Here is a 70,531-nt window from a genome sequence, read left to right on the forward strand (position 1 = left end):
CAGGCAAGGAACAGCCACAGGGCTTCTGAGCAACATTTAGCTTGGTAGAATCCTACAGCCCCCTGAGTAAGGAGGGAGAGAGGCCTTCTGGGGGGCTGAAATCTGGGGGCTCAGAAACTCCTTGTGGGGAAGAGGTCAGTTGTGGCTCTTGATGGAGTCAGGTGTCCTTAAATACTAGATATTCTGCAGGGAAAGGTAGAGGGGTGGTTAAGATCAGCCAAGATAGATGACGCCAAAGGGCTGTCAGTTCTTTCTTCCTGCAGGCATAGAGATTCCTTTGGACCTTCCCAGCCCTCTCTGATGCTAACAGGATTTCTTTCTTTCTTCCAGCAGAGGAGGATCAGAGGGATGGAGAAGGTGAAGGACTTCATCAGCAACTGACAGATAGAGTTAAAAATGAAGACTTGAAAGAAAACATCAGGAATCAAGACAGACTAAACACAAAGAAAGATGGCTGCACGGTTGAGAAGAGAGATGGAAGAAAGCAGATTGTCCATTTTCCAAAGCACAAGCTAAGGAAGGCAAGTAAATCCATTATGTGGGGAAAGTACTTCAGAAATAGATCGCAGCTCCTTGTGCACCAAACAGCCCACAGAAGGGAGAAAGCTTTTGAATGCTCAAAGTGTGGAATGAAATTCGGTCAGAGTGGCAATCTTCAACAGCATCAGAGAATCCACACAAGGGAGAAACCTTTTCAATGCTTAGAGTGTGGAAGGAAATTCACTGCAAATGGTGACCTTAAACGGCATAAAAGAACGCACACGGGGGAAAAACCTTTTGAATGCTCAGAGTGTGGAAAGAAATTCCGTCGGAGTGGCCATCTTCAAGTGCATCGAACAACCCACACAGGGGAGAAACCTTTTGAATGCTCAGAGTGTGGAAAGAGATTCAGTCACAGTAGCAGTCTTCAACAGCACCAAAGAACCCACACAGGGGAAAAACCTTTTGAATGCTCAGAGTGTGGAAAGAGATTCAATACGAATGGAAGTCTTCGGCAGCATCAAAGAACCCACACAGGGGAGAAACCTTTTGAATGCTCAGAGTGTGGAAGGAAATTCATTGCAAATGATGATCTTAAACGACATAAAAGAACACATACAGGGGAGAAACCTTTTCAGTGCTCAGATTGTGGAAGGAAATTTAATGCAAATGGTGATCTTAAACGGCATAAAAGAACACACACAGGGGAGAAGCCTTTTGAATGCTCAGAGTGTGGAAAGAAATTTAGTCGGAGTGGCCATCTTCAACTGCATGAAAGAACCCACACGGGAGAGAAACCTTTTGAATGCTCAGAGTGTGGAAAGAGATTCAGTACGAGTTCCAACCTTCAACAGCACCAAAGAACTCACACAGGGGAAAAGCCTTTTGAATGCTCAGAGTGTGAAAAGAGATTCAGTATGAATGGAAGTCTTCAGGAGCATCAAAGAATCCACACAGGGGAGAAACCTTTTGGATGCTCAGCGTGTGGAAAGAGATTCAGTACGAGTAGAAGTCTTCAGCAGCATCAAAGAACTCACACAGGGGAGAAACCTTTTGAATGCTCTGAGTGTGGGCAGAGGTTCAGTTGCAGTAGCCATCTTCTGCTGCATCAAAAAACTCACACAGAGGAAAAACCGTTTGAATGCTCAGAGTGTGGTAAGAGATTCAAGTTCAGTGGCAATCTTCAAAGGCATCAAAGAACCCACACAGGAGAGAAACCTTTTGAATGCTCAGAGTGTGGAAAGAGATTTTGTCAGAGTAGCAATCTTCAAGGGCATCAAAGAACTCACACAGGGGAGAAACCTTTTGAATGCTCAAAGTGTGGAAGGAAATTCAGTACAAATGGTAGTCTTCAACGGCACCAAAGAACCCACGTGTGGGAGAAATCTTTTGAATGCTCAGAGTGTGGAAGAAAATTCAGTCGGCGTGGCCATCTTCAACTGCATGAAAGAACCCACACAGGGGAGAAACCTTTTGAATGCTCAGAGTGTGGAAAGAGATTCAGTCTGAGTTCCAATCTTGTAATGCACCAAAGAACCCACACCAGGCAGAAACCTTTTGAATGCTCAGAGTGCGGAAAGAAATTCAGTCAGAGTGGCCTTTTTCTACAGCATCAAAGAACCCACACAGGAGAAAAACCTTTTGAATGTTCAGAGTGTGGAAAGAGATTCAGTCAGAGTTACAATCTTCAACGGCATCAAAGATCCCACACAGGAGAAAACCTTTTGAATGCCCATAGTATTGAAAGACATTCAGTTTGAGTTCCTGTCTTCAACAGGACCTAAGACCACAGAAGGAGGAAATATTTTGAGTGCCCAGTGTTGTGGAAAGAGGCTAACAGTAGCAGTCTTCAGCAGTCTTCAGCAGCATCAAAGAATCCACACAGAGGAAAAATCTTTTGTATGCTCAGAGTGTAGAGTTTGACTCAGCAAGGAAATCTTCATCAGTATCTAAGAATCCATTGAAGGAGAAACCATGTAACTTCTTAGCCCGTGAATAGAACTTTTCTGTTATTTCACACCTAAAAGACAACCACAGACCACAGAAAGAACTGAAATTAGATAACATCTTGTAGAAAGCTTGAGTCTACCCTAACCAGGAAGCACCATGAGAGACAATGAGGGGAACGAGACTGGCAGGGGCACACAAACGAGAAGCCGAGGGATGAACCAAGGAGCCTAAAGATCTTCCTCAGCTCCCCTGGCATCTGGTGGTATGGAGAGAGGTGTGCTCCTTCAGCCTGTGGGACGACTGGCCGACCCAAACCTTGAGAACATGGCAGCCATGATGTGGATGGTCAATTTCTTGATGGACGAGATACAAGCCATTTCCCATCAGCTACAGTCACTACCAGCTCTCTCACATAAGAACATAAGAGAAGCCCTGTTGGATCAGGCCAGTGGCCCCTCCAGTCCAACACTCTGTGTCACATAAGAACATAAGAGAAGCCATGTTGGATCAGACCAATGGCCCCTCCTGTCCAACACTCTGTGTCACAAAAGAACATAAGAGAAGCCACGTTGGATCAGACCAATGGCCCCTCCACTCCAGTCCAACACTCTGTGTCACATAAGAACATAAGAGAAGCCCTGTTGGATCAGGCCAATGGCCCATCCAGTCCAACACTCTGTGTCACATAAGAACATAAGAGAAGCCCTGTTGGATCAGGCCAAAGGCCCATCCAGTCCAACACTCTGTGTCACATAAGAACATAAGAGAAGCCATGTTGGATCAGGCCAATGGCCCATCCAGTCCAACACTCTGTGTCACATAAGAACATAAGAGAAGCCATGTTGGATCAGGCCAATGGCCCATCCAGTCCAACACTCTGTGTCACATAAGAACATAAGAGAAGCCCTGTTGGATCAGGCCAGTGGCCCCTCCAGTACAACACTCTGTGTCACATAAGAACATAAGAGAAGCCCTGTTGGATCAGGCCAGTGGCCCCTCCAGTCCAACACTCTGTGTCACATAAGAGAAGCCCTGTTGGATCAGGCCAATGGCCCATCCAGTCCAACACTCTGTGTCACATAAGAACATAAGAGAAGCCATGTTGGATCAGACCAATGGCCCCTCCAGTCCAACACTCTGTGTCACAAAATAACATAAGAGAAGCCCTGTTGGATCAGGCCAGTGGCCCCTCCAGTCCAACACTCTGTGTCACAAAAGAACATAAGAGAAGCCCTGTTGGATCAGGCCAATGGCCCCTCCAGTCCAACACTCTGTGTCACAAAAGAACATAAGAGAAGCCCTGTTGGATCAGGCCAGTGGCCCCTCCAGTCCAACACTCTGTGTCACAAAAGAACATAAGAGAAGCCCTGTTGGATCAGGCCAATGGCCCATCCAGTCCAACACTCTGTGTCACATAAGAACATAAGAGAAGCCCACATGTGAGAGCGGGAGTACTTGGCCAAGTTTAGGGAGAGGTGTTTGTGAATTTCCTGCATTGTGCAGGGGTTGTACTAGATGACCCTGGAGGTCCCTTCCAACTCTATGATTCTATGTTTCTAAGTTCTAGGCACTGGCGACTAAAGTACAGGGCTGGGATGAGGAGATGAAAATAGATCAATTTCACCAGGGGCTGAACACCAGGCTACTGGGTCGGGGCCTAATGTAAGACAACCCTAACACCCTATTGGGGTGGATCCAATCAGGTTGCGAGGCAGAGAACCAGCAGCAGCCGGTCCCAGGCAGGTGAAAGTCTTCGTCCTGGGAGAGAGGAGGCGCAAAGAAAACTCCCACCCGCATCATGGAGTGAGAGCGGCGAGTCAAGCAAAGATTGTGTTTAGAGTGAACCACATTACCGAAGGCTCCAGCAGACCTCGCGCCCCCACCCTCAAGAAGAAGACTGAAACCAAAAAAGGCAAAGATGGAACAGTGGTGCTCATAGATATCGTGTTGTGAGGACAGCGACCCACCAACTCCCCTTCGTCCAGTGAGGACAGTAGAACTTAACAGCTGGCGGGAAACTCCAGTGACCAGCTGTGATAGGTGCATCTCAACAGGTCTGGGAAGCCAGTTTGGTGTAGCAGTTAAGTGTGCGGACTCTTATCTGGGAGAACCGGGTTTGATTCCCCACTCCTCCACTTACACCTGCTGGAATGGCCTTGGGTCAGCCAGAGCTCTCTTATCTGGGAGAACCGGGTTTGATTCCCCACCCCTCCACTTGCAGCTGCTGGAATGGCCTTGGGTCAGCCATAGCTTTCTTATCTGGGAGAACCGCATTGGATTCCCCACTCCTCCACTTGCAGCTGCTGGAATGGCCTTGGGTCAGCCATAGCTCTCTTATCTGGGAGAACTGGGTTTGATTCACCACCCCTCCACTTGCAGCTGCAGGCATGGCCTTGGGTCAGCCAGAGCTCTCTTATCTGGGAGAACCGGGTTTGATTCCCCACCCCTCCACTTGCAGCTGCTGGAATGGCCTTGGGTCAGCCAGAGCTCTCTTATTTGGGAGAACCGGGTTTGATTCCCCACCCCTCCACTTGCACGTGCTGGAATGGCCTTGGGTCAGCCAGAGCTCTCTTATCTGGAAGAACCGGGTTTGATTCCCCACTGCTCCACTTGCAGCTGCTGGAATGGCCTTGGGTCAGCCAGAGCTCTCTTATCTGGAAGAACCGGGTTTGATTCCCCACTGCTCCACTTGCAGCTGCTGGAATGGCCTTGGGTCAGCCAGAGCACTCTTATCTGGGAGAACCGGGTTTGATTCCCCACCCCTCCACTTGCAGCTGCTGGAATGGCCTTGGGTCAGCCATAGCTTTCTTATCTGGGAGAACCGGGTTTGATTCCCCACTCCTCCACTTGCAGCTGCTGGAATGGCCTTGGGTCAGCCAGAGCTCTCTTATCTGGGAGAACCGGGTTTGATTCCCCACCCCTCCACTTGCAGCTGCTGGAATGGCCTTGGGTTAGCCAGAGCTCTCTTATCTGGGAGAACCAGGTTTGATTCCCCACCCCTCCACTTGCAGCTGCTGGAATGGCCTTGGGTCAGCCAGAGCTCTCTTATCTGGAAGAACCGGGTTTGATTCCCCACCCCTCCACTTGCAGCTGCAGGCATGGCCTTGGGTCAGCCGAGCTCTCTTATCTGGGAGAACCGGGTTTGATTCCCCACCCCTCCACTTGCAGCTGCAGGCATGGCCTTGGGTCAGCCAGAGCTCTCTTATCTGGGAGAACCGGGTTTGATTCCCCACCCCTCCACTTGGAGCTGCTGGAATGGCCTTGGGTCAGCCAGAGCTCTCTTATCTGGGAGAACCAGGTTTGATTCCCCCCTCCTCCACTTACACCTGCTGGAATGGCCTTGGGTCAGCCAGAGCTCTCTTATCTGGGAGAACCGGGTTTGATTCCCCACTCCTCCACTTGCAACTGCTGGAATGGCCTTGGGTCAGCCAGGGCTCTCTTATCTGGGAGAACCGGGTTTGATTCCCCACTCCTCCACTTGCACCTGCTGGAATGGCCTTGGGCCAGCCAGAGCTCTCTTATCTGGGAGAACCGGGTTTGATTCCCCACTCCTCCACTTGCAGCTGCTGGAATGGCCTTGGGTCATCCAGAACTCTCTTATTTGGGAGAACCGGGTTTGATTCCCCACTCCTCCACTTGCAGCTGCTGGTATGGCCTTGGGTCAGCCAGAGCTCTCTCATCTGGGAAAACTGGGTTGGATTCCCCACTCCTCCACTTGCAGGTGCTAGAATGGCCTTGGGTCAGCCAGAGCTCTCTTATCTGGGAGAACCGGGTTTGATTCCCCACTCCTTCACCTGCACCTGCTGGAATGGCCTTGGGTTAGCCATAGGTCTCACAGAGTTGTCCTTGAAAGGGCAGCTGCTGTGAGAGCTCTCTCAGCCCCACCTACCTCACAGGGTGTCTGTTGTGGGGGGAGGAAGGGAAAGGAGATTGTTAGCCGCTCTGAGACACTGATTCAGAGAGAAGGGTGGGGTATAAATCTGCAATTCTTCTCTCAGCCCCACCCACCTCACAGGTTGGTTTTTGGGAAGGAAGATAAGGGAGATTGTGAGCCACTCTGAGTCTCTGATTCAGAGAGAAGGGCGGATATAAATCTGCCATCTTCTTCTTGTTTTCTGTGCCACTATGGGTGAGAACCTCGAGGTTTAGACTTTAGTCAACCCCAGATTGAAAAGATTCATACACATTCAGGCTCTCCTAGAGACTTAACAAGGAAAAGGAAAGGTCCCCTGTGCAAGCACCAGTCGTTTCCGACTCTGGGGTGACGTTGCTTTCACAATGTTTTCATGGCAGACTTTTTACGGAGTGGTTTGCCATTGCCTTCCCCAGTCCTCTCCACTTCCCCCCCAGCAAGCTGGGGACTCATTTTACCGACCTCGGAAGGATGGAAGGCTGAGACAACCTTGGGCCCGCTACCTGAACCCAGCTTCCGCCGGAATTCAACTCAGCTCATGAGCAGGGAGTTCAGACCACAGTGCTGCAGCTTTACCATTCTGCGCCCCGGGGACACCCCCCAAATAGTAGAGGCTGCAGACTTAGAACCTTGACTGTTGCCAAAGCGACTCCAGTTTGAACAAATGGCTGGTGAGCCCATGAAAGGGGACCTTTGCATCGCTGAGACTGAAGCTATTCCAAGGGGCTCCAGGGGTGTTGATGAACCTGGTCAATGAGGTGTTGAGAAAATGTTTGTATAAAGTTGTCCTCATTTATTCCAACAACCTCTCCTCGCATGTGAAATTGGTGCGGGAAGTCTTGCAGGCGCTGTTCAAACACAAACTGTTTGCTAAGCGTTCTAAGTGTGAGTTTCACCAAATAGAACTAAACGTCATGGGTTACAGAGTGTTGGGGAATGGTTTGAGGACGGACCCGGAAAAAGTAAAACCTGTGGTTGATTGGCAGCCTCCACAAACGAGGCACCAATTACAGTCATTCTTTTTTTTACTGTTTTTACATGTTTTTACTGTTGTGGGCCACCCTGAGCCTGGTTCGGCGGGGAGGACAGGATAGAAATCCAAATAAATAAATGAATTCTTGGGATTTGCAGTTTTCTATAGAACCTTCATAAGGAAATTTGCCCAGGTGGCCCTCGCTCTAATTACAGACTTGCTGGAAACCAAAGAGCAGGGGCTGGAGTCCAGGAAGCTAGGTGCTGAACTACAGGCATCTGAACAATTAAACAACTGTTTATTAACGAGCCCATCTTACAGCACCCTGATCTGCAACTGGTTGACAGATCGCACCCAAAGAGTGCTTGTGAACGGTTCCTCATCCTCTTGGAGAGGAATGCCTCAAGGATCTGTCCTGGGACATGTTTTGTTCAACAGCTTTATCAATGATTTGGATGAAGGAATAGAGGGAATGCTTATTAAATTTGCAGATGCTACTAAATTGGGAGGGGTTGCAAACACAGAAGAAAACAGAAACAGGATACAGGATGACCCTGACAGGTTGGAAAACTGGGCTAAAACCAATAAAATGAATTTTAACAGGGATAAATGTAAAGTTCTGCATTTTGGTAGGAAAAATCCCATGAATGGTTATAGGATAGGGAGACTTGTCTTACCAGTAGTCTGTGCGAAAAGGATCTTGGGGTCTTAGTGGACCCTATGATGAACATGAGTCAACACTGTGATGTGGCTAAAAAGGCAAATGCAATTTTGGGCTGTATCAACAGAAGTACAGTGTCCAGATCACGTGAAGTGATGGTATCGCTTTACTCTGCTCTGGTAAGGCCTCACATAGAGTCTTATGTTCAGTTTTGGGCCCCACATTTTAAGAAGGATCTGGATAAGCTGGAACGGGTCCAGAGGAGAGCGATGAAGATGGTGAGGGGTCTGGAGACCAAGTCCTCTGAGGAAAGGCTGAAGGAGCTGGGGATGTTTAGCCTGGAGAGGAGGCTGAGAGGTGATAGGATCACCATCTTCAAGTACTTGAAGGGCTGTCATCTAGAGGATGGTGTGGAATTGTTTTCTGTGGTGTCAGAAGGTAGGACCAGAACCAATGGGTTGACATTAAATCAAAAGGGTTTCCGACTCAACATTAGGAAGAGCTTCCTGACCGTGAGAGCGGTTCCTCAGTGGAACAGGCTTCCTCCTCGGGAGGTGGTGGGCTCTCCTTCCTTGGAGGTTTTTAAGCAGAGGCTAGATGGCCACCTGACAGCAATGAGGATCCTGTAAATTTAGGGAGAGGTATTTGCGAGTTTCCTGCATGGTGCAGGAGGCTGGACTAGATGACCCTGGAGATCCCTTCCAACTCTAGGGTTCCTGACTGTGAGAGCAGTTCCTCAGTGGAACAGGCTTCCTCAGGAGGTGGTGGGCTCTCCTTCCTGGGAGGTTTTGAAACAGAGGCTAGAGGGCCATCTGACAGCAATGAGGATACTGTGAATTTAGGGGGAGGTGTTTGTGAGTTTCCTGCATTGTGCAGGGGGTTGGACTAGATGACCCTGGAGGTCCCTTCCAACTCTAGGATTCCTGACCATTAGAGCGGTTCCTCAGTGGAAGAGGCTTCCTCCTCGGGAGGTGGTGGGCTCTCCTTCCTGGGAGGTTTCGAAACAGAGGCTAGGTGGCCATCTGACAGCAATGTGGATCCTGTGAATTTAGGGGGAGGTGTTTGTGAGTTTCCGGCACTAAGATCAAGTTCCCAAAATCTTCTTGTGGACAAAGGATGCTCAGCTACCTGCCACTAGAGCGAGAGCCTTTTTGGTAGCAGCCCCTGCTCTGTGGAATGCTCTCCCCAAAAATATCAGGGCCCTGCAGGACTTGCCACAATTCCTCCAGGTCTGTAACACAGAATTGTTTTATTCGCTTTCAACAACTAACAGGGAAGCGACCACTACACCACAGCACGGATATCTAAACTCAGCCCAGTATAAATATTTCCAAGCAATATTTGACAACCAAATAGGCAGCCGTGTTGGTCTGAAGGCTTTTTATCTCTTGACGTATACTACACCCATCTTCCACTATATTTTGATGTATTTTTTCCTAATGGCAAACTAGAATGATGTATATATTCATGTTGCATGTTAAAAGGTAAATCAGTTGGACAGGAAAATCTTCTGGGAAAGAAATGCCTTCTTTTTGACCCAGGTTTAGTAGCAATAGAACAATGAAGAGGCATTCTCACATCCTGACATGTTCCTGTCTGATGGTTTCCCACGCTCAGGCAACCCAGAGCAAAGGTTTTCTGAAGTTGTTAATTTTGCTATTCCGCTATTGGATTTTAACTTTGTACCACTTGGCATTCCAAACCCCACCAACTATATGTGGCTCTGCTTACTGTCCCTCTTTCCTCGCCTGAAGAAGCGGCACGCGCACCAAAGCTGGCCTTCCGAATAGAACTAAGTTGGTCTTAAAGGTGCGATGGACCCCTATTTTGTTGCCAGCCCCTCCTCCTCCTTCCAGCGGGGGGGGGGGAGAACTGCATTTCCCAGAAGGCCTTGCAAGCCCCAGCCAAGCCAGCCCCGCCTTTTCCAGGGGTGGGAGGGGGCAGCACGAGCAGCCCCCCCCTCCTCCCCTCCCCCGCCTGCCGGGGCAGGATCCGGCTCGGGCACCTTTGCAGCAGCTGCAGGAGGGCAGGTGATGGGATCTGGGGCGAGGAGGGGCGTGCAAGAGGGAGGGGCGGGGGGAGGAGAGGCTCAGCTCCTTCTGCAGCCTCGGCGGGGCGGCCGGGCTGATCCGGGGCCGCTTCTCTTTCTGGGGGGGGGGCGGTTGGGGGGTGTCTCTTGCTTCTTTTGCAGCCCCCGCCCCCCCCGCCCCCAGGGCAAGTTGCAAGGCCCAGCAAGACTGCGGCTCCCGCTGCTGTGCTTTCCCCTCAGCCCCCAAGAAGGTCTCTGGGTTGCAAAAGGGTCTGAAGGGGCCTTCTGGGGGGCAGCCCCCTCCCCCCTCCCTCTTGCACGCCCAGCAGGAACCTATTTGCACATTAGGCCACACCCCTGGTGTCACTATTGGCCCCGCCCCCCGATTAGTAAATCTTCTGTAAGGTATTGATTTTTGTGTTAAAGCGCTTCTGTCCTATGCAATCCGAAATCTGTGGAAATGCTGCGGTAGCTTCCTTGCAGTTCAAGTTTGCAACCCCTCCCAATATAGTATCATCTGCAAATTTAATAAGCATTCCCTCTATTCCTTCATGCAGATCATTTATAAAGATGTTGAACAGAAGAGGTCCCAGCACAGATCCTTGAGGCATTCCTCTCCAAGAGGATGAGGAACCGTTCACAGGCACTCTTTGGTTGCGATCTGTCAGCCAGTTGCAGATCAGGATGCTGCAAGATGGGCTCATTAGTAAACAGGTTGTTTCATTGTTCAAATGCCTGTAGTTCAGCACCTAGCTTCCTAATCATGATTCAGCAGTTTTGTTCCCTTAAAGAACTATAACTCTGACACTTAAGACAAGGCAAGTGAAAAGGAAGGAAGGAAGGAAAATAGATGGGGGGGAGAGGTGTAAAGAAAGAAACTTTAATTTTAAATGCATTCTCTAAGCTGATGGCTGACTTGGCTTGGCGAAGTGACTTAAAGCAATAAATGCCTTCTCCAAGCCAGCCAATGCGGGGAGGGGCGCTTCAAGAGCCACACAAGTTGTGTGAAAGAGCACAGGTGGCTCCTGAACCTCAGTTTGGCCACTTCTGTTCTGGGCCCTCCATCTCTTCCTGCAGAGAAGCCCTGAGGATCAGGCAGCCTGAAGGAGAAGGCCTTGGGTTTGCTAGGGGGGGAAATAGAACAAAGTATAGGATGAGTTTAATCAGGCCAGTTTATGTTCACAGAGATAGAGGCAAGGTTTAGAGTAACACAGAAAGTCTCTGCAAAAAATAAAAGTTAAAGTAGAAACCTCTGGAAACACAAAGCTGAGAGCCAGTTTGGTGTAGTGGTTAAGTGTGCGGACTCTTATCTGGGAGAACCAGGTTTGATTCCCCACTCCTCCACTTGCACCTGCTGGCATGGCCTTGGGTCAGCCATAGCTCTGGCAGAGGTTGTCCTTGAAAGGGCAGCTGCTGTGAGAGTCCTCTCAGCCCCACCCACCTCACAGGGTGTCTGTTGTGGGGGAGGGAGATAAAGGAGATTGTGAGCAGCTCTGAGACTCTTGAGTGGAGGGCAGAATATAAATCCAATATCTTCTTCTTCTTCTGATATATTTCTGGGGTCAAACATGCAGGTTAATATACTAGACAGTCTTTTTTACAGTTCAGGGCTAATTCCCCCCCCCCCCCCCCCCAATTTAATTGGTCTAGATGAAAAGAAGCCCAAGTTCATGCAGATTTCTGGATCTGTATTTCTTGGAGACTTTCAGTATATAATCAACGAAGTATGACAGAATAGTAAAATTATCTGGTAGGGAGTGGTGTAGAAAGCATTTATATGGCTTCTCCTCAGTATGAATTGTTTGATGTTCCTTTAGGATGTAATTCCGAGAGAAGCACTTTCCACACTCTAAGCATTTGAATGACTTCACCCCAGTATGAATATTTTGATGTGCAGTCAAGCTGCTATTTTGGGAGTAGCACTTTCCACACTCCAAGCATTTGTATGGCTTCTCCCCAGTATGAATCTTTTGATGTGTTTTTAAGGTGCCATTCTGAGAGAAGCATTTTCCACACTCCTTGGAGGTTTTTAAGGAGAGGCTAGATGGCATCTGACAGCAATGTCCTTCTCCTCTTCTTCCTCCTCCTCCTCCTCTTCCTCAGTTCCTCTGTGGAAGACGCTTCCTCCTCGGGAGGTGGTGGGCTCTCCTTCCTTGGAGGTGTTTCAACGGAGGCTGGATGGCCATCTGACAGCAATGAGGATCCTGTGAACTGGGGGTGTGTGTGTGTGTGAATTTCTTGCATTGTGCAGGGTCTAGACTAGATGACCTCGGAGGTCCCTTCCAACTCTCTGATTCTATGACTTGGAAGCCCAGAAGCGTCCCACGTTTCCTGCTAATGGGAAAATGCTGTTCAGACACGACAAATGTGATCTTTCAGCAGGTTAGCAAGAGCAAGAAACATCTTGCCGGGCATATTCCGGGAGGGGCATCTAACTTATCCTTCCCAGATATTCACTTTCATACAGGTGAGCTTGCTGCAGCTCCAAGCCCAGGTGAGAGAGAGGAGGAGGAGGAGATGAAAGGCAGAAGGCCAGCCAGGGCCAAGGGGCTGCAGGAGCTCCCCCGGGAGAGAGGGGGCAACCATCTCCCCCCACCAGCCTCTCTTGCCAGGCCCTCCTCCTCCTTCCAGCTGGGGGGGGAGAGAACTGCATTTCCCAGAAGGCCTTGCAAGCCCCAGTCAAGTCAGCCCCACCTTTTCCAGGGGTGGGAGGGGGCAGCATGAGCAGCCCCCCTCTCCTCCCCCGCCTGCTGGGGGCAGGATCCGGCTCTGGCACCTTTGCAGCAGCAGAAGGGGGCAGGTGAGCGGAGGGGGGGAAGGGATCTGGGGTGAGGAGGGGCGTGCAAGAGGGAGGGGCGGGGGGAGGAGAGGCTCAGCTTCTTCTGCAGCCTTGGAGGGGCAGCCGGGCTGATCCGGGGCTGCTTCTCTTTCTGGCCTTCCCTGCAGAGAAGTGCTGAGGATCAGGCAGCCTGGAAAGAGCGGGCCTTGGGTTTGCAAGGGGGGGAAATAGAACACAGTATAGGAGGAGTTTAATTAGGCCAGTTTATGTTCACAGAGCTAGAGGTCACTTTTAGAGCAGCACAGAAAGTCTCTGCAAAAAAAAAGTGAAAGCAGAAACCTCTGGAAACACAATGTTGATATATTTCTGGGGTCAAACATGCAGATTAATATACTAGATCCAAGTAGTCAGCCGTGTTGGTCTGAAGTAGTAGAACAAAATAGGAGTCAAGTGCACCTTGAAGACCAACTTAATTTTGCAGAGCTGGACTTTATCCCAGCTGTTGGCTGGGAGATCTAAAGAAGAAGCTAGAAAATACTGGATGAAATTTTATGCCTGGCTAGACACTCAAGACTCTTAAGATTCTCTGGTGTGAAGTTATTTCTCCTCCCCCCCCCCTGTATTTTATATTACAAAATTGCCTTTACTGGAATTGTCAAACTAACAGATAACTTAACCCAAAGATTTATAGTATAAAATTTTAAAATGTTGATGATGTTTAGTATAGAGATAATAATATGGGACAATTTATGTAACTAAAGTATTGAAGATGTAAGCTTGTATTTTTTGAAAGTATCTTTATGCAGAATAAGGTTAAAATGTATTCTGCTCTCCATTCTCCCTATCCCCTACCCTTACTCTTTCTGAAACAAAACTTTTTAAAATGGAAGTCCAACTTAGTTTTATTCAGAACGTCAGCTTTTGTGTGCATGCACACTTCCTCCGATGTGGAATCCGGTTCAGTGAGCAAAACCACACATAGCTGGTAGTCAGTGGCTCAGAATGTGAAATGGTACAGATTTATTATTCAATGACAGAATAGTAAAATTAAGAAATTGAGCAAACCTTTGATCTGAGTCGCATGAGCATGCAAAAGCAATAAAACAGTAATATGTCAAAATGTAAGAATGTCTGTTAATAACTATATTGTATTAAGCCTGGTCAAAAGGAAGGTATTTATATCTCAAAAAATTTCCCATCCAACTATTATTATCCCATTAATATACTAGACAGTCAGGGTCAATTCCCCCCCCCCCCATTTAATTGGTCTAGAGGAAGAGAAGCCCAAGTTCATGCAGATTTCTGGATTTGTATTTCTTGGAGACTTTCAGTGTATAATCAAGGGAGTGGGCGATGGGATCCTTTTCTTCTTGAAAGGACAGGAACGGTTGTTCACGCGGGCCGTGTTCCCCTCTTCCAGAGCTCCCCGGTGTCCCTTGAGGAGGCGGCCATGTTCTTCACGGAGGAGGAATGGGCCCTGCTGGATCCAGGACAAAGAAAACTCTTCTGGGAAGTGATGGAGGAAACGTACGAGACGGCCGCCTCTCTGAGTGAGGCTCCTACCTCTTTTATCTTCTTCCTTTTTGTCCTTGTGGTGTAAGGCTTCCCCTCAGGGATGAGATGTTTGGGGAGGGACGGTGGCTCAGTGGCAGAGCATCTGCTTGGTAAGCATAAGGTCCCAGGTTCAATCCCTGGCATCTCCAACTCAAAAGGGTCCAGGCAAATAGGAGTGAAGAGTGAAAAACCACAGCTGGAGACCCTGGAGAGCCACTGCCGGTCTGAGTAGACCAGACTGACTTTGAGGGACCCAGGGGGGTCTGATTCAGTAGAAGGCAGCTTCAGAGGTTCTTTGGGTCACTGCTGGGAGGGAAGCTTTGTGTTGAGCTGAAGAGGACAGAGATCATGGAAAGGGGGTGAGAAAACAAGAAGGAAGATTCATTCATATGCACAGGAAGCTGCCCCACAAAACCACAAATGAGCAAAGAAATTTTCTTTCCACATTCTGAAGTGCCTCACTTTTTAAAATTCTGTCTGGGTGTTGCTGTTGCAGGAGACTACATTTCCCAGGAGGACTTGCGAGCGCCAGAGAGATCTACCCTGCCTTTTCTAGGTGCCCTGGGGGCAGTTTTCCCTCCAGATGGAAATAAAAACATATGGAGTATGCCCTTCCCCGGGGCCTCTCTCCTTTCGTGCTTCCCCTGGCTGGAGGGAGAACTTGGCCTTTGCTCGTCTGCAGGAAAGGTGAGTTCAGGGTTTCATCCCCAACTCTTGGGCGAGAACGGGGGAGGGGAGAGAAACATGCAGGAAGAGGAGTGGAGGAGGAAGAGGTGGCCGGAAGAAGCCCTGAGAGAGAGACAGAGGCTTCCTGGCCAAGATCCGTGGGGTGGGGTGGGAGGTGGGTTACTTGTGCTTTCACCCCCTTGAATATGTTCCCTACAGCCAGCCTGGGGTTCTTCTTATCCTTAACTCCTACATGGACCCCTGGTCTGACCCAGTAGGGCTCATTGCCTGGTTCGGTGCAGTGGTTAAGTGTGTGGACTCTAATCTGGAGAACCGGGTTAGATTCCCCCCTCCTCCTCCACATGCAGCCAGCTGGGTGACCTGGGGTCAGTCACAAGTTCTCTCGGGGCTGTTCTCTCAAGAGCAGTTCTTTCAGAGCTCTCTCAGCCCCGCCTGCCTCACAGGCACAGCTCCCTCTATGCTGCACTGGGGGGTGCTGTTGCACAGATGTTTAACAGGCTGCTCATAGGTTTCTGCTCTATGCCCACAAGGCATTTTCCTTCCTTTGGAAACAATGGAGGATGCGGTCACCTTCTTCTGCGGCTCATAGAATTGGACTCCTTGGTCTGATCTTGTTGAAACTTGGGGAAGTGTTTGAGGAGAGGCAACAGCAGCTATGCTGCAAGTTTGGTGCCTCTACATAAAAAAGCAACAGCAATCCTGAAACCCCAGATACTCCAGGTCGATTCTCCATTATAGCCTATGGGGCCCATAGACTATAAGAACATAAGAGAAGCCATGTTGGATTAGACCAATGGCCCACTCAGTCCAACACTCTGTGTCACACAGTGGCCAAAATACACACACACACACACACACACACTTTGGCTAATAGCCACTGATGGACCTCTGCTCCATATTTTTATCCAATCCCCTCTTGAAGCTGTCTATGCTTGTAGCCGCCGCCACCTCCTGTGGCAGTGAATTCCACATGTTAATCACCCTTTGGGTGAAGAAGGACTTCCTTTTATCCGTTTTAACCTGACTGCTGCAATTTCATCGAATGCCCACAAGTTCTTGTATTGTGAGAAAGGGAGAAAAGTACAATACAAGAACTCGTGAGCATTCAATGAAATTGACTATAATGGTCTTTATAGGCTACACTGGAGCAGGAGGGGAAGCGTCTTGGATCAGCCTTTGGTTGGTTAGAGAGAAGACAAAACAGAAGACGCTTTGTCTTTAAGTAGGGCAGTTTATGTTTACACAGCTGGATGTAACCATTAGATCAACACAAAATGTCTCTGCAGACCACAGTGTTAAAAGCAGAAATCTTCTCTCAAGCATTACTTGTCTTTATTTCTGGGATTAAACATGCAAGATAGTATAATGTCAGCCTTACAGTCAATTATCCCACACACACACACACACACATTTAACTGGATTTGACCAAAAGAAGCCCAGTTCTTTGCAATTGTCTGAGTTTATATTTCTTGGAGACGTTCAGAATATAATAGCTGGAAAGAGTCTGAAAAAGAAACTAGTTCTATTTTCCGTGCCTTTGGTTTGATGTATTGGATTCTATAATTGGCTAGATCCAAATAGGCAGCCGTGTCGGTCTGAAGTAGTAGAACAAAATAGGAGTCAGTTGCACCTTTAAGACCAACTTAGTTGTATTCAGAACGTCAGCTTTCGTGTGCATGCCCACTTCTTCAGACGAGGAAGAGACAATTGATTGGCTGGTGGGGTTCTTCCTTCTTTCTTGAGTGGTCAGAGACATGATCGAGAGGGCCATATTTTCCTCTTCCAGAGCTCCCCCGTGTCCTTTGCGGGGGTCGCTGTCTTCTTCACAGAAGAGGAATGGGCCCTTCTGGATCCAGGCCAAAGAAAACTCTACTGGGCTGTTATGGAGGAAATGTTGGAGACCACGGCCTCTCTGGGTAAGGATCTTTTCTGCTTTGTTATAATCGCAGAAGAGGAGGGAGGGAGGGGAAACTTCCTTTGCCAGTCTTTCATTCCAGGGCACACTTTCATGTCCTGTAGAGGAAAGAGCACGCTTGGGATCTCAGCTCCTGAAAAAGAAAGCATAGCATATTTTCACTCTGCAAAGAGAAACCTGTTAATGAAGTTGGCTCTGACTGGGAGAGATGGACCCTATCCAGCTGGGTTCCTGCTAGGACATCCCCACGGCTCCTGTTTCCTTCTAAGGTCTTTCTATTTTGAGGCCCAGCGGCTCTCTTCCTTGGACTGAGTGGGGCTGAGGGGAGGAGGGAGGAAAAGCCCCACGGATTGGACCAGGCCAGAGAAGGGGCTTCTGTTCTGCGTCTCCAAAGTCCCCGATTCAGTTGACAGCACTTGGAAAAGGAGTTGAGAGAGGAGGAGCTTCATTTGTAGGGCCCCCCTCCCCTCCCTGGGCTGTAACCTCAAATCTCCAGGAATTCCCCAGTCTGGTGGTTCTAGGGTTGCCAAGTCCAGTTCAAGAAATATCTGGGGACTTTGGGGGTGGAGCCAGGAGACTTTGGGGGGTGGAGCCAGGAGACATTAGGCGTGGAGCCAAGATCAAGGCTGTGACAAGCATAATTGAACTCCAAAGGGAGTTCTGGCCATCACATTTAAAGGGACTGCACACCTTTTAGATGCCTTCCTTCCATAGGAAATAATGAAGGATAGGGGCACCTTCTTTTGGGGCTCATAGAATTGGACCCCCTGGTCCAATCTTTTTGAAACTTGGGGGGTATTCTGGGGAGGGGCACTAGATGCTATAGTGAAAATTTGGTGCCTCTACCCTAAAAAACAGCCCCCCCAGAGCCCCAGGTACCCGTGGAATAATTCTCCATGATTTTCTATGGGAATAAATCTCCATAGGGAATAATAGAGTTTCCAGCAGACAGTTCCCTTCCCTCCCCCCGCTTTCTGACGACCCTGAAGTGGGGGGAGGGCCTCCAAACCGGGGTATCCCCTGCCCCCACCTGGGGATTGGCAACCCAGTCTGGTGTTTCCAAGACTACCTCTGCCTCTTGAGTAATCATTTCCTCAGGCCCAGAGTCATGGAGGGCGTTTGAGTGGGTTGTTGTTCATTCGCACAGTGGAGTCGGACTCTTTGTGACCCCCTGGACCACGTCATGCCAGGCCCTCCTGTCTTCCACCATGGGCGGGAAGCCCCCACCAAATTCCTTTTCAAAGTCTCTCTCTCTCTCGGCTTGACTTCGCGAACGAAGATTTAAGAAGGGTGCAGTAGTCCACGTCTGCTGCAGGCTCGCTGGTGGCTGACAAGACCGATGCGGGACAGGCAGATCCGGCCACAGTGGCTGCAGGAAAAAGTCTGATTTGGGGTTGGTGCTGTAGCAGTGCGATTCTTCCTCAATCTCCTTTTGTCCTCAAGACCAGCTAAGTCATCAAAGTCATCAACAAATAAATAACGTGCTATAAACATCGAAGAAAGACAGAGGCTGCAGTGCGGCTCGTGAGCCACCGAGAGCATTTTGCGTGCTTTGAAACCTTTGCGGAGACCGTTGGGCCCAAGCAAGCCTTTACTATTGTATGGATTTATGATGAATCCTTTATTTGATGAAGAATTCAGAAACAGGACGATAGCTGGCACACCTGTTGCATTCATAAGAACATAAGAGAAGCACTGTTGGATCAGGCCAATGGCCCATCCAGTCCAACACTCTGTGTCACAGAAGAACATAAGAGAAGCCCTGTTGGATCAGGCCAATGGCCCATCCAGTCCAACACTCTGTGTCACATAAGAACATAAGAGAAGCCCTGTTGGATCAGGCCAGTGGACCCTCCAGTCCAACACTCTGTGTAACATAAGAACATAAGAGAAGCCATGTTGGATCAGGCCAATGGCCCCTCCAGTCCAACACTCTGTGTCACATAAGAACATAAGAGAAGCCATGTTGGATCAGGCCAATGGCCCATCCAGTCCAACACTCTGTGTCACATAAGAACATAAGAGAAGCCATGTTGGATCAGGCCAGTGGCCCCTCCAGTCCAACACTCTGTGTCACATAAGAACATAAGAGAAGCCCTGTTGGATCAGGCCAGTGGCCCCTCCAGTCCAACACTCTGTGTCACATAAGAACATAAGAGAAGCCCTGTTGGATCAGGCCAGTGGCCCCTCCAGTCCAACACTCTGTGTCACATAAGAACATAAGAGAAGCCATGTTGGATCAGGCCAGTGGCCCATCCAGTCCAACACTCTGTGTCACATAAGAACATAAGAGAAGCCCTGTTGGATCAGGCCAGTGGCCCCTCCAGTCCAACACTCTGTGTCACATAAGAACATAAGAGAAGCCATGCTGGATCAGGCCAGTGGCCCCTCCAGTCCAACACTCTGTGTCACACAGTAGCCAAAAAAAGGAGGTTCACAAGTTGGGCTAGAAGTCCTCCCACTCTGCCCCCCCAAGCACCAAGAATACAGAGCATCACTGCCCCAGACAGTTCCAATGATATGCTGTGGCTAATAGCCACTGATGGACCTCTGCTCCATGTTTTTATCCAAACCCCTCTTGAAGCTGGCTATGCTTGTAGCCGCCACCACCTCCTGTGGCAGTGAATTCCTTGCACGATGTTTCCTGAAATGGAGGATTGAGAAATACATTTTCAACTGATTCACTTTGATATTGAAGACTTTCAACAGGAGCTGCACTGCAATTTGAGTCTTTCTTCACTGCTTATAGCATGTTATTTATTTGTTGATGACTCTGAAAAGGAATTGCATGTTTCAAATGCAGTAAGGATTTGGGCAGTATATTAATTATAGTAAAGGTGGCTGTGTACTTTCCCTTTAAACTGTTCATGGATTATTCATAGTAATCAAGGACACAGCATTTGCTTGGTCTGTTGAAGAGTAGCAGGCAGCCAGTCCTGGGCGAGCCCTGCAAGTCATAGAATCATAGAGCCAGAAAGACCACTGAAGGCCTTTGTTTCTTATGGGACAGGCACTGCTTCTATTATTTTTGGGGGTTGAAACCCTCTATATTCTCCCCACCTCTCCGATTCTTCTGCAAGTCTAGATCATTTTCCAGGTTTCTAGGATTATCTATTTTGTCCACATCGCCAGTCTCTCAATTTAACTGTTGGATATATTTATTCTTTTTTATTTAATCAAACTATTTCAACAAAATTCAAGATTTTTTAAGCATTCTTTTTCCTATTCTGTTTTATGTGTTGCCTAAACGTCCACTAGAAACCTTATTAACCTGAATGGGAGCTCAAGAGCAAGCTACTGTAAAAGTGGAAAGAAAGAAATCAGCTCCTCCTTCCCTTGGTCACCCCTTTCTTCTTTTCCAGGTCATCCTGATGTGTCTTTAGATATTGCTGAGGTTTTTCCAAGCCCTTGGCTCTGGTTATAGAAAGCACCATTGACTACTGACCTTACCTGCTAACTGGTATTTTGTAACTTTTTCATTCATATATGATTTTGGTCTCTCTTTTGCAGTTGCAGATGTGTTTGAGAAGGAATCAGGAGGGAGAGTTGTGGGAAAAGACAACAACATACAAGTGGAAGCACAATCCGGGGGTCAAGCGGTACCCAAGAGACATTGCAGAAAGAACAGGGAATGGAAACAGAAGCAAAGGAAAGAATTGGAGGCCTGTCAGAGCAGAAAGAAGCCTGAGGTCTCATCCCAAGATGAAACACGGAAGAGAAAGAAAAGGTCTAATGGTACCATGAACCAGAAGGGGTCCAGCTGCCAATTCAGTACTAACACATCTCACAAAGTTCCAGCATTCTTGAAAAGGCATAAATGTGTGGAATGTGGAAAGTGCTTCCACTGGAGTAGTTCACTAACTGTCCATCAAAGGTTTCACACAGGGGAGAAGCCATATAAATGCCTGGAGTGTGGAAAGTGCTTCTCTCAGAATGGCACCTTAAAAACACATCAAAAGATCCATACTGGGGAGAAGTCATATAAATGCTTGGAGTGTGGAAAGTGCTACTCCCATAATAGCAGCTTGACTGCACATCAAAATATTCATACTGGGGAGAAGTCATTCAAATGCTTAGAGTGTGGAATGTGCTTCTCTCGGAATTTCATCCTAAAGCGACATCAAACGATTCATACTGGGGAGAAGCCATATAAATGCTTTGAGTGTGGAAAGTGCTTCTCTCTCATTGGCAGCCTAACTACACATAAGAAGATTCATACTGGGAAGAAGCCATACAAATGCTTGGAGTGTGGAAAGTGCTTCTCTCGGAATTACGCCCTAAGAACACATCAAAAGATTCATACTGGGGAGAAGCCATATAAATGCCTGGAGTGTGGAAAGTGCTTCTCTCAGAATGGCACCTTAAAAACACATCAAAAGATTCATACTGGGGAGAAGTCATATAAATGCTTGGAGTGTGGAAAGTGCTACTCCCATAATAGCAGCTTGACTGCACATCAAAATATTCATACTGGGGAGAAGTCATTCAAATGCTTAGAGTGTGGAATGTGCTTCTCTCGGAATTGCATCCTAAAGCAACATCAAACGATTCATACTGGGGAGAAGCCATATAAATGTTTTGAGTGTGGAAAGTGCTTCTCTCTCATTGGCAGCCTAACTACACATAAGAAGATTCATACTGGGAAGAAGCCATACAAATGCTTGGAGTGTGGAAAGTGCTTCTCTCAAAGTGGCCACCTAAGGTCACATCAAAACATTCACACAGGGGAGAAGCCACATAAATGCTTGGAGTGTGGAAAGTGCTTCTCTCAGAATGGCACCTTAAAAACACATCAAAAGATTCATACTGGGCAGAAGTCATATAAATGCTAGTGTGGAAAGTGCTACTCCCATAATAGCAGCTTGACTGCACATCAAAATATTCATACTGGGGAGAAGTCATTCAAATGCTTAGAGTTTGGAAAGTGCTTCTCTCTCAATGGCAGCCTAACTGCACATAAGAAGATTCATACTCGGGAGAAGCTATTCAAATGCTTGGAGTGTGGAAAGTGCTTCTCTCGGAATGACACCCTAAGAACACATGAAAAGATTCATACTGGGAAGAATCCACATAAATGCTTGGAGTGTGGGAAGAGCTTCTCTAGGAATGGTACCCTAAAAGAACATCAAAAGATTCATACTGGGGAGAAGTCATATAAATGCTTGGAGTGTGGAAAGTGCTACTCCCATAATCACAGCTTGACTGCACATCAAATTATTCATACTGGGGAGAAGTCATTCAAATGCTTAGAGTGTGGAAAGTGCTTCTCTTTCAAAGGCAGCCTAACTGCACATAAGAAGATTCATACTGGGAAGAAGCCATACAAATGCTTGGAGTGTGGAAAGTGCTTCTCTCAGAATTACGCCCTAAGACAACATGAAAGGATTCATACTGGGAAGAAGCCATACAAATGCTTGGAGTGTGGAAAGTGCTTCTCTCGGAATGACCACCTAACTATACACCAAAGGTTTCATACTCGGAAAAAGCCATATAAATGCTTGGAGTGTGGAAAGTGCTTCTCCCAGAAAGGTGGCTTGACTGTACATCAAAAGATTCATACTGGGGAGAAGTCACATAAATGCTTGGAGTGTGGGAAGAGCTTCTCTCAGAATGGCCAACTAAGGTCACATCAAAGGATTCATACTGGGGAGAAGCCATTCAAATGCTTGGAGTGTGGAAAGTGCTTCTCTCGGCATTACACCCTAAGAGGACATCAGAAGATTCATACTGGGGAGAAGCCATATAAATGCTTAGAGTGTGGAAAGTGCTTCTCTCGGAATGAAACCCTAAGAGAACATAAGAAGATTCATACTGGGGAGAAGCCATTCAAATGCTTGGAGTGTGGAAACTGCTTCTCTCGGAATGACACCCTAAAAGCTCATCAGAAGGTTCATACTGGGGAGAAGCCATATAAATGCTTTGAGTGTGGACAGTGCTTCTCTCAAAGTGGCCACCTAAGGTCACATCAAAACATTCACACAGGGGAGAAGCCACATAAATGCTTGGAGTGTGGGAAGAGGTTCTCTCGGAATGGCAGACTAAGAGAACATCAAAAGATTCATCATGGGAACCTCTGTTGAGGAATGAGGGTGAGCTGATTTGAGGAACGACACGGTCAAGAGTCCAGTTTGGAGGAATCCCCCAGCTGTTGATTGGTCTCTCTGGGTCTTAAGAGATGGTGAAAAGCTGGCTCCTTTTGTCCAGCATCAGGAGCTCCCCGGGTTTTCCTACAGAGTCCTTGTTTTAGCTCAGGGCTAGAGTCCTGGAGATCTGAGATTTATGATCCAGCTCAGAGCCCTGCCAAAGTCTTTTTTTGGGGGGGGGGCGCGGGGCGGGGAATGAAGCCTGTCCCTTCCTCCCATCCTAAACTTCAGAGGAGTGCTCTACCGCTCTTGATAAGGAGTGAGTTTCATCTCCAGCGAAGCTGCCCGTCTCTCAGACATGTCGGTGGGGAAAAATAAACCTCTCTCTTACAGCACTTTCCATGTAGTTGGTTTTCTCAGACACTGGTGCAAGAAGCATTTTAACAAGGAAATGTTATTGAGGAATTCTGAAAACGAAACATTGGCTTAGCTGAAGGTTTCTTCTCTTTGGTGGAGCGAAATCATCCTGTTATTTTTCCCTCCCCAAGAGGTTGTTAAGCCTACTTGAAAGGTTGGCTCTTTTTTCTTTTCTTCCCCTTTTTCATGGTTAGATTAATAAAGTTGTATTACTTGGTTAGTTCCTTTTCTGTGTGGAGTTTTCAGTAGTTTGGGGCTTGGCTATTCTCCGCCTGGGAAGGACACTCCCCCTCCCCCACCCCGTGATCTGGAAGGAATCCCAACATTTTGCATAGCCCTACCTGGAGGGAGAGGGGGGGGGGGTGACCTAACCACTGTGGATGACTTCCCCCACCAGAGAAGATGATGATGATATTGGATTTATACTCTGCCCTGAATCTCAGAGTGGCTCACAATCTCCTTTATCTTCCTTCTCCACAACAGGCACCCTGTGAGGTGGGTGGGGCTGAGAGAGCTCTCCCTGAAGCTGCCCTTTCAAGGACAACTCCTGTGAGAGCTATGGCTAACCAAACACCATTCCAGTAGGTGCAGGTGGAGGAGTGGGGAATCAAACCCGGTTCTCCCGGATAAGAGTCCATGCATTTACCCACTACACCAAACTGAAGGAGAATGAACCAGGGAAACAGTTGTAGGAGGTTTTTTGTTTTTTTTTGACAAATCTGCGTTTGGAGAAAGCTGCATAGCTGTGGAGCTGCAGGTGAGAAGGGACAATTGTGGCATATCACCAGTTTTCTGAGAGACTTTTAATTGGATGGACATTTCTACGTTTATGACTTCATTGTTGATGTGTTCTTACCACGGGGATCTATTTGGCTATAAATTCTTCCCAAATACCTCCCCCACCCCTCGACACCCCCAGTGCCCCTCCTCTCTGCCCAGAAGACGGCAAAATCCTCCGGGATCCCCTGCCAAAGGGGAGAAAAATTGCTGACTGAACCCAAAGTGACAATCTGCATTTTGCTGGACACAGAAACAGCAATGCTGCCCTAGAATCAGAGAATACAATCATAGAATCATACAGTTGGAAGGGACCTCCAGGGTCATCTAGTCCAACCCCCTGCACAATGCAGGAAACTCACAAACACCTCCCCCTAAATTCATAGGATCCTCATTGCTGTCAGATGGCCATTTAGCCTCTTTTTAAAAACCTCCAAGGAAGGAGAGCCCACCACCTCCTGAGGAAGCCTGTTTCACTGAGGAACCACTCTAACGGTAAGGAATCCTAGAGTTGGAAGGGACCTCCAGGGTCATCTAGTCCAGCCCCCTGCACAATGCAGGAAACTCACAAACCCCTCCCCCTCAATTCACAGGGTCCACATTGCTGTCAGGTGGCCATCCAGCCTCTGTTTCAAAACCTCCCAGGAAGAAGAGCCCACCACCTCCCAAGGAGAAAGCCTGTTCCACTGAGGAACCGCTCTCAGGGTCAGGAATCTCTTTCGATTTCATTTCAGCTCCGTGGCCCTGGCAGTCCTTTGGGGCAGGAGGTAGGAGGCCAGAGGGGGGAGCAGCACAGAGACCGTGGGCGCCCTGCTCCTGGCCCTCCCTCCCTCCGTGGGGCAGTCCTTGCTGGCAGGGGGCCGCCAGCCTGGTGGGGAAGAGGCCGCAGGGTCCCTGTGCAGAAGACCAGGGCCTGGATGGCTCGCTCAGGGCTGGAGGCTCCCCGCACAGAGAAAAGCAGCCCTCCAAGGAAGCGGCTGTTCCTGCCCTCTCTGCCAGCCCTGCCCGGGGGCTTCTCCTGGGCCAGGCAGGGAGATTCTCACAGGAGGGCAACCTCTTCTCCAGCCGCAGTCCCAAGGCAGCGAAGAAGCAGCAGCCCAGTGCTGGAATCGCCCCTGACGCCTCTGCCGGCTCTTCCTTCTGGGCAGGGGGCTCAGGAGTTCGAGGCTGCTGAGCAGGACTCAGTCTCCTCCCTGCTAGGGATGCCATCAGCCTCCAGGTTCGGCCTGGAGATCTCCTGCCCGGAATGACTGCAGCGCTTAGCTCCCCTGGAGAAAATGGCAGCTGCTGTGGAGGGGGGGGGGTGTCTCTGGCCTCCCCAGACTCCCTCCGCACATCCCCAGCGGTTTTCCAGCCTGGATCTGCAAACTTAACCCCCCCATCCCCTTCTGGTGGTCCGGAGGGGGGTCCTCCTTGGGAGGTGGTGGGATCTCCTTCCTGGGAGGTTTTTCAACAGAGGCTGGCTGGGTGGCCATCTGACAGCGATGCGGATCTTGTGAATTTAGGGGGAGGGGTTTGCGAGTTTCCTGCATTGTGCGGGGGCTGGACTAGATGACCTCGGAGGTCCCTTCCAACTCTCTGATTCTATGCCTTGGAAGCCCAGAAGTGTCCCACATCTTGCCTGGCATATTCCGGGAGGGGCATCTAACTTATCCTTCCCAGATAGTCACTTCCATGCAGGTGAGCTTGCTGCAGCGCCAAGCCCAGGTGAGGGAGAGAGGAGGAGGAGATGACAGGCAGAAGGCCAGCCAGGGCAAGGGGCTGCAGGAGCTCCCCCGGGAGAGAGTTGGCAACCGTCTCCCCCCCCCCCCAGCCTCTCTTGCCAGCCCCGCCTCCTCCTTCCAGCTGGGGGGGGGAGAACTGCATTTCCCAGAAGGCCTTGCAAGCCCCAGTCAAGTCAGCCCCGCCTTTTCCAGGGGTGGGAGGGGGAGAAGGAAATGGGGGCAATTTCTCCTCCCCCTCCCCCGCCTGCTGGGGGCAGGATCCGGCTCCGGCACCTTTGCAGCAGCTGCAGGAGGGCAGGTGATGGGATCTGGGGCGAGGAGGGGCGTGCAAGAGGGAGGGCCGGGGGGAGGAGAGGCTCAGCTCCTTCTGCAGCCTTGGAGGGGCGGCCGGGCTGATCCGGGGCCGCTTCTCTTTCTGCACTTCCCTGCGGAGAAGCGCTGAGGATCAGGCAGCCTGAAGGAGCGGGCCTCGGGGTTGCAAGTGGAGGAAATAGAACACAGTATAGGAGGGGTTTAATTAGGCCAGTTTATGTTCACAGAGCTAGAGGTCACTTTTAGAGCAGCACAGAAAGTCTCTGCAATAAAAAAGTTAAAGCAGAAACCTCTGGAAACACAATGTTGACACATGCAGGTTAATATACTAGATGCAGGTAGTCAGCCGTGTTGGTCTGAAGTAGTAGAACAAAATAGAAGTCAAGTGACACCTTTAAGACCAACTTAGTTTTGCAGAGCTGGACTTTATCCCAGCTATTGGCTGGGAGATCTAAGGAAGAAGCAAGAAAATACTGGATGAAATTTTATGCCTGGCTAGACACTCAAGACTCTTAAGATTCTCTGGTGTAAACTTTTCTCCATTTCCCCCCTGTATTTTATATTACAAAATTGCCTTTACTGGAATTGTCAAACTAATAGATAACTTAACCAAAAGATTTATAGTATACAATTTTAAAATGTTGATGATGTTTAGTATAGAGATAATAATATGGGACAATTTATGTAAATAAAGTATTGAAGATGTAAGCTTGTATTTTTTGAAGGTATCTTTATGCAGAATAAGGTTAAAATGTATTGTGCTCTCTGTTCTCCCTATCCCCTACCCTTACTCTTTCTGAAACAAAACTTTATAAAATGGAAGACCAACTTAGTTTTATTCAGAACGTCAGCTTTCGTGTGGATGCACACTTTTTCCGATGAGGAACCCGGTTCAGTGAGCAAAACCACACGTAGCTGGTAGTCAGTGGCTCAGAATGCGAAATGGTACAGATTTAAGATTCAGTGACAGAATAGTAAAATTATGTGGTAGAGAGTTGTTTAGAATGCAAAATGGTAGATATTTGAGATCCAGAGACAGAATAGTGAAATTATCTGGTAGTGAGTGGTTTAGAATAAAAAATGGTACAAATTCAATGACACAATGACAGAATAGTAAAATTAACAAATTGAGCAAACCTTTAATCTGAGTCGCATGAGCATGCAAAAGCAATAAAACAGTAATATGTCAAAATGTAAGAATGCCTGTTGATGACTATATTGTATTAAGCCTGAATGAAGAGGAAGATATACATATAACATCCAAATATTATTATCTCATTAATATACTAGACAGTCTTTTTACAATCAGGGTCAATTTCCCCCCCATTTAATTGGTCTAGAGGAAGAGAAGCCCAAGTTCATGCAGATTTCTGGATTTGTATTTCCTGGAGACTTTCAGTATATAATCAAGGGAGTGGGCGATGGGATCCTTTTCTTCTTGAAAGGACAGGAACGGTTGTTCACACGGGCCGTGTTCCCCTCTTCCAGAGCTCCCCGGTGTCCCTTGAGGAGGCGGCCATGTTCTTCACGGAGGAGGAATGGGCCCTGCTGGATCCAGGCCAAAGAAAACTCTTCTGGGAAGTGATCGAGGAAACGTACGAGACGGCCGCCTCTCTGAGTGAGGCTCTTTCCCCTTTTATTATGAACGCAGCAGAGCAGGGAGGGGGCGCCATCTTCCTTTGACCCTCTTGGTGTTTCGAACCCACTTCCCCACCTTTTCCTTTTTGTCCTTGTGGTGTAAGGCTTCCCCTCAGGGATGAGATGTTTGGGGAGGGACGGTGGCTCAGTGGCAGAGCATCTGCTTGGTAAGCAGCAGATCCCAGGTTCAATCCCCGGCATTTCCAACTGAAAAGGGTCCAGGCAAATAGGAGTGAAGAGTGAAAAACCTCAGCTGGAGACCCTGGAGAGCCGCTGCCGGTCTGAGTAGACCAGACTGACTTTGAGGGACCCAGGGGGGTCTGATTCAGTAGAAGGCAGCTTCAGAGGTTCTTTGGGTCACTGCTGGGAGGGAAGCTTTGTATTGAGCTGAAGAGGACAGAGATCATGGAAAGGGGGTGGGGGGATGAGAAAACAAGAAGGAAGACTGATTCATATGCACAGGAAGCTGCCCCACAAAACCACAAATGAGCAAAGAAATTTTCTTTCCACATTCTGAAGTGCCTCACTTTTTAAAATGCTGTGTTGGTGTTGCTGTTGCAGGAGACTACATTTCCCAGGAGGACTTGCGAGCGCCAGAGAGATCAGCCCTGCCTTTTCTAGGTGCCCCGGGGGCAGTCTTCCCTCCAGATGGAAATAAAAATATATGGAGTATGCCCTTCCCCGGGGCCTCTCTCCTTTCGTGCTTCCCCTGGCTGGAGGGAGAGCTTGGCCTTTGCTCGTCTGCAGGAAAGGTGAGTTTAGGGGTTCATCCCCAACTCTTGGGCAGGAACAGGGGAGGGGGGAGAAACATGCAGGAAGAGCAGTGGAGGAGGAAGAGGTGGCCGGAAGAAGCCCTGAGAGAGAGACAGAGAGACAGAAGCAGAGAAAGCAGAGAGAGAGAGAGAGAGAGAGGCTTCCTGCCTAAGATCTGTGGGGTGGGGTAGGAGGGTGGGGGGTGGGTTACTTGTGCTTTCACCCCCTTGAATATGTTCCCTACAGCCAGCCTGGGGTTCTTCTTATCCTTAACTCCTACATGGACCTCTGGTCTGACCCAGCAGGGCTCGTTGTCTGGTTCGGTGCAGTGGTTAAGTGTGTGGACTCTAATCTGGAGAACCGGGTTAGATTCCCCCCTCCTCCTCCACATGCAGCCAGCTGGGTGGTGTCACGTTCTCAGGGTGCAGGCAGGCAGGAGTCCACAGCCAGTCCAAGGTCAGAGTCCAGGAAGTCAAGCAAGAGCCAAGTCACCAATGCAGAATCACAAACCAGAATCAGAAGTCAGTGTCCAAAAGCCAAAAGGTCAGGGTCCCAAGGAAATCAAGCAGGGCAGGCATCAGGAAGGAGTGTGGATGCAAGACCGAGAAGAAGAAGAAGATTTTGGATTTATATCCTGCCCTATACTCTGAGTCTCAGAGCGACTCAAAATCTCCTCTTCCTTCCTCCCCGACAACAAACACCCTGTAAGGTAGGTGGGGCTGAGAGTGCTTTTACAGCAGCTGCCCTTTCAAGGACAACCACAAGCATAGCCACCTTCAAGAGGGGTTTAGATAAAAATATGGAGCAGAGGTCCATCAGTGGCTATTAGCCACAGTGTGTGTGTGTATATAAATTTTTTTGCCACTCTGTAACACAGAATGTTGGACTGGATGGGCCGTTGGCCTGATCCAACATGGCTTCTCTTATGTTCTTATATTCTTAACTCCTGCGAGAGCTCTGGCTGACCCAAGGCCATTCCAGCAGCTGCAAATGGAGGAGTGGGGAATCGAACCTGGTTCTCCCAGATAAGAGAGCTCTGGCTGACCCAAGGGTATTCCAGCAGGTGCAAGTGGAGGAGTGGGGAATCCAACCGGGTTCTCCCAGATAAGAGAGCTCTGGCTGACCCAAGGCCATTCCAGCAGGTGCAAGTGGAGGAGTGGGGAATCGAACCCGGTTCTCCCACATAAGAGAGCTCTGGCTGACCCAAGGCCATTCCAGCAGCTGCAAGTGGAGGAGTGGGGAATCGAACCCGGTTCTCCCAGATAAGAGAGCTCTGGCTGACCCAAGGCCATTCCAGCAGCTGCAAGTGGAGGAGTGGGGAATCGAACCCGGTTCTCCCAGATAAGAGAGCTCTGGCTGACCCAAGGCCATTCCAGCAGTTGCAAGTGGAGGAGTGGGGAATCGAACCTGGTTCTCCCAGATAAGAGAGGTCTGGCTGACCCAAGGCCATTCCAGCAGCTGCAAGTGGAGGAGTGGGGAATCGAACCCGGTTCTCCCAGATAAGAGAGCTATGGCTGACCCAAGGCCATTCCAGCAGGTGCAAGTGGAGGAGTTGGAAATCCAACCCGGTTCTCCCAGATAAGAAAGGTCTGGCTGACCCAAGGCCATTCCAGCAGCTGCAAGTGGAGGAGTGGGGAATTGAACCCGGTTCTGCCAGATATGAGAGCTATGGCTGACCCAAGGCCATTCCAGCGGCTGCAAGTGGTGGAGTGGGGAATCCAACCCAGTTCTCCCTGATAAGAGAGGTCTGGCTGACCCAAGGCCATCTCAGCCAGTGCAAGTGGAGGAGTGGGGAATCAAACCCGGTTCTCCCAGATAAGAGAGCTATGGCTGACCCAAGGCCATTCCAGCAGGTGCAAGTGGAAGAGTGGGGAATCAAACCCGGTTCTCCCAGATAAGAGAGCTATGGCTGACCCAAGGCCATTCCAGCAGGTGCAAGTGGAGGAGTGGGGAATCGAACCCGGTTCTCCCAGATAAGAGAGGTCTGGCTGACCCAAGGCCATTCCAGCAGGTGCAAGTGGAGGAGTGGGGAATCGAACCCGGTTCTCCCAGATAAGAGAGCTCTGGCTGACCCAAGGCCATTCCAGCAGCTGCAAGTGGAGGAGTGGGGAATCGAACCCGGTTCTCCCAGATAAGAGAGCTCTGGCTGACCCAAGGCCATTCCAGCAGCTGCAAGTGGAGGAGTGGGGAATCGAACCTGGTTCTCCCAGATAAGAGAGCTCTGGCTGACCCAAGGCCATTCCAGCAGCTGCAAGTGGAGGAGTGGGGAATCGAACCTGGTTCTCCCAGATAAGAGAGCTATGGCTGACCCAAGGGCATTCCAGCAGGTACAAGTGGAGGAGTAGGGAATCCAACCGGGTTCTCCCAGATAAGAGAGCTCTTGCTGACCCAAGGCCATTCCAGCAGGTGCAAGTGGAGGAGTGAGGAATCGAACCCGGTTCTCCCAGATAAGAGAGCTCTGGCTGACCCAAGGCCATTCCAGCAGGTGCAAGTGGAGGAGTCGGGAATCGAACCCGGTTCTCCCAGATAAGAGAGCTCTGGCTGACCCAAGGCCATTCCAGCAGCTGCAAGTGGAGGAGTGGGGAATCGAACCTGGTTCTCCCAGATAAGAGAGCTATGGCTGACCCAAGGGCATTCCAGCAGGTACAAGTGGAGGAGTAGGGAATCCAACCGGGTTCTCCCAGATAAGAGAGCTCTGGCTGACCCAAGGCCATTCCAGCAAGTGCAAGTGGAGGAGTGAGGAATCGAACCCGGTTCTCCCAGATAAGAGAGCTCTGGCTGACCCAAGGCCATTCCAGCAGGTGCAAGTGGAGGAGTGGGGAATCGAACCCGGTTCTCCCAGATAAGAGAGCTCTGGCTGACCCAAGGCCATTCCAGCAGCTGCAAGTGGAGGAGTGGGGAATCGAACCTGGTTCTCCCAGATAAGAGAGGTCTGGCTGACCCAAGGCCATTCCAGCAGCTGCAAGTGGAGGAGTGGGGAATCGAACCCGGTTCTCCCAGATAAGAGAGGTCTGGCTGACCCAAGGCCATTCCAGCAGGTGCAAGTGGAGGAGTGGGAAATCCAACCCGGTTCTCCCAGATAAGAAAGGTCTGGCTGACCCAAGGCCATTCCAGCAGCTGCAAGTGGAGGAGTGGGGAATCCAACCCGGTTCTCCCAGATAAGAGAGCTCTTGCTGACCCAAGGCCATGCCAGCAGCTGCAAGTGGAGGAGTGGGGAATCCAACCCGGTTCTCCCAGATATGAGAGCTATGGCTGACCCAAGGCCATTCCAGCGGCTGCAAGTGGTGGAGTGGGGAATCAAACCCGGTTCTCCCAGATAATAGTCCGTGCACTTAACCACTACACCAAACTGGGTTCCACAAGGTTACCAGGTCCTGGGTGGGAGCTATATGGGGGCCTCAATCAGCCTGCTCCCTGGGTGGCAGTGACTCTGCTAGAACTCAGGGCTGAGAGATCTGAAGCCTTGGCGTGCCTCATGTCTTCGCTCTGAAAGTTCTTTCCGGAGGCTGCTCCTAGCTCTTGAGATGGGAGGAGGAGAGCTTGGAGGAGATTGATCATCAACAGCTAACACTGGTGCCTAGAGAGCGATTGATGGGCCAGCTGCTCTTTGTTCAGCTGAGGATCTGGCTGGCAACTCTTCCAGGCCTGTTAACCCTTCCAGCTCCTCCTCGTCAGGGCTCCTGACAGGTGACCTGGGGTCAGTCACAAGTTCTCTCAGGGCTGTTCTCTCAAGAGCAGTTCTTTCAGAGCTCTCTCAGCCCTGCCTACCTTGCAGGCACAGCTCCCTCTATGCTGCATGGGGGGGGGGGGGCTTGTGCACAAATGTTTAACAGTATTTTTTCAGGGGATGTATTTATTCAGTTTTTTTGCCTTGAATCTGTCACTCACCAGCCCCTAAGGATCACACGGCCAGGGGAGAATCAGCCTTTGGTTGGTTAGGGAGAAGACAAACGGAAAGACATAATTTCCTTTAATTAGGGCAGTTTAGGTTAAACAGCTGGATGTAACCATTGGAGCAACACAAGATGTCTCTGCAGACAGCACTGTTAAAAGCAGAACTCTTCTCTCAAGCACTTTTTCTGTTTATTTCTGGGATTAAACATGCAAGATAGTATAATGTCAGCCATACAGTCAATTATTCCCCCCCCCCCCCCCATTTAACTGGATTCGACCAAGAGAAGCCCAGTTCTTTGCAATTGTCTGAGTTTATATTTCTTGGAGATGTTCAGAATATAATAACTGGCAGAAAGAGAATATAATAACTAAAAACAATATAATAACTGAAAAAGAAACTGCTCTGTTTTCCTTGCATTTGGTTTGATGTGTTGGATTCTACAATCAATTGATTGGCCGATGGGATTGTTTCTTGAGTGGTCAGAGAGCTGATCGAGAGGGCCATATTTTCCTCTTCCAGAGCTCCCCCGTGTCCTTTGCGGGGGTCGCCGTCTTCTTCACAGAAGAGGAATGGGCCCTTCTCGATCCAGGCCAAAGAAAACTCTACTGGGCTGTTATGGAGGAAATGTTGGAGACCGCGGCCTCTCTGGGTAAGGATCTTTCTTGCTTTGTTATAATCGCGGAAGAGAAGGGAGAGAGGAAGGGGAAACTTCCTATGACAGTCTTTCATTCCAGGGCACCCTTTCATGTCCTGTAGAGGAAAGAGCACGCTTGGGATCTTTCAGCGCCTGGAAAAGAAAGCATAAAATACTTCTATGCCGTAAAGAGAAACCTGTTGATGAAGCCGGCTCTGATCAGGAGAGATGGGCAATATCCAGTTGAGTTCCTGCTAGGAGAGCCCCATGGCCAGGGATGGGATTCTAGCAGGAGCTCCTTTGCATATTAGGCCACACCCTCCTGATGTAGCCAATCCTCCAAGAGCTTACAAAAAAGAGCCAGGTTTATTCGCACCTTCAAAGGATTTCTGTTGTAGTTTTTTCAAATTCCATTCCAACTCCTTGTTTAACAAATGTCTCATTTGTGCTTGCAATATTGCAGTCTCTCTTATAATTTTCTTTTTCCCTGGTCTTTTCCTCAGTTCCCCTTCTTTTTTCTTTATTTCCAACATCTGCTTTTCTCTTTTTTTTTATCCTTATTATTTAGTGTAATCAGTATCCCTCTCATTACAGCTTTGTACGTATCCCACACCGTCTGGAAAGCTATATCACCCTTATCATTTATTTGAAAGAAAGCTTTAGTTTCATTTTCCAGAGATGTCACTGTCTCTTTATTTTGTAGTAAGTCTTCATTTTATCTCCATCTTTTTAGTTTTCTAGACAGTTTTGTAATCCACAATATTGGGTTGTGATCTGCACCTACCTTCGGCAAGATCTCTATTTTCTTTGTTATAAGGCTTAAGTCTTTAGTGTAAGAGAACCCGCTCCGACATTGAGGTGTGGAAAGAAAGATTTAGGAGACAATAAAAATTCCGGGAGACGTCTGACTATAGGAAAGGGGTGCGCACAAAGGTTGAGAGGGCATCTGTAGTCTTAGAAGACTCCTCTCAGAAGACTCCTCCTGCCTTTGTCCGTCCAGCTTTTATTGAAACCATGACCTCACATCATTCCACCAACATTAGCCAATTAATTATATGTGTCTGGTCAACGTAACCACAGATAACGCCTGCGCAGATCACACAAACAGCACGTTTCCTTATCATAACATAACAAAGCTTCAATACATTACATTCTGTGGCGCAGTTAAATTCTCTGCTGTTAAAACTGAATCCCTACATCTCCTCTGTTTTTATTTATTTTTTCAACTATTAAGGCTAAACTATTAAACCTAAATACATTGATTAATGAAGGAATACATTGAATATAAAAACAAGTTATTAGTAATATGAATATCAAAGTCACTGCCATTACAAAATTTCCCAACTACTCCCAATTTTGAAACCAGGATCATATTTAACCATGGCTTCCTCTATAACCCTTGATTCATTTATAAAAACAACAAGATTGATTTAAGAAAGATATAAAGTCTCATTCTATAAAAATAGAAAATCTAAACCAAGACAATTCTAAAAAACAGTATTCATTACAAAATTCATTTCAATTAGCAAAGCAGCAATAGCTATTTTTAAAGCATTAGTAAATAGTTCTATATCTTTAGAAATGGTTAACAATATCAAATCATTGCTAACAAAAATCATAGTAAGAATAAAAACTTGCAATATCCAATAATACTATCTGTAACTTATTCAGTGCTTGCTTATACATATATATGTGTGTGAGTGAGGATTATATGATACCATAATATCAGAATGCTTAACAGTATAAATGTCATAAGGACTAAGAGCAATTAGAGTACATTTGCTTCTCTAATAAGAAAATAAAACCTTATAAGCACTATGTTTACAAACAAAATACACCATCTTTTAAACCCATAACTATAATTTTCAGTTGTTTCCACATTTGTCTTTCATTTCAGATTACATTTCCATCTCCAACTGTTACTCTTAACATTGAGATTACAAAAACAATCCAAATTCTTTATGCCATGGTTTGACACATCGAGCAGGGATCCATAAAACACCCTGCCACGTTGGGGGAATCCATAGAAATGCTTTCTTTAATGCTACTGCAATATATTCTCTTCCTCAGGTGATCAGGAGGACAGGACCTTTCCATTCAGGATAAGGAAACTTCTGATAGGTGACAAGTGATCTAGACAGATGTTCTTCTGACCTAAAATAAAGCTCAACAGGAATATGAGACCCTGTTATGGGGAATAAACAAAAATTTAATGCATAAAGCATTTTAGCCATGACTGTGGGAACAGCTGCTGTTGGAATCCCTTTCCCCTCCGTCTGGCAATACAATAGCGATATAAAGATCAAATGAGCTCTCTCCACAATAGCTTGACCTGTTGAATTGAAAGGAATACCATGAGTTAATTTTATTCCCCACAATTGACAAAAATCTGCAAATGCTATAGAAACCTAGCCAGGTGCATTGTCCATTTTTAAACATCCTGGCCTCCATAACTGCAAAAGCTCAAATACAATGTTGAATGACATGACATGATGTTTCTTCTTTCATGGGCATAGTCCAGATAAAACCCAAAGATGTATTTATGGTGAGATGTAACTTGTTGAGAGGAGCTAATGCTGACACAGGAGTCACATCCATTTGCCAAACCTGGTTGGCCTGAGCTTCTCGAAAATTCACTGCATCAAAAGAAAGGCTAATAGAAGTCTTACAATAAGAAAAACACACAGATACAATGTCTCCTGCTTGTAACATCGAGGTGAAAAGCATTCTGTGCAAGGTCTTTGCAGACTGATGGAATGCAGCATGTGACTGAATAGGATTGTCAAACAAGGAAAAAACATTATTCTGAAGAGATGCATCTGCATGTGCATTTTCTTTTACCAACATCCCTGGTAGGCCAGAGCAGGAACGAATGTGACAAAACTGAAAGCTCTTCTCTCCTGTAATAAAAACTGCAACTGACAAAACATTTCATACAACTCTTTGTCAATAGATGGAACCAAATAAAACAAAAGTAAATGCATCATTAATCTGAACACATATTAAGTATCTACTACAAGAATAAAATCATTATTTTTAAACAACTGAAATGCTAAAATTACAGCAGCCAATTTTGACCACTGGGCTGATGACTGTAAATCAGTAAAGTTCACTTCCCACACCCTGGAGATCCATCTGTAAAAAGAGTTAACACATTTTGCAAAGGGTATGGAAAAAAACACAAGTTAGTTTGTTAGTAAGACATTTGGAAAAACAACAACAAACATTTATCTTGGGGGGGGGGGGGTGTTACAAAGGATTGTTCCCAGAAAACCCTCAAAAGCTATTTGGAACTCTGAAGTAGTCTGCAACAACCTGTGAAAAGGGAAAATAAACAGCATTAATATCTTTTCCTGTTAACTGGATTGGATTACTTCTGGATTTAAAAAACAAGTCAGAGATTGCTATAATCTTTGAGTACAAATTCTTTGAAAAAGTATGTGGTAGATGAATCCATTCCACGACAGCAATTTCTTCAAAGGTAGACTTCAATCTTTTCTGCAGGAGATGAATGTCCAGCAAATGCTAAAAATAAAGGTGATAGTTCCATGGTTGTAGACGCTAGGAAGGCCTAGCCCAATTAATGTTTCCCAATGTACTTTGTAATTGTATCAATGTCAATGTCTTTTGGGAGCTGTAATTGTGGAAAAACTGGAATTAATGAAGTTGTGGAAAATTTGTGCCTTAAATACATATAAGGACTTTGACGTTGAATTTTTTCTGGTGCAATCATAAGGCCATATTCTTGAAACACTTGTTACTAAAAAAAAATCCATATGATGACTTAATGTCCACTTTCAGCCAGCAGAATGTCATCCATATTTCCAGTGTATAGGCAGGACATGTAATGACACTGCTGGATTTAATGATCCTTGGGCAGCTTGAATTGTAGCCGCCAGGAGGCAAGACCCCACATTTTGGCACACTTTGAGCATAGATTGAATATCAGTGGTTGGATTGCTGTAGATAGGTGTCAAAGCTGCCTTGCAATCCTCATTAGCATTTTCAAAAGCCAATTGCTTTCCAGCCCCAGCACTGTCAATCTGCCTCTGCACTGCCCTCATAAGTCCATTAACAGATTCAGCATAGGGTTCTATGGCACCTTGGCATGTGTTAGCAAAAGTAGCCAAGGAATTCTCATTAGCCTCTGGGATTTCTTTATAGGCCTTTGTGACAAGTGAGGACAATTGAGAGAGTGCTCCATCCGTCAGCACTGCCTGCTGTACGGCTGCAATACCAGGTACTGATTCCTCCAGCTCATTCAGAGTCTGGAATGTGTCAAATCTGCCACAAACAGCTAGCTGTCCTCCCACACTTGAGCCTTCTGGAAAAACAACTTCAGTTTGGCCTTGATGTTCTGTATCTGGGCCTCCTTGGATATTTTCATCCCCCTCCTCCAGCACAGCAGCTTGGAGATCTGTAGTTAATTGTGCTGGCCTCTGCATTTTTGGAACAAGAACAATGCTGTTGAGTAGCTGCTTATTCGACTCTGAGCCATCTGGTGATTTAGGGGGTAGATGAATTTCATCACAGCCAGAAGATGTAACACAAAACCCTGAAGGCGATGGTAGCAGAATCTGAGATAAGACGCCAGAAAGCATTGCTTCAGCCTCTGTCTGCTGATTAAATAGAATGTTGGTGGGCTTAAGTCCTTCTAAACAAGCTTTTACTTTGCCCCAGGTGCATAGAACTTTGGCTGTGATTTTTGGATGATCCTGAAAAGCATTCCCTATTTTTTGCCAGTCTTGTATATTTAAACTTCTACTCTCAGGAACACACAGACAAATATCTGTAATAGCTTTCACCAAATCAAAAACATCAGACTTTTTAACAACAAGTCCTTCTTTGGAAAGAAGACAGTGTAAATATTTTCTGAGGCTGGCTGGGCCAGCTGATAAGGAACAACCCATTTTTTCAGGGTCTGTGTGCTCTTTACTTGACAAATCACTCTCACTGTCGGGATCCTTGTCCGGATGAATGAAATGTCTTTGAAGCCCTTCCTCGGGCGGAGTGGAGTGATTTTCAAGCAATAAATCAGCCTGAGCAGCACTTAACGTAGACCCCATCTTCACTACAGTGTGTGTGTGGTCTAACTTGACAAGCCAACTCACCCCGGAACCTTGACCAGGTAAAATTCGACGTCGTTGCCCTCGCCGGGCGCAGGGTGTGAGTGATGATCAATAAATCAGGTTATCTTGTCATGCTATCTCTTCTGAGCCTCCCTGAGGGGCACCAAAATGTAAGAGAACCCGCTCCGACATTGAGGTGTGGAAAGAAAGATTTAGGAGACAATAAAAATTCCGGGAGACGTCTGACTATAGGAAAGGGGTGCGCACAAAGGTTGAGAGGGCATCTGTAGTCTTAGAAGACTCCTCTCAGAAGACTCCTCCTGCCTTTGTCCGTCCAGCTTTTATTGAAACCATGACCTCACATCATTCCACCAACATTAGCCAATTAATTATATGTGTCTGGTCAACGTAACCACAGATAACGCCTGCGCAGATCACACAAACAGCACGTTTCCTTATCATAACATAACAAAGCTTCAATACATTACATTCTGTGGCGCAGTTAAATTCTCTGCTGTTAAAACTGAATCCCTACACTTTAGTGCCCCATATCATATCAATTCTGGAAAAAGTGTTATGTCTTGCAGAAAAGAAGGTATAGTCTCTTACAACTGGATTAAACTTCCTCCATATATCTTCTAAGTTTTCTTGTTTTATCAGTTCAAAAAACGATTTTGGCAATTTCCCTTCTTTATTGTTGTTCTTCTTCCCAGATCTATCTAATGAGTTCTGGATTGTTCCATTAAAGTCCCCCATCATCAAAATTTGCTCATAGGTCACTTCATCGAGATGTTGTAAAATATTTTTTTTAAAAAATGTCTTTAGCCCCATTAGGAGCATATACTCCCAACAATAAAGTTTTTTTAGTGTTCAATGTAATTTCCACCGCTATATATCTTCCATCTGTCTTTAAATACCAATTTCGGTTCTAATTCTTGTTTAATATAAAAAATTACACCTCTCTTCTTCTGCTCAGCCAGTGCACAAAATTCTAGTCCCAATTGTTTATTCCATAAAAATTTGTAATCCTTTTGTCTAATATGCACTTCTTGTAAACAAACTATGTTACAGTTTTGTTTTTTAAGCCAATGAAACGTTGCCCTTCTTTTTTTGTGGAGAATTTAGTCCGTTCACATTCCAAGAAATCAATTTGTAATCCATCATGGTGCAAATTCCTTATTCTCTCTACAAAATTTATGCAGTTCTTCTGTACTTGTAATTGTGAATCTTTTCCCTTGAAGTTCAAAGCTCAAGCCTTCAGGTATTATCCATCTATATCTCATTCCCTTGTCACGCAGTTTTTCTGTTATTTTTTTGTATTCCTTCCTTGCAGTCAGAACTTGTCTCGGCAGTTCTTTCATCAGTCTGACTTTGCTGCCTCCTACAATCAAATTTTTCCCGTAACTTTTATTCAAAATCCTCCCCACCATTTTTCTTGTATTGAACCTTATAACCACATCTCTTGGCAGATTACTCTTTTTTGCATAGAGCGAATTTACTCTATACATAGAGTCATACATAGTTCTATTTTCTTCGGGATCCTCCTCCAAGAATTCTGCAATTATTCTTATTATATATCCTTTTAGGTCATTTTCTTCAAAGCCAGTTTGGTATAGTGGTTAAGTGTGCGGACTCTTATCTGGGAGAACTGGGTTTGATTCCCCACTCCTCCACTTGCACCTGCTGGAATGGCCTTGGGTCAGCCATAGCTCTCTTAGCTGGGAGAACCGGGTTTGATTCCCCACTCCTCCACTTGCACTTGCTAGCATGGCCTTGGGTTAGCCGTAGCTCTGGCAGAGGTTGTCCTTGAAAGGGCAGCTGCAGGGAGAGCCCTCTCCAGCCCTACCCACCTCACAGGGTGTCTGTTGTGGGAAGGAAGGGAAAGGAGATTGTGAGCCGCTCTGAGACTCTTTGGAGTGGAGGGCGGGATATAAATCCAATATCTTCTTCTTCATCATCTTCAGGTACACCTCTCAAATGAATCTGTATCTGCATCAATCTGTAGTAATGCATAATCACCTTTTCTTGTAATTTTAGCAAGGTGGAATCATGTATTTTCACTTTCTCTTCCACGTCATGCACAGTTTTTGTTATTGCCACAGTCTCATTTCTAATACTCTCCATTTCTTTTTTTAATTCTTGTTTAGAGTCCTCAATATCTTTCCTTATTTGTTTTTTAGAAGCATTAATCACCTTCATTATCCTGGCTTTCATCGCCTCTAATTGAGCCTGCATTTTCTCTGTTGAAGCAGCACAGTTTAATCTTGGCTCTGACATGAAAAAAAACCTCAAAAAAAATTTTTTTATCGCCCCAATTTAGTCCTGAACCATCAAACTCAATACAATAGAGCGTGCTCTTCACAATAAGCCCAGTTTCCCCATTCTACACGCCTCCCAGGCTCAGGTATTGAAGGCTTTTGTTTCTTATGGGACACGTACCGCTTCTATTATTTTGGGCTGCTGAAACCCGCTATGTTCTCCCCACCCCTGGGCAGTCTTCGCAGTGGAGGACGGTAAGCAGTGGGGTGCCGCAGGGCTCGGTACTGGGTCCCATGCTCTTTAACTTGTTCATAAATGATTTAGAGTTGGGAGTGAGCAGTGAAGTGGCCAAGTTTGCAGATGACACTAAATTGTTCAGGGTGGTGAGAACCAGAGAGGATTGTGAGGAACTCCAAAGGGATCTGTTGAGGCTGGGTGAGTGGGCGTCAACGTGGCAGATGTGGTTCAATGTGGCCAAGTGCAAAGTAATGCACATTGGGGCTAAGAATCCCAGCTACAAATACAAGTTGATGGGGTGTGAACTGGCAGAGACTGATCAAGAGAGAGATCTTGGGGTCATGATAGATAACTCACTGAAAGTGTCAAGACAGTGTGCGTTTGCAATAAAAAAGGCCAATGCCATGCTGGGAATTATTAGGAAGGGAATTGAAAACAAATCAGCCAGTATCATAATGCCCCTGTATAAATCGATGGTGCGGTCTCATTTGGAGTACTGTGTGCAGTTCTGGTCGCCGCACTTCAAAAAGGATATTATAGCTTTAGAGAAGGTGCAGAGAAGGGCAACTAGAATGATTAAAGGGCTGGAGCACTTTCCCTATGAAGAAAGGTTGAAACGCTTGGGACTCTTTAGCTTGGAGAAACGTCGACTGCGGGGTGACATGATAGAGGCTTACAAGATAATGCATGGAATGGAGAAAGTAGAGAAAGAAGTACTTTTCTCCCTTTCTCACAATACAAGAACTCGTGGGCATTCGATGAAATTGCTGAGCAGACAGGTTAAAACGGATAAAAGGAAGTACTTCTTCACCCAAAGGGTGATTAACATGTGGAATTCACTGCCACAGGAGGTGGTGGCGGCCACAAGTATAGCCACCTTCAAGAGGGGTTTAGATAAAAATATGGAGCAGAGGTCCATCAGTGGCTATTAGCCACAGTGTATGTGTGTATATAACATTTTTTGCCACTGTGTGACACAGAGTGTTGGACTTGATGGGCCGTTGGCCTGATCCAACATGGCTTCTCTTATGTTCTTATGTTCTTTTGCAAGCCTGACTCATATTCCAGGTCTGTAGGATTATCTATCTTGTCCACATCAACAATCTCTGGATTTCAGTGTTCCGATCCCTGGATTTAATTGTTCCATATTTTTAATCTATTTTATTTAATCAAAATATTTCAATAAAATTCAAGATTTTTACAGCATTCCTTTTTCTGTTCTGTTTTATGTGTTGCCTAAACGTCCTCTAGAAAGTTTGTTAAGCTGAATGGGAGCTCAAGAGCAAGCTTCTGTAAGAGTGGAAAGAAAGAAATCAGCTCCTCCTTCCCTTGGTCACCCCTTTCTTCTTTTTCCAGGTCATCCTGATGTGTCTTTAGATATTGCTGAGGTTTTTGCAAGCCCTTGGCTCTGGTTATAGAAAGCACCATTGACTACTGACCTTACCTGCTAACTGGTGTTTTGTAACTTTTTCATTCATATATGATTTTGGTCTCTCTTTTGCAGTTGCAGATGTGTTTGAGAAGGAATCAGGAGGGAGAGTTGTGGGAAAAGACAACAACATACAAGTGGAAGCACAATCTGGGGGTCAAGCGGTACCCAAGAGACATTGCAGAAAGAACAAGGAACGAAGACAGAAGCAAAGGAAAGAATTGGTGGTCTGTCAGAGCAGAAAGAAGCCTGAGGTCTCAGCCCAAGATGAAACACAGAAGAGAAAGAAAAGGCCTAATGGTACCATGAACCAGAAAGGGTTCAACTGCCAATTCAGTGCTAAAACATCCCAAAAAGTTCCAGCATTCTTGAAAAGGCATAAATGTGTGGAGTGTGGAAAGCGCTTTTCTCAGAGAAGCAAGCTAAGGGTTCATGAAAAGATTCATACTGGGGAAAATCCATATAAATGCTTGAAGTGTGGAAAGTGCTTCTCCCAGAATGGCAGCCTAACTGCACATCAGAAGATTCATACTGGGGAGAAGCCATATAAATGTTTGGAGTGTGGAAAGTGCTTCTTCCAGAATATCCATCTTAGGACACATGAAAAGATTCATACTGGGGAGAAGCTATATAAATGCTTGGAGTGTGGAAAATGCTTCTCTCAGAATTGGGAACTAAATAAACATCGAAGGTTTCACCAAGAGGAGAAGCCATATAGCTGCTTGGAGTGTGGAAAGTGCTTTTTTTCTAATGTTCAGCTAACTGTACATCAAACAATTCATACTAGGGAGAAGCCATATAAATGCTTGGAGTGTGGAAAGTGCTTTTCCCTCAATGGCAGCCTAACTGCTCATCAAAAGATTCATACTGGGGAGAAGCCACTTAAATGCCTGGAGTGTGGAAAGTGCTTCTCACGGAATTCCAATCTAAAAGTGCATCAAAAGATTCATACTGGTGAGAAGCCATTTAAATGCCTGGAGTGTGGAAAGTGCTTCTTCCAGAATGGCAACCTAACTGCACATCAAAAGATTCATACTGGGGAGAAGCCATATAAATACTTGGAGTGGGAAAAGTGCTTCTTCCAAAATGGCAGCCTGGCTGCACATCAAAAGATTCATACTGAGGGGAAGCCATATAAATGCCTGGAGTGTGGAAAGTGCTTCTCTCGGAATTCCAATCTAAAAGTGCATCAAAAGATTCATACTGGTGAGAAGCCATATAAATACTTGGAGTGCGGAAAGTGCTTCTTCCAGAATGGAAGGCTGGCTGCACATCAAAAGATTCATACTGAGGGGAAGCCATATAAATGCCTGGAGTGTGGAAAGTGCTTCTCTCGGAATTCCAATCTAAAAGTGCATCAAAAGATTCATACTGGTGAGAAGCCTTTTAAATGCTTGGAGTGTGGAAAGTCCTTTTCCCTCAATGGCAGCCTGACTGCACATCAAAATATTCATACTGGGGAGAAGCCATATAGATGCTTGGAGTGTGGAAAGTGCTTCTCTCAGAATATCCACCTAAAGACACATCAAAAAATTCACACTGGGGAAAAGCCATATAAATGCTTAAAGTGTGGAAAGTGCTTCTCTCAGAATGGCTCCCTAAAAGCACATCAAAAGATTCATACTGGGGAAAAGCCATATAAATGCTCAGAGTGTGGTAAGTGCTTCTCTCGAAATTACACCCTAAAAGAACATCAAAAGATTCATACTGGGGAGAAGCCATATAAATGCTTGGAGTGTGAAAAGTGCTTCTCCCTCAATGGCAGCCTAACTGCACATCAAAAGATTCATACTGGGGGGAAGCCATATAAATGTTCAGAGTGCGGTAAGTGCTTCTCTCGGAATGACACCCTAAAAACACATCAAAAGATTCATACTGGGGAGAAGCCATATAAACGCTTGGAGTGTGGAAAGTGCTTCTCCCAGAATGGCAGCCTAACTGCACATCAAAAGATTCATACTGAGGAGAAGCCATTTAAATGCCTGGAGTGTGGAAAGTGCTTCTCTCGGAATTCCATTCTAAAAGTACATCAAAAGATTCATACTGGTGAGAAGCCTTTTAAATGCTTGGAGTGCGGTAAGTGCTTCTCTCGGAATGGCAGCCTAACTGCACATCAAAGGATTCATACTGGGGAGAAGCCATTTAAATGCCTGAAGTGTGGAAAGTGCTTCTCTCAGAATTCCAATCTAAAAGCGCATAAAAATATTCATACTGGTGAGAAGCCTTTTAAATGCTTGGAGTGCGGAAAGTGCTTCTCCCAGAATGGCAGCCTAACTGCACATCAAAAGATTCATACTGGTGAGAAGCCTTTTAAATGCTTGGAGTGTGGAAAATCCTTTTCCCTCAATGGCAGCCTGACTGCACATCAAAATATTCATACTGGAGAGAAGCCATATAGATGCTTGGAGTGTGGAAAGTGCTTTTCTCAGAATAGCCACCTAAAGACACATCAAAAAATTCACACTGGGGAAAAGCCATATAAATGCTTGAAGTGTGGAAAGTGCTTCTCTCAGAATGGCTCCCTAAAAGCACATCAAAAGATTCATACTGGGGAAAAGCCATATAAATGCTCAGAGTGTGGAAAGCGCTTCTCTCAGAATTCCAATCTAAGAGCACATCAAAAGATTCATACTGAAGGGAACCCATATAAATGCTTAGAGTGGAAAGTGCTTCTCTCGGAATGACACCCTAAGAACACATCAAACGATTCATACTGGGGAGAAGCCACATAAATGCTTGGACTGTGGGAAGAGTTTCTCTCGGAATGGCCAACTATGGTCACATCAAAAGATTCATACTAGGGAGAAGCCATTCAAATGCTTAGAGTGTGGAAAGCGCTTCTCTCGGAATGACACCCTAAGAACACATCAAACGATTCATACTGGGGAGAAGCCACATAAATGCTTGGACTGTGGGAAGAGCTTCTCTCGGAATGGCCAACTATGGTCACATCAAAAGATTCATACTAGGGAGAAGCCATTCAAATGCTTAGAGTGTGGAAAGTGCTTCTCTCGGAATGACCACCTAACTACACACCTAAGGTTTCATACTGGGGAGAAGCCATTTAAATGTTCAGAGTGTGGTAAGTGCTTCTCTCGGAATGACACCCTAAAATTACATCAAAAGATTCATACTGGGGAGAAGCCTTATAAATGCTTGGAGTGTAGAAAGTGCTTCTCCCAAAGTGGCCACCTAAGGTCACATCAAAAGATTCACACAGGGAGAAGCCACATAAATGCTTGGAGTGTGGGAAGTGCTTCTCTTTTAATGGCAGCCTAAGAGTACATCAAAAGATTCATCGTGGGGACTTCTGGTGAGGAATGAGTGTGGGCTGAATTGAGGAACGACACGGTCAAGAGTCTAGTTTGGAGGAATCCCCCAGCTGTTGATTGATCTCTCTGGGTCTTAAGAGATGGTGAAAAGCTGGCTCCTTTTGTCCAGCATCAGGAGCTCCCCGGGTTTTCCTTGTTTTAGCTCAGGGCTAGAGTCCTGGAGATGTGAGATTTATGATCCAGCTCAGAGCCCTGCCAAAGTCTTGGGGGGGGGGGGCAGGGAATGAAGCCTGTCCCTTCCTCCCATCCTAAACTTCAAAGAAGTGCTCTAATGCTGTTGATAAGGAGTGAGTTTCATCTCCAGACATGTTGGTGGGGGAAAATAAATCTCTCTCTTACAGCACTTTCCATGTAGTTGGTTTTCTGAGACTCTGGTGCAAGAAGCATTTTAACAAAATGTTATTGAGGAATTCTGAAAACAAAACATTGACTTACCTGAAGGTTTCTTCTCTTCGGTGGGGCAAAATCATCCAGTTATTTTTCCCTCCCCAAGAGGCTGTTGTTACGCCTACTTGAAAGGTTGGCTCTTTTTTCTTTTCTTCCCCTTTTGCATGGTTGGATTAATAAAGTTGTATTACTTGGTTAGTTCCTTTTCTGTGTGGAGTTTTCAGTAGTTTGGGGCTTGGCTATTCTATGCCTGGGAAGGACACTCCCCCCCTCCCCCCCGCCCTGTGATCTGGAAGGCATCCCAAAAGTTTGCACAGCCCTGCCTGGAGCAAGAGGGGGTGTGACTGTGGATAACTTCCCCCACCAGAGAAGAAGATGGACATATTGGATTTATACTCCACCCTTCACTCTGAATCTCAGAGTCTCAGAGCAGCTCACAATCTCCTTTATCTTCCTGCTCCACAACAGGCACCCTGTGAGGTGGGTGGGGCTGAGAGAGCTCTCCCAGAAGCTGCCCTTTCAAGGACAGATATTCAGAGCGGCCTACAATCTCCTTTATCTTCCTCCTCCACAACAGGCACCCTGTGAGGTGGGTGAGGCTGAAAGAGCTCTCCCAGAAGCTGCCCTTTCAAGGACAGATATTCAGAGCAGCCTACAATCTCCTTTATCTTCCTCCTCCACAACAGGCACCCTGTGAGGTGGGTGAGGCTGAGAGAGCTCTCCCAGAAGTTGCCCTTTCAAGGACAGAGTCTCAGAGTGGCCTACAATCTTCTTTCCCTTCCTCCCCTACAACAGACACCCACTGAGGTGTGTGGGACTGAGAGGGCTCTCCCAGAAGCTGCCCTTTCAAGGACTGAGTCTCAGAGCGGCCTACAATCGCCTTTCCCTTCCTCCCCCACAACAGACACCCAGTAAGGTGGGTGGGGCTGAGAGGTCTCTCACAGCAACTGCCCTTTCAACGACTGAGTCTCAGAGTGGCCTACAATTTCCTTTCCCTTCCTCCCCCACAACAGACAACCTGTGAGGTAGGTGGGGCTGAGAGGGCTCTCACAGCAGCTGCCCTTTCAAGGACAGAGTCTCAGAGCGGCCTACAATTTCCTTTCCCTTCCTCCCCCACAACAGACAACCTGTGAGGTAGGTGGGGCTGAGAGGGCTCTCACAGCAGCTGCCCTTTCAAGGACAGAGTCTCAGAGCGGCCTACAGTCTCCTTTCCCTTCCCCACAACGAACACCCTGTGAGGTAGGTGGGGCTGAGAGAGCTCTCCCAGAAGCTGCCCTTTCAAGGACAGCTGTGCAAGAGCTCTGGCCTTCCCCAATCCTCTACACTTTCCCCTCAGCAAGCTGGGGACTCATTTTACTGACCTCGGAAGGATGGAAGGCTGAGTCAACCTTGGGCCGGCTACTTGAACGCAGCTTCCGCCGGAATCGAACTTAGCTCATGAGCAGGGAGTTCAGACCGCAGTGCTGCAGCTTTACCATTCTGCGCCACGGGGACACCCCCCAAATAGTAGAGGCTGCGGACTTAGAACCTTAACTGTTGCCAAAGCGACTCCAGTTTGAACAAATGGCTGGTGAGCCCATGAAAGGGGACCTTTGCATAACTGAGACTGAAGCTATTCCAAGGGGCTCCGGGGGTGTTGATGAACCTGGTCAATGAGGTGTTGAGAAAATGTTTGTATAAAGTTGTCCTCATTTATTCCAACAACCTCTCCTCGCATGTGAAATTGGTGCGGGAAGTCTTGCAGGCGCTGTTCAAACACAAACTGTTTGCTGAGCTTTCTAAGTGTGAGTTTCACCAAATAGAACTAGACGTCATGGGTTACAGAGTGTTGGGGAATGGTTTGAGGACGGACCCGGAAAAAGTAAAACCTGTGGTTGACTGGCAGCCTCCACAAACGGGGCACCAATTACAGTCATTCTTTTTTGTTTTTACTGTTATTGCATGTTTTACATGTTTTTAGTGTTGTGGGCCACTCTGAGCCTGCTTCGGCGGGGAGGACGGGATAGAAATCCAAATAAATAAATGAATTCTTGGGATTTGCAGTTTTCTATAGAACCTTCATAAAGAAATTTGCCCAGGTGGCCCTCGCTCTAATTACAGACTTGCTGAAAACCAAAGAGCAGGGGCTGGAGTCCAGGAAGCTAGGTGCTGACCTACAGGCATTTGAACAATTAAACAACTGTTTATTAACGAGCCCATCTTACAGCACCCTGATCTGCAACTGGTTGACAGATCGCACCCAAAGAGTGCTTGTGAACGGTTCCTCATCCTCTTGGAGAGGAATGCCTCGAGGATCTGTCCTGGGACATGTTCTGTTCAATATCTTTATAAATGATATGCATGAAGGAATAGAGGGAATGCTTATTAAATTTGCAGATGCTGCTAAATTGGGAGGGGTTGCAAACACAGAAGAAGACAGAAACAGGATACAAGATGACCCTGACAGGCTGGAAAACTGAGCTAAAATCTATAAAATTAAGTTTAACAGGGATAAATGTAAAGTTCTGCATTTAGGTAGCAAAAATTCAATGCATGGTTATAGGATGGAGGAGACTTGTCTTAGCAGTAGTATGTGCGAAAAGGATCTAGGGGTCTTAGTGGATCATACGCTGAACATGAGTCAACAGTGTGATGCGGTGGCTAAAAAGGCAAATGCAATTTTGGGCTGTATCAACAGAAGTCTAGTGTCCAGATCACGTGATGTGATGGTATCGCTTTACTCTGCTCTGGTAAGACCTCACCTGAAGTTTTGTGTTCAGTTTTGGGCACCACATTTTAAGAAGGATCTAGACAACCTGGAAGAGGTCCAGAGGAGGGTGACGAAGATGGTGAGGGGTCTGGAGACCAAGTCCTCTGAGGAAAGGTTGAAGGAGCTGGGGATGTTTAGCATGGAGAGGAGGTGGCTGAGAGGTAGGATTCCCAACCCCCCCCCCCCGCCCTGGCAGGGGACACCCAAATTTGCAGCCTCCTCCCCCGCTCTCCAAAAATCCGGAAAGGGGGGGGAGAACATGTGTGTAGGCATCATGAAGTTGTAGAGCTCCTGATCTGTTTGTAAAATGTGTTCCTTTAATGCTGCTTAGGAAACAGGAAGGGCTTCATTGGAAAGGGTCAGTAATAGTTTCCATGGAGAATGGCCCCTCCCTTTCTTTTGCTTTCAATAATTCTATTATTCTAAACCGGGGGGCGGGATTCCAGGCCACTCCAGCCACTGGAAACAGCCCACCACCCCTTGTGAAATAATCTCTGTGGATTTTATAACGGATCTTCCTCCATCTAAGGGAAAGACAGTCATTTGGGTAGTGGTGGACACTTTTTCTAAGCAGGAACATTTTATTCTGTGCATGCAGCTACCCACAGCCAGGAGGTGTGTAGAGTTATTTTTAAGGCACATGGCCCGTTCCATTCGTTTCCAAGGAAGATAATATCTGACTCAGGGCCTCAGTTCGTTGCCAACTTCTGGAAAACTTTTCTAAACTCACTAACACAGAGCAAGCGTGTAACAGTCCATACCAAGGTGTCACACAGCAGGGCCTTCTACCGGCTGCTCTGGTAAGGGTCTGTATGGAGCGCCCAGAGCACCCCACCACCCTTGTCTTCCTTATTAATAAAGGCCTCTTAATTGTGACCTAGGAGATGTGAGGACCCAAGGAGTCTAACAACAACAGTTTACTTACAGTGCTCAAATAAGAAGTGGGTAAAACAGTGAAATATATATACAGTAAAGGTTGTTGCAAATAAACAAAAGCCCTGAAGCGTTTAGCTAGAGAGTCCCTGCTCTAATACCAAAACTCACCCCCTTGGGGAAGGGATCTCTCCTGCAGCCTCTTCCAGAGAGCCCTCCTCTATCTGCAGCCTCTCTAGACAGAGAACCTCTCTGCCTGCAGCCTCTCCAGGAAAGAACCCACTTCCCTGTCTGTGCTTGGCCCTTTCATGCTCTCCTCCCAGGTCCCACCCCTTTGTGGGCTAGTTTCCCTCCAAAACCCCTTTGCCACCCAATCAGAAGCCATCCTGGGAAATATAGGCTTTCCCCAGTAACTCCTAAACAGAACATAAGAACATAAGAACATAAGAGAAGCCATGTTGGATCAGGCCAGCGGCCCATCAAGTCCAACACTCTGTGTCACACAGTGGCAAAAAATGTTATATACACACATACACTGTGGCTAATAGCCACTGATGGACCTGTGCTCCATATTTTTATCTAAACCCATCTTGAAGGTGGCTATACTTGTGGCCGCCACCACCTCTTGTGGCAGTGAATTCCACATGTTAATCACCCTTTGGGTGAAGAAGTACTTCCTTTTATCCGTCTTAACCTGTCTGCTCAGCAATTTCATCGAATGCCCACGAGTTCTTGTATTGTGAGAAAGGGAGAAAAGTACTTCTTTCTCTACTTTCTCCATCCCATGCATACAGGCTTCTCTGGGGCCTGCAGGCCTCACTAGACCCAGGATCATGACACAAGATTATAACTGAAAGCCTGAGCCTGGAGTTCAGTTTCATCAAGACGTAGTCTTGGGCCAGGGGTGGTGGGGGGTGGGCTCCCACTGGGAATCCTACCCCCCCAGGGAAAGTGCATGCGCAATACATAGCCTCTCCTCTCCCGGTGTAGTGAACGCCGCGTGGTCACTGTCTGGCTATGCCTGGCAGATGGTCACTGCAATGGCCTCTCCTGCATTACTGCATCCGTAGCAACACCTTCTCGCTGGTCCCCCCCGTTTTCACAGAGTTTGCTACGTCATGGTGCGACCGAATTGTCCGGCGGTATAACCGGATGGGCAGGCTGGGCCCACCAACCTCGTCAGCCTAAGAGAAGGAAAACTCTAACATCAAACCCGGGCAGATAGAGCTCGTTAATGTAACACCTACCACCTGGAGGACTCACTGCCGGCGTCCCGGCTTACTGGGCCATGGCAGATGACCCCCAGGTGAAAGGGTGGAGCCAGTACCGCGCACACTGCGCTTCACCTAAAAAATTCCTCTGCGCAGGCCTGAAGGGCATATCCACACACACAACCCACAACGCATCAAGTCCTGCAGCGATAGGCAAGGGGCGAAACGGCAGGTGGAAGGTGCCACTGGAAGCCGCAGTCCCGATCCTGCATGTAGGCGGTTCAGGATATTGGTCGCCTGATGCTAACCCGGAGACGAAAGCATCTTTCGGCAGCACCCTGAACGACCAAGCAGCCTTATCTAGGGACAGCACTGCTTGCTCCACACGAAGAGGGGCCTAGAAAAGGTGGCCTAAACAAAGCTCGTCTCCCCCACCCCAGTTGGTTAGCCGCGGTCAACGGGCATCCTTACTTGCGGTCGAAAAATAACAACAAAGAAAAGGCATGCACCTGCCTCACAAAGTGTGCAAAGACTAAAGCTTGCGTGTTGGAACATCAGAACCATGCTTGACACAGTAGGCAGTGGTCGCCCTGAACGACGCTCTGCTCTAGTTGCCCACGAACTTCTCAGGTTGAATATCGACATAGCAGCTCTCAGTGAGGTCCGTTTCCCTGAGGAAGGTAGTCTTCAAGAACACGGTGCTGGCTATACCCTCTACTGGTCGGGTAAGTCAAAGGCTGAGAGCCGCCTTTCTGGCGTTGGCTTCATGGTCAGGAACTCCATTGCCTCCAAACTCGAAAACCTGCCAACAGGTCATTCAGATCGCATCATGTCCATGCGCCTCCCACTTCAAAACAAGCAGCATGCAACACTCTTCAGTGTGTATGCCCCAACCCTTCAAGCAGATCCTGCAGAAAAGAACAAGTTCTATGCTGATCTACGCAACCTCGTACGGAAGACCCCTACAGAGGACAAGGTGATCATCCTTGGCGACTTCAATGCCAGAGTAGGTAAAGACTCGGAAGCCTGGAAAGGAGTACTTGGCAAACACGGCATTGGCAACTGCAATGACAACGGGCGCCTCCTGCTAGAATTCTGCATGGAGCACCAGCTCACCATCACCAACACTATCTTCCAGCAGAAGAACAGTCTGAAGACAACCTGGATGCACCCACGGTCCAAGCATTGGCACCTTATCGACTACATTCTGGTGCGCCAGAGAGACCTTCGAGATGTCTTACACACCCGAGTAATGCCCAGCGCAGAATGTCATACGGATCATCGTCTTGTACGCTGCAATCTCCGTCTTCACTTTAAACCCACACCCAGGAGAGGAGGTATCCCTCGGAGGAAGTTTCAGGTTGGCAGCCTTCAGTCAGCCGAAGTTAAAGCTGCCTTCCAGGCAAAGCTCCAGTCAAGAATTGAGGACCTCAGTTGCCCCACAGACCCTTCTCCAGAAGCACTCTGGGAACACCTAAAAACTACCGTCCTGCAGATCTCTGAAGAAGTCCTCGGGTTCTCCACAAGGAAGAACAAGGACTGGCTTGATGAGAACAATCAAGAGATCCAAGAATTACTGGCAAAAAAGAGATCTGCCTACCAAGCACATCTTGCTCAGCCCTCCTGTCCTGGGAAAAAAGCAACCTTTCGCGCTGCATGTAGCAACCTCCAGCGCAAGCTTCGAGACATTCAGAACGAGTGGTGGACCAAGCTTGCAGAGAGAACCCAGCTGTGTGCAGACACTGGTGATTTAAGAGGGTTCTACGAAGCCCTGAAGGCAGTATATGGTCCATCATATCAGGCTCAGAGTCCCTTGCATAGTGCAGACGGCCAAGTGCTCCTCACAGACAAGGCATCCATACTGAACCGGTGGTCGGAGTATTTTCAGGTTCTCTTCAGTGCCAACCGCGTAGTTCAAGATTCAGCAATCCACCTCACCCCACTTCAACCGGTGAAAACAGAGTTGGATGAGATCCCCACCCTAGAAGAGACTGTTAAAGCCATCAAGCAACTGAAAAGTGGCAAGGCAGCAGGAGTTGATGGAATTCCACCAGAGATCTGGAAGCATGGGGGCACAGTACTACATAGCTCACTTCACAAAGTACTTGTCACCTGCTGGGAACAAGGCAAATTACCACAGGACTTTCGCGATGCAATCATCATCACCCTATACAAGAACAAAGGGGAAAAGTCAGACTGCTCCAACTACCGGGGGATAACCCTGCTCTCCATCGCAGGCAAAATCCTTGCCAGAATACTCCTGAACAGACTGGTGCCCACCATTGCAGAAGAACTCCTCCCAGAGAGCCAGTGCGGCTTCAGAGCTAACAGGAGCACCACCGACATGGTATTTGTTCTCAGGCAGCTCCAAGAGAAATGCAGGGAACAGAACAAGGGTCTGTATGTGACTTTTGTCGACCTTACCAAAGCTTTCGATACCGTTAGCAGGAAAGGCCTGTGGCAAATCTTGGAACGTTTAGGATGTCCCCCAAGGTTCCTCAGCATGATCATCCAGCTACACGAAGACCAGCGAGGCCAAGTCAGACACTGCAACGACCTCTCGGAGCCCTTCCCAATAGGCACAGGTGTAAAGCAAGGCTGCGTTCTCGCGCCAACTCTCTTTACGATCTTCTTTAGCATGATGCTTCAAAGAGCCGCAGTAGATCTAGATGAGGACGATGGTGTCTACATCCGCTATCGCACCGATGGCAGCCTGTTCAACCTGAGGCGACTAAAGGCACACTCCAAGACAATGGAAAAACTCATCCGAGAGCTACTGTTTGCTGATGATGCTGCACTCGTCTCCCACTCGGTATCAGCTCTGCAGCATATGACGTCCTGCTTTGCAGAGGCTGCCAAGCTATTCGGCCTAGAAGTTAGTCTGAAGAAGACAGAAGTTCTCCACCAGCCTGCACCCCAGGAAGATTATCACCCTCCCTGCATCACTGTGGGTGAATCAGTTCTGAAGACAGTCCAGCAGTTCAGCTACCTGGGGTGCATCATCTCCTCAGATGCCAAGATCGACAAGGAGATTGACAACAGGCTGGCAAAGGCAAACCGTGCCTTTGGCCGACTGCACAAAAGAGTGTGGAGCAACAAGCATCTGAAAAAAGGCACAAAGATCAATGTTTACAAAGCGGTTGTGATGACAACCCTCATCTACGGCTCCGAATCGTGGGTTTTATACCGTCATCACCTGCGACTCCTTGAGCGCTTTCATCAGCGCTGCCTTCGCACCATCCTCAACATCCACTGGAGTGACTTTGTGACCAACACTGAAGTCCTCAAGCGGGCAGAGGTTACCAGCATCGAGGCACTGCTGTTGAAGACACAGCTGCGCTGGGCAGGGCATATTTCTAGGATGGAAAACCACCGCCTTCCCAAGATTGCCCTGTATGGCGAACTCTCCACCGGCCATCGAAATAGAGGGGCACCAAAGAAGAGGTACAAGGACTCCTTGAAGAAATCCCTTAGCACCTGTCACATCAACCATCACCAGTGGTCTGACCTAGCCTCAGATCGCAAAGCATGGAGGCACACCATCCACCAGGCTGTCTCTTCCTTTGAGAACACACGCATAGCTGGTCTTGAGGACAAAAGGAGATTGAGGAAGAATCGCACTGCTACAGGACCAACCCTAAATCAGACTTTTCCCTGCAGCCGCTGTGGCCGGACCTGCCTGTCCCACATTGGTCTTGTCAGCCACCAGCGAGCCTGCAGCAAACGTGGACTATTGCACCCTTCTTAAATCTTCGTTCGCGAAGCCAAGCCGAGAGAGAGAGAGAGTCTTGGGCCTGTAACTTCTCTCCATCCATTGAGTAAGCCTTTCTGTGATTACATTCAAGTTGTTGGTCCTTGATGGAGGCTGTGGAGAACCTGACAATCCCGTCTCCTTTAGCCTGGAGGCGTCCGCAGGAGGGAGGAACCTCAGAACTGCTCAGAGTGTCCCAAAAGCTTGAAGCACAGATCCCATTTCCATGTTCTTCAGGGATTCCATATGTGGCGGAAACATTCCTATAGCAGCTGGTTCAGGAAAAGGTTTTCTTCAGGCCCCAGGTGTTGGAAATTCGGAAGGGCTCTGAAAATAATTTCACAAATTTAAGAGAACTCTTGAAATGAACTGGATGGTTGCTTAACCAGGAAGGGTGTTTTATTGAAAGAGAAATAGTATTAAAATGCCGCCTAAATTGGGAGAAGTTGCAATAGTAATAAAACATACAGAACCAAAAGCACCCTGGAAGCAAACATGCAAGATGAGAGGAAATGGGGGGAGGTCCAGGAGTCCACGGAGAAGAGGCTGTGAGGAGAACCGGTGCTTCACGGAGTAGAAGGTGGAGAGAGCTGAAACAAATTTGGGTGTGAACTGTCATTAGGCGCCCAGGACAGCCACACAGCACTGGAGGTTGCGTCAATCCAGAGATATCCCAAAATGGCGCAAACTGATGTGGAGTTTAGGCAAAGCAAGACAAACACTGTGTACCAAATGTTGCAATATAAGCGCAAAGCACTCTTTTTCTCGATCACTTTGTAACTGTAATTCTAAACGTCCTCAGGTGAATGTGAAACTGTGTGTTGGGAGAATGCTGAATGGCGTTCCCAGGAAGATATAAAGACATGGTGATATTTTGCATTGGTGTGGTTGAACAGGTTTCCTGGTCTCAACAGAAACTGTTTCCTGTTGCCACAAGTACACAGCCTGGCTTCACGGTTTACTCCGGAGAAGGGAAAAGGACCAAGGAAGGCTGAGTGCAGTCACACTTCTCTATGCCTTTCAAAGTAAACTTTCCTTTGGTCTGCCCTGTTAAGAAACGATGACAGAGATGTGAGGTGGGGAAACTTTCCTGTTCTTTCTTTTTCTGCTAAAGCATTGCCATTTCTAATGATTACGTGTTTTCTAAAATTAATAATGAAAAGGTTCCTTCCATCGCCAACACACTATTAGGTCAGCGTGGCAGTTCACAAACTGAAATGAAGGTTGTTCAAGTAAGGTGCTGGCTGCAATTTTGTGGGTGCCGAGACACGTCCTTGAAGAGCTCTCATCTAGAGCAGTGTTTCCCATTTGCAGGCTCGTGACCTGGTACCCCCTCCCCGCTGCTGGCCCCTACCTGGAGGGGAACGAACACCTCCCCAGACTGCACAGAGATCTTGTTTGGGGTTTTTTATCTCATTACATATGCTAAACCCACTTTCACCAAGTAGGGCGATAGATCCACAGCATAGATCCACTCAAAGTTGAACTTGTGGATCTTCTAACAAAAATATGTAATCTTTCATTGAAATCTGCCTCTGTTCCTGAGGACTGGAGGGTAGCAAATGTCACCCCCATCTTTAAAAAGGGTTCCAGAGGAGATCCGGGAAATTACAGGCCAGTCAGTCTGACTTCAATACCGGGAAAGTTGGTAGAAAGCATTATCAAAGACAGAATGAGTAGGCACATTGATGAACACGGGTTATTGAGGAAGACTCAGCATGGGTTCTGCAAGGGAAGATCTTGCCTCACTAACCTGTTACATTTCTTTGAGGGGGTGAACAAACATGTGGACAAAGGAGACCCGAAAGATGTTGTTTACCTTGACTTCCAGAAAGCTTTTGATAAAGTTCCTCATCAAAGGCTCCTTAGAAAGCTTGAGAGTCATGGAGTAAAAGGACAGGTCCTCTTGTGGATCAAAAACTGGCTGAGTAATAGGAAGCAGAGAGTGAGTATAAATGGGCAGTCTTCGCAGTGGAGGACAGTAAGCAGTGGGATGCCGCAGGGCTCGGTACTGGGTCCCATGCTCTTTAACTTGTTCATAAATGATTTAGAGTTGGGAGTGAGCAGTGAAGTGGCCAAGTTTGCGGATGACACTAAATTGTTCAGGGTGGTGAGAACCAAAGAGGACTGTGAGGAACTCCAAAGGGATCTGTTGAGGCTGGGTGAGTGGGCGTCAACGTGGCAGATGCGGTTCAATGTGGCCAAGTGCAAAGTAATGCACATTGGGGCCAAGAATCCCAGCTACAAATACAAGTTGATGGGGTGTGAACTGGCAGAGACTGACCATGAGAGAGATCTTGGGGTCGTGGTAGATAACTCACTGAAAATGTCAAGACAGTGTGCGTCTGCAATAAAAAAGGCCAACGCCGTGCTGGGAATTATTAGGAAGGGAATTGAAAACAAATCAGCCAGTATCATAATGCCCCTGTATAAATCGATGGTGTGGTCTCATTTGGAGTACTGTGTGCAGTTCTCGTTGCCGCACCTCAAAAAGGATATTATAGCATTGGAGAAAGTCCAGAAAAGGGCAACGAGAATGATTACAGGTCTGGAACACTTTCCTTATGAAGAAAGCTTGAAACGCTTGGGACTCTTTAGCTTGGAGAAACGTCAACTGCGGGGCGACATGATAAGAGGTTTACAAGATAATGCATGGGATGGAGAAAGTAGAGAAAGAAGTACTTTTCTCCCTTTCTCACAATACAAGAACTTGTGGGCATTCGATGAAATTGCTGAGCAGACAGGTTAAAACAGATAAAAGGAAGTCCTTCTTCACCCAAAGGGTGATTAACATGTGGAATTCACTGCCACAGGAGGTGGTGGCGGCTGCAAGCATAGCCACCTTCAAGAGGGGTTTAGATAAAAATATGGAGCAGAGGTCCATCAGTGGCTATTAGCCACAGTGTGTATATATATATAATTATTATTTTTTTGCCACTGTGTGACACAGAGTGCTGGAATGGATGGGCCATTGGCCTGATCTAACATGGCTTCTCTTATGTTCTTAAGTTCTTATTCCAATGTATGTCTCTTTTAGGATTGTGTATCAGAATAATGCTTCTGTATCAAACTAGGGATACTGGCTGTTTATCTCATGACATATACTACACCCATCTTCCACTATATCTTAATGTATTTTTTCCTAGTGGCAAACTAGAATGATGTATCTATTCATGTTGCATGTTAAAAGGTAAATCAGTTGGACAGGGAAAACTTCTGGGAAAGAAATGCCTTCTTCTTGACCCAGGTTTAGTAGCAATAGAACAATGAAGAGGCATTCTCACATTCTGACATGTTCCTGTGTGATGGTTTCCCACGCTCAGGCAACCCAGAGCAAAGGTTTTCTGAACTTGTTAATTTTGCTATTCCGCTATTGGATTTTAACTTTGTACCACTCGGCATTCCAAGCCCCACCAGCTCTATGTGGCTCTGCTTACTGTCCCTCATTCCTCGCCTGAAGAAGCGGCAGGCACACCGAAGCTGACCTTCGGAATAGAACTAAGTTGGTCTTAAAGGTGCAAAGGACCCCTATTTTGTTGCCAGCCCCGCCTCCTCCTTCCAGCGGGGGGGGGGGGAGAGAACTGCATTTCCCAGAAGGCCTTGCAAGCCCCAGCCAAGCCAGCCCCGCCTTTTCCAGGGGTGGGAGGGGGCAGCAGGAGCAGCCCCCCTCTCCTCCCCTCCCCCCGCCTGCTGGGGGCAGGATCCGGCTCCGGCACCTTTGCAGCAGCAACAGGAGGAGGAGGGGAGGTGAGCGGGGGGGGGGGGGTGCAAGAGGGAGGGGCGGGGGGAGGAGAGGCTCAGCTCCTTCTGCAGCCTTGGAGGGGCGGCCGGGCTGATCCGGGGCCGCTTCTCTTTCTGGCCAGCCTTCCCTGCGGAGGAGCCCTGAGGATCAGGCAGCCTGGAAGGAGCGGGCCTCGGGGTTGCAAGGGGGGGAAATAGAACAAAGTATAGGAGGAGTTTAATTAGGCCAGTTTATGTTCACAGAGCTAGAGGTCACTTTTAGAGCAGCGCAGAAAGTCTCTGCAAAAAAACAACAACAGTTAAAGCAGAAACCTCTGGAAACACAATGTTGATGTATTTCTGGGGTCAAACATGCAGATTAATATACTAGATCCAAGTGGTCAGCCGTGTTGGTCTGAAGTAGTAGAACAAAATAGAAGTCAAGTGACACCTTTAAGACCAACTTAGTTTTGCAGAGCTGGACTTTATCCTAGCTGTTGGCTGGGAGATCTAAGGAAGAAGCAAGGAAATACTGGATGAAATTTTATGCCTGGCTAGACACTCAGGACTCTGAAGATTCTCTGGTGTGAACTTTTCTCCATTTCCCCCCTGTATTTTATATTACAAAATTGCCTTTACTGGAATTGTCAAACTAATAGATAACTTAACCAAAAGATTTATAGTATACAATTTTAAATGTTGATTATGTTTAGTATAATAATATGGGACAATTTATGTAAATAAAGTATTGAAGATGTAAGCTTGTATTTTTTGAAGGTATCTTTATGCAGAATAAGGTTAAAATGTATTGTGCTCTCTGTTCTCCCTATCCCCTACCCTTACTCTTTCTGAAACAAAACTTTATAAAATGGAAGACCAACTTAGTTTTATTCAGAACGTCAGCTTTCGTGTGGATGCACACTTCTTCCGATGAGGAGTCCGGTTCAGTGAGCAAAACCACACGTAGCTTGTAGTCAGTGGCTCAGAATGCGAAATGGTACAGATTTAAGATCCAATGACAGAATAGTAAAATTATCTGGTAGTGAGTGGCTCAGAATGGAAAATGGTACAGATTTAAGATTCAATGACAGAATAGTGAAATTATCTGGTAGAGAGTGGTTTAGAATGCAAAATGGTACAGATTTAAGATCCAGTGACAGAATAGTAAAATTAACAAACTGAGCAAACCTTTGATCTGAGTAGCATGAGCATGCAAAAGCAATAAAACAGTAATATGTCAAAATGTAAGAATGTCTGTTAATAACTATATTGTATTAAGCCTGGTCAAAAGGAAGGTATTTATATCTCAAAAGTTCTCCCATCCAACTATTATCCCATTAATATACTAGACAGTCTTTTTACAATCAGGGTCAATCCCCCCCCCCCCTATTTAATTGGTCTAGACGAAGAGAAGCCCAAGTTCATGCAGATTTCTGGATTTGTATTTCCTGGAGACTTTCAGTATATAATCAACGGAGTGGGCGATGGGATCCTTTTCTTCTTGAAAGGACAGGAACGGTTGTTCACGCGGGCCGTGTTCCCCTCTTCCAGAGCTCCCCGGTGTCCCTTGAGGAGGCGGCCATGTTCTTCACGGAGGAGGAATGGGCCCTGCTGGATCCAGGACAAAGAAAACTCTTCTGGGAAGTGATGGAGGAAACGTACGAGACGGCCGCCTCTCTGAGTGAGGCTCTTCCCCTTTTATTATGAACACAGCAGAGCAGGGAGGGGGCGCCATCTTCCTTTGACCCTCTTGGTGTTTCGAACTCATTTCTCCACTTTTTCCTTTTTATCCTTGTGGTGTAAGGCTTCCCCTCAGGGATGAGATGTTTGGGGAGGGACAGTGGCTCAGTGGCAGAGCATATGCTTGGTAAGCATAAGGTCCCAGGTTCAATCCCCGGCATCTCCAACTCAAAAGGGTCCAGGCAAATAGGAGTGAAGAGTGAAAAACCTCAGCTGGAGACCCTGGAGAGCCACTGCCGGTCTGAGTAGACCAGACTGACTTTGAGGGACCCAGGGGGGTCTGATTCAGTAGAAGGCAGCTTCAGAGGTTCTTCGGGTCACTGCTGGGAGGGAAGCTTTGTGTTGAGCTGAAGAGGACAGAGATCATGGAAAGGGGGTGAGAAAACAAGAAGGAAGATTCATTCATATGCACAGGAAGCTGCCCCACAAAACCAGAAATGAGCAAAGAAATTTTCTTTCCATATTCTAAAGTGCCTCACTTTTTAAAATTCTGTCTGGGTGTTGCTGCTGCAGGAGACTACATTTCCCAGGAGGACTTGCGAGCGCCAGAGAGATCAGCCCTGCCTTTTCTAGGTGCCCCGGGGGCAGTTTTTCCTCCAGATGGACATAAAAATATATGGAGTATGCCCTTCCCCGGGGCCTCCCTCCTTTCGTGCTTCCCCTGGCTGGAGGGAGAACTTGGCCTTTGCTCGTCTGCAGGAAAGGTGAGTTCAGGGTTTCATCCCTAACTTTTGGGCAAGAACAGGGGATGGGGGAGAAACATGCAGGAAGAGGAGTGGAGGAGGAAGTGGTGGCTGGAAGAAGCCCTGAGAGAGAGACAGAGAGACAGAGGCAGAGAGAGAGACAGAGAGAGACAGGCAGAGACAGAGAGACAGAGGCAGAGAGAGAGAGACACACAGAGAGAGAGGCTTCCTTGCCAAGATCTGTGGGGTGGGGTAGGGGGTGGGGGATGGGTTACTTGTGCTTTCACCCCCTTGAATATGTTCCCTACAGCCAGCCTGGGGTTCTTATCCTTAACTCCTACATGGACCCCCGGTCTGACCCAGCAGGGCTCATTGCCTGGTTCGGTGCAGTGGTTAAGTGTGTGGACTCTAATCTGGAGAACTGGGTTTGATTCTCCCCTCCTCCTCCACATGCAGCCAGCTGGGTGGTGTCACGTTCTCAGGGTGCAGGCAGGCAGGAGTCCACAGCCAGTCCAAGGTCAGAGTCCAGGAAGTCAAGCAAGAGTGAAGTCACCAATGCAGAATCACAAACCGGAATCAGAAGTCAATGTCCAAAAGCCAAAAGGTCAGGGTCCCAAGGAAATCAAGCAGGGCAGGCATCAGGAAGGAGTGTGGATGCAAGACCGAGAAGAAGAAGATGATTTTGGATTTATATCCTGCCCTATACTCTGAGTCTCAGAGCGACTCACAATCTCCTCTTCCTTCCTCCCCGACAACAAACACCCTGTGAGGTAGGTGGGGCTGAGAGTGCTTTTACAGCAGCTCCCTTTCAAGGACAACTCCTGCGAGAGCTCTGGCTGACCCAAGGCCATTCCAGCAGGTGCAAGTGGAGGAGTGGGGAATCAGACCCCGTTCTCCCAGATAAGAGAGCTCTGGCTGACCCAAGGCTATCCCAGCAGCTGCAAGTGGAGGAGGGGGGAGTCCAACCCGGTTCTCCCAGATAAGAGAGCTCTGGCTGACCCAAGGCCATTCCAGCAGCTGCAAGTGGAGGAGTGGGGAATCAGACCCCGTTCTCCCAGATAAGAGAGCTCTGGCTGACCCAAGCCCATTCCAGCAGCTGCAAGTGGAGGAGGGGGGAGTCCAACCCGGTTCTCCCAGATAAGAGAGGTCTGGCTGACCCAAGGCCATTCCAGCAGCTGCAAGTGGAGAAGTGGGGAATCAAACCCAGTTCACCCAGATAAGAGACCTATGGCTGACCCAAGCCCATTCCAGCAGCTGCAAGTGGAGGAGTGGTGAATCCAACCTGGTTCTCTCAGATAAGGGAGCTCTGGCTGACCCAAGGCCATTCCAGCAGGTGGAAGTGGAGGAGTGGGGAATCCAACCTGGTTCTCCCAGATAAGAGAGCTATGGCTGACCCAAGGCCATTCCAGCAGGTGCAAGTGGAGGAGTGGTGAATCCAACCTGGTTCTCTCAGATAAGGGAGCTCTGGCTGACCCAAGGCCATTCCAGCAGGTGGAAGTGGAGGAGTGGGGAATCCAACCTGGTTCTCCCAGATAAGAGAGCTATGGCTGACCCAAGGCCATTCCAGCAGCTGCAAGTGGAGGAGTGGGGAATCCAACCCGGTTCTCCCAGATAAGAGAGGTCTGGCTGACCCAAGGCCATTCCAGCAGGTGGAAGTGGAGGAGTGGGGAATCAAACCCGGTTCTCCCAGATAACAGTCCGCCCACTTAACCACTACACCAAACTGGCTTCCACATGGTTACCAGGTCCTGGGTGGGAGCTATATGGGAGTCTCAATCAGCCTGCTCCCTGGGTGGCAGTGACTCTGCTAGAACTCAGGGCTGAGAGATCTGAAGCCTTGGCGTGCCTCATGTCTTCGCTCTGAAAGTTCTCTCCGGAGGCTGCTCCTAACTCTTGAGATGGGAGGAGGAGAGCTTGGAGGAGATTGATCATCAACAGCTAACACTGGTGCCTAGAGAGCGATTGATGGGCCAGCTGCTGTTTGTTCAGCTGAGGATCTGGCTGGCAACTCTTCCAGGTCTGTTAACCCTTCCAGCTCCTCCTCGTCAGGGCTCCTGACAGGTGACCTGGGGTCAGTCACAAGTTCTCTCAGGGCTGTTCTCTCAAGAGCAGTTCTTTCAGAGCTCTCTCAGCCCTGCCTACCTTGCAGGCACAGCTCCCTCTATGCTGCATGGGGGGGGGGGGGGGGGGGCTTGTGCACAAATGTTTAACAGTATTTTTTCAGGGGATGTATTTATTCAGTTTTTTTGCCTTGAATCTGTCACTCACCAGCCCCTAAGGATCACACGGCCTGGGGAGAATCAGCCTTTGGTTGGTTAGGGAGAAGACAAACGGAAAGACATAATTTCCTTTAATTAGGGCAGTTTAGGTTAAACAGCTGGATGTAACCATTGGAGCAACACAAGATGTCTCTGCAGACAGCACTGTTAAAAGCAGAACTCTTCTCTCAAGCACTTTTTCTGTTTATTTCTGGGATTAAACATGCAAGATAGTATAATGTCAGCCATACAGTCAATTATTCCCCCCCACCCCATTTAACTGGATTCGACCAAGAGAAGCCCAGTTCTTTGCAATTGTCTGAGTTTATATTTCTTGGAGATGTTCAGAATATAATAACTGGCAGAAAGAGAATATAATAACTAAAAACAATATAATAACTGAAAAAGAAACTGCTCTGTTTTCCTTGCATTTGGTTTGATGTGCTGGATTCTACAATCAATTGATTGGCCGATGGGATTGTTTCTTGAGTGGTCAGAGAGCTGATCGAGAGGGCCATATTTTCCTCTTCCAGAGCTCCCCCGTGTCCTTTGCGGGGGTCGCCGTCTTCTTCACAGAAGAGGAATGGGCCCTTCTGGATCCAGACCAAAGAAAACTCTACTGGGCTGTTATGGAGGAAATGTTGGAGACCGCGGCCTCTCTGGGTAAGGATCTTTTCTGCTTTGTTATAATCGCGGAAGAGAAGGGAGAGAGGAAGGGGAAACTTCCTATGACAGTCTTTCATTCCAGGGCACTTTCATGTCCTGTAGAGGAAAGAGCACGCTTGGGATCTTTCAGCGCCTGGAAAAGAAAGCATAAAATACTTCTATGCCGTAAAGAGAAACCTGTTGATGAAGCTGGCTCTGATCAGGAGAGATGGGCAATATCCAGTTGAGTTCCTGCTAGGAGAGCCCCATGGCCAGGGATGGGATTCTAGCAGGAGCTCCTTTGCATATTAGGCCACACCCTCCTGATGTAGCCAATCCTCCAAGAGCTTACAAAAAAGAGCCAGGTTTATTCGCACCTTCAAAGGATTTCTGTTGTAGTTTTTTCAAATTCCATTCCAACTCCTTGTTTAACAAATGTCTCATTTGTGCTTGCAATATTGCAGTCTCTCTTATAATTTTCTTTTTCCCTGGTCTTTTCCTCAGTTCCCCTTCTTTTTTCTTTATTTCCAACATCTGCTTTTCTCTTTTTTTTATCCTTATTATTTAGTGTAATCAGTATCCCTCTCATTACAGCTTTGTACGTATCCCACACCGTCTGGAAAGCTATATCACCCTTATCATTTATTTGAAAGAAAGCTTTAGTTTCATTTTCCAGAGATGTCACTGTCTTTTTATTTTGTAGTAAGTCTTCATTTAATCTCCATCTTTTTAGTTTTCTAGACAGTTTTGTAATCCACAATATTGGGTTGTGATCTGCAGCTACCTTCGGCAAGATCTCTATTTTCTTTGTTATAAGGCTTAAGTCTTTAGTGCCCCATATCATATCAATTCTGGAAAAAGTGTTATGTCTTGCAGAAAAGAAGATATAGTCTCTTACAACTGGATTAAACTTCCTCCATATATCTTCTAAGTTTTCTTGTTTTATCAGTTCAAAAAATGATTTTGGCAATTTCCCTTCTTTATTGTTGTTCTTCTCCCCAGATCTATCTAATGAGTTCTGGATTGTTCCATTAAAGTCCCCCATCATCAAAATTTGCTCATAGGTCACTTCATCAAAATGTTGTAAAATATTTTTTTTTAAAAAATGTCTTTAGCCCCATTGGGAGCATATACTCCCAACAATAAAGTTTTTTTAGTGTTCAATGTAATTTCCACCGCTATATACCTTCCATCTGTCTTTAAATACCAATTTCGGTTCTAATTCTTGTTTAATATAAAAAATTACACCTCTCTTCTTCTGCTCAGCCAGTGCACAAAATTCTAGTCCCAATTGTTTATTCCATAAAAATTTGTAATCCTTTTGTCTAATATGCACTTCTTGTAAACAAACTATGTTACAGTTTTGTTTTTTAAGCCAATGAAACGTTGCCCTTCTTTTTTTGTGGAGAATTTAGTCCGTTCACATTCCAAGAAATCAATTTGTAATCCATCATGGTGCAAATTCCTTATTCTCTCTACAAAATTTATGCAGTTCTTCTGTACTTGTAATTGTGAATCTTTTCCCTTGAAGTTCAAAGCTCAAGCCTTCAGGTATTATCCATCTATATCTCATTCCCTTGTCACGCAGTTTTTCTGTTAATTTTTTGTATTCCTTCCTTGCAGTCAGAACTTGTCTCGGCAGTTCTTTCATCAGTCTGACTTTGCTGCCTCCTACAATCGAATTTTTCCCGTAACTTTTATTCAAAATCCTCCCCACCATTTCTCTTGTATTGAACCTTATAACCACATCTCTTGGCAGATTACTCTTTTTTGCATAGAGCGAATTTACTCTATACATAGAGTCATACATAGTTCTATTTTCTTCGGGATCCTCCTCCAAGAATTCTGCAATTATTCTTATTATATATCCTTTTAGGTCATTTTCTTCAAAGCCAGTTTGGTATAGTGGTTAAGTGTGCGGACTCTTATCTGGGAGAACTGGGTTTGATTCCCCACTCCTCCACTTGCACCTGCTGGAATGGCCTTGGGTCAGCCATAGCTCTCTTAGCTGGGAGAACCGGGTTTGATTCCCCACTCCTCCACTTGCACTTGCTAGCATGGCCTTGGGTTAGCCGTAGCTCTGGCAGAGGTTGTCCTTGAAAGGGCAGCTGCAGGGAGAGCCCTCTCCAGCCCCACCCACCTCACAGGGTGTCTGTTGTGGGAAGGAAGGGAAAGGAGATTGTGAGCCGCTCTGAGACTCTTTGGAGTGGAGGGCGGGATATAAATCCAATATCTTCTTCTTCATCATCTTCAGGTACACCTCTCAAATGAATCTGTATCTGCATCAATCTGTAGTAATGCATAATCACCTTTTCTTGTAATTTTAGCAAGGTGGAATCATGTATTTTTACTTTCTCTTCCACGTCATGCACAGTTTTTGTTATTGCCACAGTCTCATTTCTAATGCTCTCCATTTCTTTTTTTAATTCTTGTTTAGAGTCCTCAATATCTTTCCTTATTTCTTTTTTAGAAGCATTAATCACCTTCATTATCCTGGCTTTCATCGCCTCTAATTGAGCCTGCATTTTCTCTGTTGAAGCAGCACAGTTTAATCTTGGCTCTGACATGAAAAAAAAACTCAAAAAAATTTTTTTTATCGCCCCAATTTAGTCCTCAACCATCAAACTCAATACAATAGAGCGTGCTCTTCACAATAAGCCCAGTTTCCCCATTCTACAAGCCTCCCAGGCTCAGATATTGAAGGCCTTTGTCTCTTATGGGACACGCACCGCTTCTATTATTTTGGGGTGCTGAAACCCGCTATGTTCTCCCCACCCCTGATTCTTTTGCAAGCCTGAATCATTTTCCAGGTCTGTAGGATTATCTATCTTGTCCACATCAACAATCTCTGGATTTCAGTGTTCCGATCCCTGGATTTAATTGTTCCATATTTTTATTCTATTTTATTTAATCAAAATATTTCAATAAAATTCAAGATTTTTACAGCATTCCTTTTTCTGTTCTGTTTTATGTGTTGCCTAAACGTCCTCTAGAAAGTTTGTTAAGCTGAATGGGAGCTCAAGAGCAAGCTTCTGTAAGAGTGGAAAGAAAGAAATCAGCTCCTCCTTCCCTTGGTCACCCCTTTCTTCTTTTCCAGGTCATCCTGGTGTGTCTTTAGATATTGCTGAGGTTTTTGCAAGCCCTTGGCTCTGGTTATAGAAAGCACCATTGACTACTGACCTTACCTGCTAACTGGTGTTTTGTAACTTTTTCATTCATATATGATTTTGGTCTCTCTTTTGCAGTTGCAGATGTGTTTGAGAAGGAATCAGGAGGGAGAGTTGTGGGAAAAGACAACAACATACAAGTGGAAGCACAATCTGGGGGTCAAGCGGTACCCAAGAGACATTGCAGAAAGAACAAGGAACGAAGACAGAAGCAAAGGAAAGAATTGGTGGTCTGTCAGAGCAGAAAGAAGCCTGAGGTCTCAGCCCAAGATGAAACACAGAAGAGAAAGAAAAGGCCTAATGGTACCATGAACCAGAAAGGGTTCAACTGCCAATTCAGTGCTAAAACATCCCAAAAAGTTCCAGCATTCTTGAAAAGGCATAAATGTGTGGAGTGTGGAAAGCGCTTTTCTCAGAGAAGCAAGCTAAGGGTTCATGAAAAGATTCATACTGGGGAAAATCCATATAAATGCTTGAAGTGTGGAAAGTGCTTCTCCCAGAATGGCAGCCTAACTGCACATCAGAAGATTCATACTGGGGAGAAGCCATATAAATGCTTGGAGTGTGGAAAGTCCTTTTCCCTCAATGGCAGCCTGACTGCACATCAAAATATTCATACTGGGGAGAAGCCATATAGATGCTTGGAGTGTGGAAAGGGCTTGTCTCAGAATAGCCACCTAAAGACACATCAAAAAATTCACACTGGGGAAAAGCCATATAAATGCTTAAAGTGTGGAAAGTGCTTCTCTCAGAATGGCTCCCTAAAAGCACATCAAAAGATTCATACTGGGGAAAAGCCATATAAATGCTCAGAGTGTGGTAAGTGCTTCTCTCGAAATTACACCCTAAAAGAACATCAAAAGATTCATACTGGGGAGAAGCCATATAAATGCTTGGAGTGTGAAAAGTGCTTCTCCCTCAATGGCAGCCTAACTGCACATCAAAAGATTCATACTGGGGGGAAGCCATATAAATGTTCAGAGTGCGGTAAGTGCTTCTCTCGGAATGACACCCTAAAAGCACATCAAAAGATTCATACTGGGGAGAAGCCATATAAACGCTTGGAGTGTGGAAAGTGCTTCTCCCAGAATGGCAGCCTAACTGCACATCAAAAGATTCATACTGAGGAGAAGCCATTTAAATGCCTGGAGTGTGGAAAGTGCTTCTCTCGGAATTCCATTCTAAAAGTACATCAAAAGATTCATACTGGTGAGAAGCCTTTTAAATGCTTGGAGTGCGGTAAGTGCTTCTCTCGGAATGGCAGCCTAACTGCACATCAAAGGATTCATACTGGGGAGAAGCCATTTAAATGCCTGAAGTGTGGAAAGTGCTTCTCTCAGAATTCCAATCTAAAAGCGCATAAAAATATTCATACTGGTGAGAAGCCTTTTAAATGCTTGGAGTGCGGAAAGTGCTTCTCCCAGAATGGCAGCCTAACTGCACATCAAAATATTCATACTGGAGAGAAGCCATATAGATGCTTGGAGTGTGGAAAGTGCTTTTCTCGGAATAGCCACCTAAAGACACATCAAAAAATTCACACTGGGGAAAAGCCATATAAATGCTTGAAGTGTGGAAAGTGCTTCTCTCAGAATGGCTCCCTAAAAGCACATCAAAAGATTCATACTGGGGAAAAGCCATATAAATGCTCAGAGTGTGGAAAGCGCTTCTCTCAGAATTCCAATCTAAGAGCACATCAAAAGATTCATACTGGTGAGAAGCCTTTTAAATGCTTGGAGTGCGGAAAGTGCTTCTTTCAGAATGACACCCTAAGAACACATCAAAAGATTCATACTAGGGAGAAGCCACATAAATGCTTGGACTGTGGGAAGAGTTTCTCTCGGAATGGCCAACTATGGTCACATCAAAAGATTCATACTAGGGAGAAGCCATTCAAATGCTTAGAGTGTGGAAAGTGCTTCTCTCGGAATGACCACCTAATTACACACCTAAGGTTTCATACTGGGGAGAAGCCATTTAAATGTTCAGAGTGTGGTAAGTGCTTCTCTCGGAATGACACCCTAAAATTACATCAAAAGATTCATACTGGGGAGAAGCCTTATAAATGCTTGGAGTGTAGAAAGTGCTTCTCCCAAAGTGGCCACCTAAGGTCACATCAAAAGATTCACACAGGGAGAAGCCACATAAATGCTTGGAGTGTGGGAAGTGCTTCTCTTTTAATGGCAGCCTAAGAGTACATCAAAAGATTCATCGTGGGGACTTCTGGTGAGGAATGAGTGTGGGCTGAATTGAGGAACGACACGGTCAAGAGTCTAGTTTGGAGGAATCCCCCAGCTGTTGATTGATCTCTCTGGGTCTTAAGAGATGGTGAAAAGCTGGCTCCTTTTGTCCAGCATCAGGAGCTCCCCGGGTTTTCCTTGTTTTAGCTCAGGGCTAGAGTCCTGGAGATGTGAGATTTATGATCCAGCTCAGAGCCCTGCCAAAGTCTTGGGGGGGGGGGGCAGGGAATGAAGCCTGTCCCTTCCTCCCATCCTAAACTTCAAAGAAGTGCTCTAATGCTGTTGATAAGGAGTGAGTTTCATCTCCAGACATGTTGGTGGGGGAAAATAAATCTCTCTCTTACAGCACTTTCCATGTAGTTGGTTTTCTGAGACTCTGGTGCAAGAAGCATTTTAACAAAATGTTATTGAGGAATTCTGAAAACAAAACATTGACTTACCTGAAGGTTTCTTCTCTTCGGTGGGGCAAAATCATCCAGTTATTTTTCCCTCCCCAAGAGGCTGTTGTTACGCCTACTTGAAAGGTTGGCTCTTTTTTCTTTTCTTCCCCTTTTGCATGGTTGGATTAATAAAGTTGTATTACTTGGTTAGTTCCTTTTCTGTGTGGAGTTTTCAGTAGTTTGGGGCTTGGCTATTCTATGCCTGGGAAGGACACTCCCCCCCCTCCCCCCCGCCCTGTGATCTGGAAGGCATCCCAAAAGTTTGCACAGCCCTGCCTGGAGCAAGAGGGGGTGTGACTGTGGATAACTTCCCCCACCAGAGAAGAAGATGGACATATTGGATTTATACTCCACCCTTCACTCTGAATCTCAGAGTCTCAGAGCAGCTCACAATCTCCTTTATCTTCCTGCTCCACAACAGGCACCCTGTGAGGTGGGTGGGGCTGAGAGAGCTCTCCCAGAAGCTGCCCTTTCAAGGACAGATATTCAGAGCGGCCTACAATCTCCTTTATCTTCCTCCTCCACAACGGCACCCTGTGAGGTGGGTGAGGCTGAAAGAGCTCTCCCAGAAGCTGCCCTTTCAAGGACAGATATTCTGAGCAGCCTACAATCTCCTTTATCTTCCTCCTCCACAACAGGCACCCTGTGAGGTGGGTGAGGCTGAGAGAGCTCTCCCAGAAGTTGCCCTTTCAAGGACAAAGTCTCAGAGTGGCCTACAATCTTCTTTCCCTTCCTCCCCTACAACAGACACCCACTGAGGTGTGTGGGACTGAGAGGGCTCTCCCAGAAGCTGCCCTTTCAAGGACTGAGTCTCAGAGCGGCCTACAATCGCCTTTCCCTTCCTCCCCCACAACAGACACCCAGTAAGGTGGGTGGGGCTGAGAGGTCTCTCACAGCAACTGCCCTTTCAACGACTGAGTCTCAGAGTGGCCTACAATTTCCTTTCCCTTCCTCCCCCACAACAGACAACCTGTGAGGTAGGTGGGGCTGAGAGGGCTCTCACAGCAGCTGCCCTTTCAAGGACAGAGTCTCAGAGCGGCCTACAATTTCCTTTCCCTTCCTCCCCCACAACAGACAACCTGTGATGTAGGTGGGGCTGAGAGGGCTCTCACAGCAGCTGCCCTTTCAAGGACAGAGTCTCAGAGCGGCCTACAGTCTCCTTTCCCT

The 70,531-nt window shown here is 47.1% G+C and overlaps 3 protein-coding genes and 2 pseudogenes across 3 annotated transcripts in view; all 5 read left to right on the forward strand.

The window, feature by feature from the left end:
• The window catches only part of LOC132571025 (zinc finger protein 213-like), a 6,315-nt gene extending 6,275 nt beyond the window's left edge, over positions 1-40 (forward strand). Inside the window, exon 5 of the mRNA XM_060237656.1 lies at positions 1-40. This exon is cut by the window's left edge and continues 151 nt beyond it. Coding sequence (XP_060093639.1) covers positions 1-40 — 40 coding nt within the window.
• Positions 41-226: 186 nt separating this feature from the next.
• On the forward strand, positions 227-2,403 carry LOC132571026 (zinc finger protein 883-like). The gene is made up of 3 exons (XM_060237657.1): positions 227-242; positions 331-2,172; positions 2,258-2,403. Exons 1-3 carry the CDS (start codon positions 227-229, stop codon positions 2,401-2,403), a joined length of 2,004 nt encoding a protein of 667 aa, XP_060093640.1.
• A 10,341-nt stretch (positions 2,404-12,744) lies between these two features.
• LOC132572087 (zinc finger protein 665-like) lies at positions 12,745-23,665 on the forward strand (annotated as a pseudogene).
• Positions 23,666-25,892: 2,227 nt separating this feature from the next.
• LOC132571027 (zinc finger protein 665-like) lies at positions 25,893-46,085 on the forward strand. The gene is made up of 6 exons (XM_060237658.1): positions 25,893-25,925; positions 27,743-27,872; positions 28,454-28,644; positions 33,060-33,189; positions 42,244-42,332; positions 42,927-46,085. Exons 1-6 carry the CDS (start codon positions 25,893-25,895, stop codon positions 44,850-44,852), a joined length of 2,499 nt encoding a protein of 832 aa, XP_060093641.1. The 3' UTR covers positions 44,853-46,085.
• A 12,084-nt stretch (positions 46,086-58,169) lies between these two features.
• Positions 58,170-69,514, forward strand: LOC132572091 (zinc finger protein 665-like; annotated as a pseudogene).
• Positions 69,515-70,531: the final 1,017 nt, after the last annotated feature.

This window comes from Heteronotia binoei, chromosome 5 (genome assembly GCF_032191835.1).
Source record: "Heteronotia binoei isolate CCM8104 ecotype False Entrance Well chromosome 5, APGP_CSIRO_Hbin_v1, whole genome shotgun sequence".
NCBI lineage: Eukaryota > Metazoa > Chordata > Lepidosauria > Squamata > Gekkonidae > Heteronotia > Heteronotia binoei.

Excerpts from the sequence above, each read along its gene's own strand:
- LOC132571026 (XM_060237657.1), top strand. Across the intron at positions 2,173-2,257 it reads TCAGAGTTACAATCTTCAAC|GACCTAAGACCACAGAAGGA; the intron begins GGCATCAAAGAT and ends TGTCTTCAACAG.
- LOC132571027 (XM_060237658.1), top strand. The coding sequence starts at position 25,893 with ATGCAGGTGAGCTTGCTGCAGCGCCAAGCCCAG. Across the intron at positions 25,926-27,742 it reads TGCTGCAGCGCCAAGCCCAG|AGCTCCCCGGTGTCCCTTGA; the intron begins GTGAGGGAGAGA and ends CCCCTCTTCCAG. Across the intron at positions 42,333-42,926 it reads CACAATCTGGGGGTCAAGCG|CTAACTGTACATCAAACAAT; the intron begins GTACCCAAGAGA and ends TCTAATGTTCAG.